Below are 72089 nucleotides of genomic sequence, written 5' to 3' on the forward strand. Positions count from 1 at the left end.
TTTTTAAATATTTCAACGATGTTCTTGAACCTATTATACAATGGTACAATATGATATAAAATTTCTAAGGAGAGGAAAAAGAGATAATAAGAAATAAAACTCTAATGTGAGACTTGAAATTCAAATATCTAGTCTAGTAAGGAAAAGTCTAATCACTAGTGTTATTACAGACACATAAAACAGATATAGAATTGTACATAATATATAGGAATGGACAAATTTTTTTAAAATTTGTTAATAAAACCCACTTTAAATTTTTTTTATCTATTTATATATATACACATCAATAATATGCTCTTTGTATGATTTGAATAATTCGAATGTCTTAAAATGACATCAATGATATCGAGCCATTTGGGTCATACAAATTCAAATTACTAAATAGTTATATATTTATATATATATTATATGCCTAATTCCATCATGATTTATTTATTCATCCAGTGTTCAGGCACTTTGGGATCCATTTTAATTAGCACGATGTGTGGTGCGGTTCCAACAAGCGGAGAGTAAAATTATAAATTGAATGGCAGACCAGCAAATTAGGATTTAGGTGGTTTTAAGTGAGTTGACAGATTAAAAATTATTCTAATTAATTATTAAACATTTATATAACATATAACACCAATTTACATAATATTTTTTATATATATAATACAAATTAATTTTACATGATATGTTTCATACATATACTACTAATTTGTAATAAATTTCACATTAAATCTCTCTCATATTTATTTTTACTTTAAATTTCATTAGAGATTAAAACATATATATGCATTAACTGTAATAGAGCGGAGCGGTTTTAAAAGCGAATTATAAATTTTAAAGTTTAATCCACAATTAACGGATAAAGTAATCCAAATTGATACGAATCAATACGATTTTGACGAATTAAGGGGTATTTTCCACGACCATAATTTTAACTTCAAAAAATACCCCACTCTTTTCTGAGTGCATTCTTCAATCCAACCATTTGATTTTCAGGAAGGATCACTGTTATTGTTCTTCCCTCTCCATTGCCTTGTTTGCCATTTTCTGGTCCTGGAAGCACCAAAACCGTCCCTTCATCGCCAATCCCAGCAGCCATATAATTTGCAAAAACCGGTTTCTTCCCTTTTAGTTGCAACCCATAAATATCTACCTCTTCCAAATCTACGAATGTGAGGTTGGCACCGTACACTATAAAATCCAATTTCTCATTTTTTCTCTCCACTAACTCCTCAATGACATTTCTCTCATCCACCATTTTTTCACCGATCAACTTGGTCAATTCTAGTAACTCCGCCTTCTCAACCTTGAAATCGGCTTTGACAATGCCAATCACTTGGCCGTTACTCGGGATTTCATTTCCTCTGTTGTGGGAATTGTTTTTACATATCGTCACCACCCTTGGCTCGGATTCTCCCCTTACCTTAGCTAGAGATCTCCACATTAACGCGGCGAGGATTTCAAAAAATTGAGATTGAGTAGCTTGGTTTAGGCCAGAGGTCATTGAGAGTATATGATCAAGTTTTTTTGGAGTAATATGGAAGGAATGTGATTCCATTTTGCAGTCATTGGCAGTTAGCCAATAATCACCAACTGGTTCAACCATTTTCATGGAAAATGGTTTCTCGGAAAGTGTAGGTGGGAATTGGCAAATTTCGGAGTTTGGGATGTTGCGGAGAGGCTGAGGTGGCAGAGGAGTATGACCTGCCATGATCTGGCCCCACTTGTTGATGAATGTTGAAGCCGAGAATGCATCACCAAGGATGTGGGCCCAGCTGAGTCCAACGGATAATCCTCCACATTTGAACCATGTGAACTGAAATAATGTAGGAAATAAATAAATAAGTCACTTGGGATTGTATTATGTTCAAAAAATTAGGGTCGCACGGGTCTATTTTGGTAATTCAATTATTTGTTAAATATATTATTCACGAAAGAAATTAATTTAATGAAACATTCGTGATTTTATGATTAGATTTAAAGAAATTATTAAAATTTATTTTTGTTTATTTAAATAAATGTGATCTTATTATGTGATTACAAATATTCAATTAACTTCTAGTATCACCCTCATAATTAATACTTACTTGACTCTTATAGTTTTTTGGATATTAAATTTGAAAATATAGAACATAAAACATATTAAATAAAATATAAGTTATTTTATTTTATTTTTTTGGGTTACATTTAGGAACCGGCTTCTCTCCAGTCCCAAATCAAATTGAAGAGGCGTTGTTCGGCCCATTAGGTCCACTTTTGAATCTCGTTTTGATGATTTGAACCGTTCATATTTTACTGTTCGTCGAGTATATCATCTTTGTAAAAAATCAAGTCAATTGGATAACGATAACCATGTATTCGGATAAGCTTTGTATGAAAAAAATAAATGATGAGAAAATAAATGGTTCATATAAAATTGATCCGAATACACGATTTTCGTTATCTGATCGAATTAATTTTTATATTTGACGAATCTTAAAATACCATCGTTTTAAATTATAAAAGTGACGTCTAAAACCTGGCTCACTGGGCGAAACTGGATTGTCCAATCCGACGAAGGACCGGAGACAGTCCAGTCCCTTACATTTGTGATCTTTTTTCAATCGGTAATAATACATCCCACTAAAAGTGGTGCTCTAAAACACCACTAATGAGTTGGCAAGCACTTTAAATAAAAAATAAAAAAAAAACACAAGTAGTGGGCTCCGTCCACTGTCACATCACTAGTGGTACTTTTATAGCATCACTTTCAGTGGTCTCAAGCATTATTATTTTCCAATTTCCATACATCATGTTGTGTTACTCCCAAAACAAATCCATGACTTCTTTCATGACCAATGAGGGCTGTGTATATACACAAGTTTTTCATGTTTGAATGTTAATTTATAACAGAAAAAATATATATGTATGAAATAAAATTTAAATTTTATTTATTTATTCCAATATGAAATCATGATCCACTATGAAAGCTTGATCTGTTATGAAACATTTCAATTTTTACTATTTTTTTGTTTTTTTTTTAAAAAATATTTTCAAACTAATGTGTGTGTTTGGTTTTAATTTTTTTGGATTAAGTTTTTTAAAAATTAAGTTTTTGTTTTTTGTGTTTTTTTATTTTTATTTTTAGTGAATATTTTTAAAACTTTAAGAATTTTTTTTCCCTTTTAGATGCACCTTACTTAGATGTATCTAAAAAGTAAAAAATTTGTGAAAAAATATTTTAAAAAATTAATAAATACATAAAAATATGAAAAATATACTAAATACTCGTATTTTTTTTTTATATTTTTGATATTTAGTGAATTTTTAAAAGATTTTTTTCACAAAAATTATACGTTTTATGTGTATTTATGTTAGGTGTGTCTAAAAATTAAAAAAATTACTTAAAAAATTAAAAAAAATCAGTAAAAATAAAAAAACAAGAAAAATAAGAAAGTAAAATTTTTTGAAAAGTGTTTTTGAAAAATAAAAAACAAGGAAAATATATATTTTTCTGTGGGTGTAAATTTCAGCACATTTGAATAAAAATATGACTGTTGATGTGAAAATATTACCTCTTCCTTGATTTGATAAATAATTAAAATTCACTTTTAACTTTTTATCATTAAATTTAAATTTAATAAAAAATTTGATAAAAATTTGGAGATGCTCTAATACTTTTCACTACGTCCAACTACTTGCACAAACACGGCAAAACTTGAGAGTGACCTATCATCATTTGTATAGTATTTTATTGAATGAAGCCCTTTATCAGGGAAAGAAAAAAATATAGAGAGAGAGAAAATTGTTAAAAAATCTAATTTAAATATAAGGTATTAGATTTAGTAGATATTTTTATTTGTTGAGAAATTCTTTTATTGTTTTTGAGAATATTTTATTTTCAATTTTACCTCTTATCCTGTTTAATTTTCTGACTATTTGTTTAAATATTTTTTTATCTATTTAATTTTTTGACTATCTGTTTAATTTTTTTCCTTATCTGTTTAATTTTTTTTACTATATATTGAAATTTCTAACTGTTAAAATTCTTTTATGTTCAAAATTCCTATCTGTTGAAATTATCTGTTAAAAAATCTATCTATTTGTTAAATTTTTTGTAAAAAAAATATGTTTGTTAAAATTATTTGTTGAAAAAATCAATCTATTAAAAATCTAATATGTTCAGAATCCAACACTTTTTCTCTATCTCTCTCTACAATCCCACTATCTGTTGAAATATCTTCATCATTTTGAACAAATCTGAGTCATTTTTGAACAGATCTAAGCCATTTTGAATTAGAGTAATGCTAAGAATCCCAAATATTTTACCAACATTTAACATTTTTCTTTGAAATAAATGTAACTATTAGTTTGTGTTTTTTTTTTTTTTTTTTTTGATAAGCAACTATTAGTTTGTGTTGGTTTGGGATATTTCATCATTTTGAAATATCTAATATGTTTATCTTTTAAAGTAATTAAACGATCCATTAAGGGGGTGTTTGATAACATGATTCAGCACTTAATACTGAATGTATTAAGTGATAATCAATTAAATCTGTTTGATAATCACAATTGATATTACTTAAAAATTTAAGTGCCTCTTAAAATGTAAGTTAAAATTTAAGAAAATTTTAAATCATATGAAACTTATTTAATTCTGACTGAATTTATAAATACTAAACATAAGTATCAGTATACACTATTATAAACTTACCACCACCATCGCTATCGTTATCATCACCACTACCACCACCACCGTCGTCACCACTACCACCATGCTACTACAACCATTAGGGGCGTAAACGAGCTGAACCGAGCCAAGTTTTATTATGTTTGGGCTTGTTTATTAAGATTTTAGAGCTCGAGCTCAATAAAAATTTAAAGAACCAAGCTTGAGTCAAGTTGGCTTAGGTTTGACTCGAGCTTAAGCCTATTCACAAACCTTAACAAGCCAAAAAATTTATAAATTCATATTTGCATATCAAACTAAAGTTACAATTAAACTTTGATTATACAATTATATATATATATATAAACATTCTAAAAAAAGTCAATATTTTATCAAAATAATAATATCTACTACCACTATTATATAAATGTACTATCTATAGTTAACTATTATTACATTTATATTTTTTAAATATATAAATAACATATCTATCTTATTTTTTATATATATTTTTATATCTATACTATATATTAAGTAAAAGGGGATCTTTAACCCCAAGTCTTGTGTGAGTTCCAATCTCCCAATCTAAATTTCCTGATTTTTTGATTTAAAAAAAAAATAAAATCTTAGCATTTATTAATTTCTCTCAACTCGCAAGTCTTACCCTCATAATAACACTTTAATGCATTAAGAACAAACATAAAAAAAATTCTTTGAAATCCAACACATATGAATTTTTTGAAATGTCCCAACACATATGATTATTATCTCTCATAATAACATTTTAATGTATTAAGAACAAACATAAAAAAAATTCTTAAAAAGTCCAACACAAATGATTATTATCAAAATATTAAACTTTAATATAATAAGGGGTTTTTTAAACTTTAATCTATACGATATATTAAGCAAAAGGGTGTTTTTAACCCCAAGCCTTGTAGGAGCTCCAATCTCCCAATCTAAATTTCTTGATTTAAAAAAAAAAAACCTTAGCATTTATTAATTTCTCCCAACCCCCAAGTCTTTCCCTCATAATAATACTTTAATACATTAAGAACAAACATAAAAAAAATTCTTTGAAATCCAACATATGAATTTCTTGAAAAGTCCCAACAAATATGATTATTGTCCATCATAATAATACTTTAATGCATTAAGAATAAGTATAAAAAAAAAATTCTTAAAAAGTCTAACACATATGATTATTATCAAAATATTAAACTTTAATATAATATAATAAAAAAAAGACATTTAATTCCTTAAAAAGTCTAACACATATGATTATTATCAAAATATTAAACTTTAATATAATATAAAAAATGAAAAAAAGAAGACATTTGAAAAAAAAAAAAAACATTTAAAAATCACAATTCAAAAAAAAACCCTTAGCATTTATTAATTTTTCCCAACCCCGAAGTCTTACCCTCATAATAACACTTTAATGCATTAAGAACAAGTATAAAAAAAATTCTTTGAAATCCAACACATGTGAATTTCCTGAAAAGTCTCAATACATATGATTATTATCTCTCGTAATAACACTTTAATGCATTAAGAACAAGCATAAAAAAAATTTATTGAAAAGTCCAACACATATGATTATTATCAAAATATTAACTTTAATATAATACAATAAAAAAAAGACATTTAATTACTTGAAAAGTCTAACACATATGATTATTATCAAAATATTAACTTTAATATAATACAATAAAAAAAAAGACATTTAATTACTTGAAAAGTCTAACACATATGATTATTATCAACATATTAAACTTTAATATAATATAAAAAAGGAAAAAAAGAAGACATTTAAAAAAAAAAGACATTTATAAATCACAATTCACATATATAGATAATTGTAAACACAATCTGTGCATAGCACGGGTGATATGCTAGTATATATTAAGGAAAAGGGAGTTTCTAACCCCAAACCTTGTGGGAGCTCCAATATCCTAATCTAAATTTCCTGATTTTTTAATTTAAAAATAAAAATAAAAATCTCAACATTTATTGATTTGATCAAAATCTCTTGATCAACATTTATTAATTTTTTCCAATCCACATGTTTTTCCACATTCTTGCATTTATTGATTTGGTCAAAATCTCCTAATCAACATTTAAAATCCTCTCATATAAATAATTATAGATACAATCCATGCATAGTTACTGCAGTACCTTTTTCAACTTCTCTTATACACTATAGTTAGTGATAAGATTGTTAAATTATTTTTTATAAAAAATCTTAAAAAACAGAATTTATATATTAAAAAAATTCTAAAACAAATATAAATATCTATAATTATTCCGTGCATAGCACGGGTGATAGGCTAGTTATTTAATAGATAAATAATAAATATTAAGCGAACCAGCTAACGAGCCGAATTTTAAAATATTTAGGCTGATTTATTAAAAATTTAACGAGCTCGAACTTGAATGTAAAAAAAATTTAATGAACCGAGTTCGAATGAGCTCTTACCGAGCCGAGGTCGAGCCTGTTTACGAACAATTCTATTCATTTGCAACCCTAGCCACCACCATCGCCATCACTACCGCTACCACGACCACCACCATGCCACCGTCACCATTACCGCCGCTGCTACCACCGCCACCGCCGCCGCCACCACCACCACCACCACCACTGCCACCTTTACCACTACCACCATTACCATCGCCATCGCCATCGCCATCGCCACCGCTACCACTACCATCACCATCATATCATCACCACTACCACCACCACCATCACAATATAAAAATTGAAATATATAATTTAAAAATAATAAATTTCAAATTTAATTTTATACATATCAAATAATTTATTTTTAATTCAGTACTTAAATTTTTATTAAACAATTTTTTAGTTTAAAAAATTTAACATTTAATTTTCAATTTTCAATTTTATTTATATACACCTAAAGGAACTAATATTATATTTTCAAATTTGTCACTGGCGGCACTGTTACATCATTATTGTCTAAACTTTTAATATTTTGAATATCATTTTCTTTTATAAAAAAAATTCTGTTTTTACATTTTTTTTATATATAAATATATGAGAAATTCAACTATACATATCCTTACCTTATACATCTCTAAGTTATATCATTTTTTTTTGGTTATGTCCAATTTTTTTATTTATAATTTTATTTTACTTATGACTCATGAAATATTTACTTATGTCTCATATTATTTGATTGTAACTTAAAAAAAATATGAACATTTTTTTTTTATTTATAAATTGCGTATAGTCTTTCCCTAAATATATAAACTACAAAAATTAAATTAATGAAGAATAAATTACCTGGATAAAAACAAGTGGAGAAAAACAAAGATCAGGACCAACGACTTGACAATAAACAAGCTGATCATCATCAACTAAACAACGGTCCTTCAATCCCAGCCATTCATCTAGTGTTTTGCTACAGCTACCTTCGACGATCCGAACACCGCTGTCATTGTACTTGATGAATGGTCGGCCGTTTTTTTCTGACCGTCGGATCCTCCCGCAAGTTAGGTGGTAGAGATCTAGCCATTGAAACATTGGTGTCTTGAGCTGTGAGATATCTAAACCTCGGACCGAGTCACTGTCGAAGAAGTAGAGTCCTCTTATGTAATGAAGCTTCATGGCTAAGTCCATGTTGGTTAGTTCATGGACCTTGTCGTCTCCGGTCACCCTCGCCGGCACCACCGACGACAGCCTGATGTTGTGTACCGGGTTTTCGACATCGTCGGTTGACACCATGTTAGACAGAGACAGAGATAAGAGAGGAAGCTGGGAAGAGAGGGATAGAGGGAGATTATCATGCGTTCTCTATATATACACACACAGGCGGAGGGAGGGGTCACGTGCCCTGGGTTTTTGCATATTTATATTATTTCTCTTATATATGAAATTTATATTTAATTTGTGTTTTATAAAATTATAATAATGCCCCTTTCTTAAATTATGTAAAAAAAAAAAATTATATTTTAAATTTTTTAAAAGTGCTCTACTATATGTTTTTTTGGTTCAGTTTTTTATACTCTAAATTAGAAAGTTTTTTTTTTTTTTTTTGATAACCGAGTGTCCGGGCCAGCATCCCTTCGGAGTGTCGCATCTCGACTAATCTCGGGGCCCTGAGCTGATCGACCGGGCAAAGACGCAGTGGCCCGCCAGTAGCCAGCTGGGGGTGGGATTCGAACCTGAGACCTAGTGAGGAGCATACTCCTAGGTCCTTGGTCCCTTGCCCTCAACCAACTGGGAAAGTTAGTGGTAAGAATTGAATTAAGTGAACATTTCAATCTTAATTAGTTTGTCACGACCCCAAACCGCCCCTAGTAGGATGGTGCCGTGATGGCCAGTAATCTGAGATTACCGGAGGCCAACTTTCAAAATTCACACATAATCAAAGTATTACATAGGGGGCTAACAAGTGCGGAAGCAATACATACAAATCTAATTAGTCCATAAAAGCCGTGCATAAGTCAAATGGAATGGCATACATCTTTACATAGCTTTAAAACTTGAATACAACCAAAACAAAATACATATTACATCTTGATAAAAGGCTTCTCAAGCCGACATATACAAAAAAAACACTTGAACTACAAATCGAGAAACATAATCTTCCAGATTGCCGACATCCTCACTGCCGACATAACATACATACAAAACACACATCTCGGTGTAGCCGACTTCTTGCTTGTTACCTACATATATACATAGGGAGGGTGAGCTTGGATACTCAGTGAATGGTATAAGTAATAAAGGGGTTAAATGAATGATACCGAGATCTTTTCAAACAATACATAGTATATCCTTATCAAAGCCATACATAACATAGCTTAGCTTGACTTGAAATAAAACATCAATCAAACCTTGGTTTTTCAAAACTTGTTTGGGATACTTAACATACGTCAACTTAAAACATGGGGTGATGACATTCCGGGCAAAACAAAAGCATAACCTCGGCATCGAGCACACCCGTTCATAGTCCGTCGGTGGCCGATATCTTAACAAGGGTGCTACATAGGCTTAACGTCCCCTAGCACAAAAGGACGGTGCTACCTAGGCTTAAAGTCCCCTAGCACGGAAGGACTATGCTACTTAGGCTTAAAGTCCCCTAGCACGGAAGGACTATGTTACCTAGGCTTAACGTCCCCTAACACGAAAGGACGGTGTTACTTAGGCTTAACGTCCCCTAACACGAAAGAACGGTGTTACTTAGGCTTAACGTCCCCTAACGCGAAAGGACTATGCTACTTAGGCTTAAAGTCCCCTATCACGGAAGGACTATGTTACCTAGGCTTAACGTTCCCTAACACGAAAGGACGGTGTTACTTAGGCTTAACGTCCCCTAACACGAAAGGACAGTGTTACTTAGGCTTAACGTCCCCTAACACGAAAGGATGGTTCCAAGAATGTCATCCAAAACAAAGCTTATACTTGATACATAAAATAGGGATATCATTCATGCTTAACAAATACTTTTATCAAAACAAGGCAAAGCTTTATCAAAACTTTATAACATAGCTGTATTAAAAATACCACTCACATAGCTCTTCGGACGTCGGGATCAAGACAAAGGTCCAAGTCCTACAAACACATGGCAAAGTATACTGAACATACTTCTCAAAACAAGTCTTACATGCATGCAAGTGATCTCGGGAAAACATGCTGGAAGTCAAAACACTGTTTTACATGTCAGGAAGACATGCTGGGTACCAACCAGGTCTTTGCCGACGTCCCACACCTCCTGACCGAGATGGGTTACCTAGACTTCGACGTGCGGCTGCATGTCGAGGTGTACGCAAGACAAGCTAAAGATGTAAGTGATCATGCAAGGTAGGCCAAGGTGAGATACGATGCTTGGCCTAAGTGTAAAGTCTAGGTAAGAGTGATCTCGGCGACTACACCTGGGGAAGTGAGGTCTGGAGATCTGGGTTTCCACCCGTGAAGAACATGAAGAACATAAACATGAAGACCATGAAGAATATGAATGCTAAAATCATAACTTCTTTATTACAAAAATCTGGGATTTCATGCTATGAGTTCGAAAACATGGACCTGGGTATCCATGCTTGAAGATCATATGGAAACAAACACAAAAACATGCATCTTGATAAAAACTTTCGGATCAAAACATGACTTTTCTTGAAGAACACATGAATACTATTTTCTCTTTCTAAAACTGAAATTCAAAGCAATGCATGGCTTACAAGTCATATTCAATCATGCAATGCAATAACATGAACATAAAGAACAACATGGGTAGATCAAGAATCTAACCTTAGAACACGGATCTAACGGTTCGATCTCTAGGGATCAAGCTTGGAAATCTACTCTCCCTCAAGAACTCCACTCCCTCTTCTAGAGCTTCTCTCTCTTCTTCAAAAACAAGGATATAACAAATGAAAGGTTTCTCCCTCTGCCGGCTGACTTAACACTCAGCTCAAACACGTGGCAACGGCTGGTTGGCTCTCCTAAAAAAGGTGATAGATTGACAAGACATGTGTAAGACAAAGTGTATCTAACAAGCTATCCGGTAAGGCACTTCGGCAAGTGATGACATCAGCTAAGGACAAAGCTTCGGCAACTAAGGTGACAATGACCTCGGCTAGGAAGGACAACACTTGACTAAGCTGTGCCACACCTTGGCCTAGATGTGCTACACCTCGGTCTAGGTCATACCACTCCAGGACAAGATCACTTAGGTGGAAAGGTAACATCTCGGCCTAGATAGTACACATCTCGGCCTTGGTGATGAACACCTCGGCCTAGATAATGACATCTCGGCCAATATGTCAGGGTGAAGGTGGAGGTCAAACAAAGTGGTTCCAAGATAATTTTAGACTGAAGATGACCTCGGCTTGGAATGATCTAGGCTTAACATAGCTTAGGCTTGAGACACCAAGGAAGAAACAAAGCATGTACACAACACTTAGGCAAATCACATAAACACAAAACAAGACATGGACCTTACTTAGGCAAAACAAGTCATAAACATACAAATACAAGCTTAACGAGTCATAATCATACAAATGCTCATGAAGATGACTAAGACATAAATGTGAATTGTTACATAGTTGAGAGGAAAAAGTTGTTAGGAAAAGATATTGATTGTTAAATGAGTTTAATAAGATCTTTCATTTATTGAAAGTGTCTTGTAGACATTGTCAATGACGAAAAAGAGAGGGGGAGTTGTGACCGTGAAGTGTATGAAGAAGGGTCGGAGAGGTGGTGGGAGTAAAGGGGTGCATGGGAGAGGGGCTTGGGAATGGGGAAGGGCATGACAATGGTAGATGGCAGCCAAAGTTGTAGAGGAAAAAGATAGACGAAGGCTATTTTGGTAATTTAAGGGATCGATTTGACCTTTTTTTTAATTATTTTTCTTTTTCCACCTCTATTGACAATTCTTCGTTAATTCATAACTACGTTACTCACTTTTCACTTAATACTTTTCACTTAATTGTAATATCCCCAAGATTATACTAAAAAAAAAAATGACTATGCTTTAGACCCCCACAACCTCCACACCCCCATAGCATTTGTGAGAGAAAGGAAGGAGAGAGAGGGGAAAACAAAAAAAAAAAAAAACAAGAAACAAAATGAGTGGTTACAAATCAATTGGAACTTGTGAGGTCATCAAAAATGGGGGTATCAATTTTTTTTTTTTTATTTTTAAAATGCATAGTTCATACTTAAATTTGTGTGATGTAACATACTAAATAAAATTCTACATATTTTACCTTTCGTCTGCTTTTCAATTTTTTTTTTTTTATCATTATTATGAAAGCAATATTACATAAATGAATTTTTTATTCAATTTTCTTATACAAAGATAAATATATAAGTCTATTTTAATAAATATCAATGAGACCCATTATTTTGTATCTAGTAATATGAAAATTTAAAAATTGTTGATGCCTAAGAGTATCTCTCACGCTTCATCAAATTTTTTTAAATTGAAAAGTTTGACATGATATAATGCACTTTAATAATAAACTTAAAATTTTCATTAAATCTTGTCACAAAGCCCAATTGTTCGGGAGAATTTCTGGACAAGCGTCTGACCATGAGTGAAAATTGACATTCAGATAAAGAAAGGTCGGCTGTCTGGGAGAACTACTACAAAATTTGATGAAAGGATAAAACTCCTTAATTTTGATAAAATTTTAACTCTCATTTCATTTAATATCGATATAATAAAATGGTTAAAATTGAATTTTAATACATTTTTTTATTAAATTTAAATTTAATAAAAGGTTGAAAATGACCTAATATTGATCTTGTTGTCATGAAAGCAAATGACTAAGGTTATTTTGAAAAGATGGTTAAAAATTAATTTTTAACTTTTAACTTATTTAAATCACATTACTTACATATTTTTCATAAAATATTAAAAAAAATAAAAAATTAATTTTTAATCGTCATTTCAAAACCACCCTATTGAAGTGGTGGGTGTTGTGACTCTATCAATTATTTTCATGGAAGCAAATGACTAAATGAGGGAGCGGTGGGCGTTGTGGCTCTCTATCAAGACTGGTGAGGATTTAATTGTTATACAATATTTATTTATTTATTTATTTTTAAATGGATAGGATGATATTGTTGAGAGGATACCAATATATGTTTGACACGTAGGGGAAAAAATTAATGCTAAGATGTGACGTGCTACTAATGCAATGTAAAAGAGTAAAAAATATATATATTAATGGTCATTTATTAATAAATCTCCTTCCACCTATTTATATTTCACTTAATTTAAATTATTTTTTTATATTTTAATAAATTTTATAAGTGTTATAGTTATCAAAATATCCATGATAATAATAATAGAGTAAAACTCATATTAATGTTCACATTGTGAGTGTGAATGTTCCATAATTTTAACGTTCATACAGTCAAATTTATTTAATGTGAATGTCCATATCATGAAAAATTCAAAATAGTCCAAAATAGTGCCTACCAAATTGTTAAGGGTGTGTTTGGTAACGTTTACGTTTTCAGTTTATATTTATAAAAATTTTATAAATTGATTTTTGTTTATTTTTTGTTTATTTTTAGAAAAACATAAACTACAAACGCGTTTGGTAATTGACAAAATGTTTAAAAAAAATTGAAAATATAAAAAAGAGTGAGAAATTGCAAGTGGTGGCAAGTGGCGGCGGAAGACGGTGGTGGAAAGTGCTGACGGTGGGTGGTGGGTAGCTGGTGGTGGTGGGTGGGCAGGTAACGGTGACAGGTGGTGGGTGGTAGCGAGTGGGTGGCGGGTGGCGGGTGGCGGGTTGTGGGCAGTGGTGGTGATGGCGGGTGGTGGTGGCAAGTGGGTGGCGAATGGTGGGTGGTAGTGGATGGTGGCGGGTGGGTGGGTGGCGGGTGATGGTGGTGGGTGGGTGGGTGACAGTGGCTGGTGGTAGGTGGTAGCGAGTGGGTGGCAGCAAGTGGGTGGCGGTAGTGGTGGCAGGTGGGTGGCGAATGGCGGGTGGGTGGCGGGTGGTGGTGGTGGTGGGTGGGTGGGTGACAGTGGCTGGTGGTGGGTGGTAGCGAGTGGCTGGTGGTGGCAGGTGGGTGGCGGATGGTGGGTGGGTGGTGATGGTGGGTGGGTGACGGTGGTGGGTGGTAGCGAGTGGATGGTGGTAGTGTTGATGGCGGGTGGTAGGTGGTGGCGGCAGGTGGGTGACGGATGGCCGGTGGTGGTGGGTGGTAGGAGGTAGGTGGTGGGTGGTGGTGGTGGTGGTGGTGGTGGTGGGTGAGTGGGTGACGATGGCGGGTGGTAAGTGGTAGCGAGTGGGTGGGTGGTGGTAGTGTTGGTGGCGAGTGGTAGGTGGTAGCGGCAGGTAAGTGGCGGATGGTGGGTGGTGGTGGGTGAGTGGGTGACGGTGGCGGGTGGTTGGTGGTAGCGAGTGGGTGGTGGGTGGTGGGTAGTGATGGCAGGTGGGTGGCGAGTGGGTGGTGGTGGTGGTGGTGGTGGTGGTGGGTGGGTGGTGGTGGCGAGTGGGTGGCAAGTGACTGGTGGTGGTGGGTGGCTAGTGGTGGCAAGTGGTGGATGGTGGTGGTAGGTGGGTGGTGAGTGGTGGTGTCAGGTAGGTGGCGGGTGGTAGTGGTAGGTGGTGGGTTGTGACGGGTGGATGGCAGGTGGGTGGTGGGTGGCTGGTGGCGGTGGTGGTGGTGGTGGCAAAGGGTGGGTGGTGATGGCGAGTGGGTGGGTGGTGGTGGGTGGTGAGTGGTGGTGGCAGGTGGTGGTGGTGGAAGATGGTGGTGGAAATGGTGGCGGGTGGTGGCTAGTGTTGGGTGGAAAAAAAAAAAAAAAAAACTCAAAACTCAAAACTCAAAACTCAAAACGAAAACACATTTTTTATGTTTTCATTTTTTGGCCAAATTTATAAACTGAGACCACTGATTTATAAATCAAAAATCTTATCAAACAAGTTTTTATTTGAGTTTTTAAAATTTTTGTAAATATAAACAGAAAACTGAAAACGTAAGTGTTACCAAACGGCACCTAAGGGTTTATAAATATTTATAAGGGTAAAATTGTTCATAAATTATCTTAAACGTGAAAATTAGGATTTAAGGGATCAAATGTCTAAAATAATAGAGTTTATTAGAATATAAGAACAGTCCTGCTAGGTAGCTCACTGTGGCTCAAATGGCTTGAGATATCAAAACGACGTTGTTTTGGTGCTTTTTTTTTTCTTTCTCCCGCTCTCTTCTTCCTCTTCTTCCTTCTCCTTTTACTTTGCTCTACTCTTCGAAAAATTCAAAATCTAAAATCAAAATAAAAAACAAACCCGCAGCAACAGAGGAGCAAAGGAAGAAAGAAGAAGAGAGAAGAACAGAGGAAGAAGAGAGAAGAACAGAGGAAGAATGATAAAAAAGAGGAAGAAAGAAGAAGAGAGAATAACAGAGGAAGAAAGGAGAGGAGGAAGAAGAGAGGAGGAACAGAGATTAGCAGCCATCACCGTCGCAAACCCTCCATTACCGTCGTCGTTGCCATCGCCGTTACTCTGTGTGTATACACAGATCTGTGTATACATACACATATAGATCTGTGTTTATACACAGCCCAGCGTCTCTCTTTCTCCCTCTTTTCTCTTTCTTCTCTCTTCTCCCTATTTCAGAGTGAAAAGAGGGGGGAAAAAAAATCAAAACAACGTCATTTTGAAATTCAAGCCAGTCGAGCCTGAAAAATCTCGAGCTACCAAGCTTTATTCATATAAGAATATCTTATAGACTAACTGAGATTTAAGCACTTAAAGAAGGATTTTTTAATAAATTCTCCAATTTAAATTTAATATTAAAAAGTAGGAAAATTATAATATAAAAAAATCAAGATTTGAGCCCAGTAACAAAATAAGTTGTGTGTGTGTGTGTGTTTTTTTTTTAAATTTTGTCAATTTAAACACTATTTTATTTATTTATTTATATGCTATCTAGACCATTTCACTATTTTTGTGAAGTAAAATTGACACCAAAAAGAAATAAAAAATTAATCATTAAATTCAATTAAATATACTTCATCTGTCCCATTTTATTAGTCCATTATCTCATTTTTTGTTGTCTCAAAATGTATGTTCATTTTTGAAAAGTCAAAACTTTAAATTTAGAAATTTCTAAAATTGTCCTTTATAAATAATTATAAATAAATGTTAAAATGAAAATAGAAGGGTATTTTTTGAATTAACACTTTAAAATTTGAATTCAAGTGCAATGATCACTTGTCTCCTTAAAAAGTTGAAAATTTTCAAAATGAACTATTATTTTGAGACGAATGGAGTAGTATTTTAGATATTTTTTGTATACCTATATAGTATAATAACTAAAATATTAATTTTCCTTTAATTTTACTTAACGGAATAGACAAATGGTTTATATTAAAAACAAAACAAAAAGATTAAAATTTAAGTTGACAAAATTAAAAATTTATTTTGTTATAAGAATCAAATCTTTTTTTTTTTTTTTTGAAAAAGAAAAAAGGCATAATATAATGAGTTCTCTAAGATATTGAGGTATTCTTTATCAATTTATATCCTCTCTATTTCATGATCAATGATAGGCACATCAATTTATATTTTATCTCAAATTAATCATATCTGACTCAATTTCTTTATTTTATCGCTGTGAGTTAACTGTAAATTTTAAAATATAAATTTCTATCATTCCTTGCTTTAGATATGTGATTATATGCCATGCTAAAAAAATTTCTCAAACTTATAGGTGTTATATGTTATTTTTGGGTGAAATTAATGAGCTTTCAAAATTTTTGGCCCTTTATTGCCATTAAATGAGGTGTGCATTTCACGGGTTTAAAATATGGGAGAATTGGCTTAGTTCAATGAATCGGATTTGAGAGGATAATTTGTGAACAAATTGGGTCGAGTTAGGAAGAGTTTTCTTTGGAAGTTGGATTGCGCAATGGGTCGAGATAAGAGCTGGTGTAGCTCGGTCTTGGGCTAAGAAGACACTAGGCTAGTTGCCAGGGCTTGGACCTAGCTATCTGAAGCTAATCCTTTATCGGATCGAGATGTTGTCAATAGAGAGGGCCGAGCTATGTGTAGCTCAGCAGAGTGCCATTTGGTAGCTCGGTTTTCAGTCACACGACCCGAACGGCAGGGGACCGAGATAAAACAGCTTGGTCAGGAATGTATACTTGAGTATGAGGGTGTGGCCATCTCATTTGGCTTGTAGCGATGAGGATGTTTTAAGGATAAGAATTATCCTTGGGTATGAGACTCCTAGAAAGACTCTGCTGAGTAGAGTAGAGTCCTACTAGAATTGTGCAAACCATCTCACTTGATTAATAGTGAGTACGGTGTTATCAGGATAGACATTATCCTTGGGAGTGTAATTCCTAGGAGGTCTCTGCTAAAGAGAGTTGAAGTCCTAATAGGATTGTGCAGGGCGGAATCTATAAAAGCTCATGACAGGACCTATGTACATGTATCACAATTCTTACTCTAGAATACACAGAGCTTATTGTCTATTGTCTAGTTGCCGACTTAGGCATCGGAGGGGTTTCCGACACACACCCACCGGTTAACTCACGTTTGTATTTTCAGGTGGTTAACTCATGTTTGTATTTTCAGGTGGCAACGATATTTGGAGGAGTGCAAACTTAATCAACAGGATTATACGAGAAGATTATTTCGCGCTCGTACAATTGGCTCTGTCTGCGGGAAGTCGCACAAAGAACAAACCTTTTGATTGAGTTTCCTCTTTAGTTGAAATGTATGCCGCACAATGAAGACTTACCACATCCTACTATTGATGGGCAAACCCCGGAAGGGGGCGGAAGGCACAAAGGTTTACCTTTTGTCCCGCCATGGCAGAATTAGATCCCAGCAACGGAACCCACGGAGAGATATACGAGAAAGACGGGGCTTGAGTCCTTATCGCTCTTAGAGCCCTGACAAGTAGAGGCGGATGATGGATCCTTAGGTTCTGGAGGATCGCATAAGGGAGCAAGATGAATTGATAAGAAGGATGGCGGCGGATATGGAGACGATGAAGCGCCAGATAAAAGGCAAAGGGGTAGCAGAAGAAGAGAAACGCAATGGCAACAAGCACTCTTGCTACTCAAAAGATCGTGATAGGCAAGTCACACCATCACAAGCTGAAAGTAGAAGCCTCAAGTCAGGCGACACACAATCAAGGACTTCCAGGACTCGTTACTCCAGGTCTGAAAGAACGAGGACCGAAAGGTCTTATACGGGGAGAAGCAGTTATCGGCCCTCGCATCCACAATAAACAACATCTAGGCAGACGAAGTTACCTAGGTCGGCGGACCTGCATACAGAGCTACAGGAAAAGGCTTAAGACACTCAGGCTCGCGACCCCTGTAGAGTCTCAGTGTTGCAACGGTTGGCTCCTAGAACAAATGGAGTGTCGAGGTTAGAATGCCAGAAGCACGCCTTGTCTGGCCGTTCGTTTCGACAATTGAGAACGCACCATTACCCTTAAGCTTCCATCAGCCTAAATTCATAACTTATGAGGAGAAGTCGGACCCCTATATGCACTTTCACCACTTTCGCTAGGCTATGGTCGTATATTGACGAAACGAGGCACTGATGTGTATCATGTTTCCTTCTAACCTAGGTGACCTGGGTTTGGCATGGTTTGATAGGTTGCCAGAAGGTAGCATAGCTTTGTGGGCGCAACTTGCCGAGGCATTTGTGACCAGATTCAGAACAAATACCAAGACACCGGTGGGGATTGACCAGTTGCTCTCCATAGATATGGGTGAGAAGGAAACATTGAAGTCTTACAACAATCGGTATTGGGAGACTTTTAATCAGATTGGAGATTGCCCCATAAACCTAGCTATCGCACAGTACAAACGAGGTTTATCAACAGACAATAAATTGATAGATTCAATGACAATGACGCCGCCTCTTACTATGGAAGTCCTGATGGGGAGAGTGCACCAACACATCCAGGTAGAGGAAGATGGGGCGTGCATCAAGGCAGAGTCTGGCACAACAGTGATGCTAGGAAAAAAGCCTTTGGCGAGAGTTACCACGGTCAACAAGTAGGACTGACCGTGTAAAAGTCTTTGCCCAACTGGGGGCAAAGTGGGTTGGCAGGTTTAACCAACTCTTTCTAACAAATCTTTGCCCAATAGGGAGCAAAGGAGATTGGCAAGTTTGACCAACTCATTTCAACGAAATTTTAGTATCCTTTAGTCGAAATGAGGATTTAGGCTAAAGGTGTTTGGCAGGTTTGACAAACAAAATTTTTGTACCATTTCGCCGAGATGAGGATCTAGGCTAAAGGTGGTTGGCAAATTTGACTAACAAAATTTTTGCACCCTTTAGTTGAGATGAGGATCTAGGCTAAAGGTGGTTGGCAGGTTTGACCAACAAAATTTTTGCACTCTTTCGTCGAGATAAGGATCTAGGCTAAAGGTGGTTGGTAGGTTTGACCAATAAAATTTTTGCACCCTTTAGCCAAGATGAGGATCTAGGCTAAAGGTAGTTGGCAGGTTTGACCAACAAAATTATTGCACCCTTTCGCTGAGATAAGGATCTAGGCTAAAAGAGGTTGACAGGTTTGACCAACAAAAATTTTTGTACTCTTTAACCGGGATGACAGTTTCCTCGGCCAAAGCAGGTTAGCAGGTTTGACCGACAAAACTTTTGCACTTTTTGATTGGGATGGTAGTTACCTTGACCAAAGCAGATTGACAGGTTTGACCAACAAAATTTTTCAACTCTTGGATCGAAATGATTATCTCGGCCAAAGAAGGTTAGCAAGATCAGGTAAGGCCAAGCTCATTAGTTTGACTAGACATGCGGTCGGAATGATGCAAAATATTGAAAAAGAAACACAGTAACCGAGCAAAGAGATCAAAATTTTTAGTTAATTGGAAGATGATTACAAAAGGTGAGACATATAGCCCGGTTACATAGAAGAAAGCCTTCTCGTACGATTGCGAACTTGAAGGATACAAATGTTGAAGGCAAAAAGGCGGGGCTGTTCAAATTTTTGGAGGTACATGACGGTTGTAATAGGAGAACGAGGATAATGGGGGCACGTCACATATCCTAGGAATGACATCGTGTTAGACATGCCAGATTAGTGGAAGGACGTGCTGAGCAACTGACAAGACTTATTGGGGCCGAACGAGTTATGAAACTGAACAACTTTTCTAGCTCGGCAGAGTTGGGCATTCTTAGCCCGGCTGCAACTTTTCTAGCTCGGCAGAGTTGGGCGTTCTTAGCTCGGCTGGAGGAAAATAATCCCAATCATGCTACGCAGATGGATTTAAGGGGCAATTGAGAGGGTAATTTGTGAACAAATTGGGCCGAGCTAGGAAGAGTCTTCTTTGGAAGTTGGGCCGCGCAATGGGCCGAGATAAGAGCTGGTGTAGCTCGGTCTTGGGCTAAGAAGACATTAGGCTGGTTGCCAAGGCCTGGACCTAGCTATCTGAAGGTAATCCTTTATCGGATCAGGATGTTGTCAATAGAGAGGGCCGAGCTATGTGTAGCTCGGCAGGGTGCCATTTGGTAACTCAGCTTCCAGTCACACGGCCCGAACGGCAGGGGACCGAGATAAAACAGCTCGGTCAAGAATGTATATTTGAGCATGAGGGCGTGGCCATCTCATTTGGCTTGCAGTGATGAGGATGTTTTAAGGATAATCATTATTCTTGGGTATGAGACTCCTAGGAGGACTCTGCTGAGTAGAGTAGAGTCCTACTAGGATTATGCAAACCATCTCACTTGATTGGTAGTGAGTAGGGTGTTATCAGGATAGACATTATCATATGGAGTATGATTCCTAGGAAGACTCTGCAAAAGAAAGTTGAAGTTCTACTAGGATTGTGCATGGCAGAATCTATAAAATCTCATGACAGGACCTATGTACATGTATCACAATTCTTATTCTAGAATACACAGAGCTTATTGTCTATTGTCTAATTGTTGATTTAGGCATCAGAGGGGTTTCCGACACACACTCGTCGGTTAGCACATGTTTGTGTTTTCAGGTGGCAAAGCGATGGTGTTTGGAGGAGTGCAAACTTGATCAACAGGATTATATGAAAAAATTATTTCGTGCTCGTACAGGATTTAATATCTAATAAGTCATGTTGCAAATTAATAAGCTCATATTTTTGGATTTACCCTTACAACCCAAGTCATTAATCTATAATTCTCAACTTACACTTATTCTCACAACAAACTTGCCGTTTTTCAAATGATTCTCAATAGCAAAAAAATACAATTTTCAATTAATATGTTCATAAAAACCTAACTCAACACCTATTGGGTAATAACTCTAATCAATTGTACTAACTGGTAATTTTTTTTATAAGGTTATAAAAATCGTTACTACAATAAATTAAAATTTTAGAAATACATCATTTTTTCATTTTTCTTTTTGAACATTTTATACTATCAAAGCACATGTCAAGATATTATTTATTTTTATTAATTTTTTTAAAGAAAGAAAATTAATCATAAATATTCATAAAGGCATAATACAAAATAGTAACAAAAAAATTAGTAATATATATCATTTTACTTGATCGTATCCGATTTTGTATTAACGATAATCTTGTAATTATATTTGAATCTATAGCGTGTTATATATATATATAATTAAAATACTAAGAAGTGTATAGAAAGCATATTATGCTCTTACCAAAATAAAAACATAAAAAAAAATAAATAGAAAGCATATTATGTAATTTAAATTTATTTTAAATATAGTCTATATAGCATTCAAGATGAATTTTAATCGTACATTATATATATATATATTTTATATATTTAATCTTTTACAATTAACTTTTTTTTGCATTTGAAATGCCATAGCTAGCTATGCCTCTGTGGGCATTAAAGTCGTGCATTAATGCCACTGATAAGAAGTCACAAGTATTTTACGGTAGTACTACATGTATTAATTAGTGTATTAATATTAGTTATGCATTATTATTGATTTTACTCATTAATTATATTATAAATATCAAATTTTTTTAAATTATACCACATCATCAATTGGTATACTAATTAATGCATTAATTGATACATATAACATTATTCAGTATTTTTTTTACAACAATAGGATTTAAGGGCAAAATAGATTGTCCGGCCACATTTGGCAAGTGAAAATTAAGGACAATGTTAGAAGTATTAAAAATTCTATATAGGTGTGAGATTCACATTATGTGAATTTTACTCATGTGAAATATTTGGTAAAAATTTTAATAAAATCTTTGAAATCTCTAAGAGTTAAAAAAAATTAAATCAAAATATTAAAAAATTAATATATATTTTTTCTTTTTTTACACGTTTGTTTGTAAAAAATAAAAAAATATTAAAAAATCAATTCTCAAGCAAGCCTGAGTATGAATTTAAAATTATTGATCTATTTTTACTATTTTAGCACCTTAAAATATATATTTTAATTTTTTCCCGATGATTTTGAAAGTTATTTACAAAAACTAATTGAGATCTTTTATTTTGTGAAAATAAATTAATTTTTTTACAAGATACATTACTTATTAATCCGATACAAGGTCACAAATGTTGAAAATATTAGCTATGTATTATTTAGCGAAAAGAATATAAAATTTTAAAGCACTTTAATCTCTCCTCTTCATGAAATATCAAACTTAAATATTTGTAAGGGTTGGTTTGGTATAAACTATATAATACAAAAAGTCAAAAAGTCACTATCCTATTTAAGTCACATCATCTTATTTAAATCACATCACCTCTCTAACACATCACATCAAACCCAACCCATATAAGCCTGTAAGAGGGGCTAATTTGAGCCCACTAAATTATTTAGGCCCAATAGCCCAAGATCAGTGGGCCCGAATTTATCGCAAGTCCAAGATTGGTGGGCTTGGATTTATCTCCGTCAAACGGGCTGAATGGCTCTAAGCCTCGAAAGGGTTCGGATCCACGAACCTAGAGACTTACTCGGGCCCGGACTCGAAAGGGTATTAAGCAAGCCTAGAGATCCGAGGCACTCAGACTCGAAAGGGTTCGGATCCACGAACCTAGAGGTCCTAAACACTTGGCTTCGAACGGATTCAGACGCAATCTAGAAGTCGCTCCGTTAATGAGTCCCAGAACACTTGCGGGCTCGGAGCTTTCCGGGATCTACGCACCAGAACCATGGGCGTAATGGAGTTCGAACAAAGGACCCGATCCCGAGGACGGTGAGTGGAGATAAATTCACTCTTCGGTTAAACTAGCCTATACCCGGGTCGAGGTGGCACGACCCCGGGGGGTCCATGAGACTCGGCAATATTTTGCGGCAGGACGTCCTCTGGGACTACCCCTGACCCTTTGGGATGATTGGGGATCATTGGTTAGGTGTGGCTAAGAAGAAGGGTTCGCCGAGGGATTGATCTCCTCTTCGGGGTTTTCTCATCCTCGGAGAAGTCACCTCCTCGGAGAGGTCACCTCCTCGGACAAGGTGGTTAGAGAGAATATCCCCCATGTGCCTTGCACATGGGCTCCATCCTACATCATGAGGTGCCTATAAATAGCACCCACCCATAGCTTTACAAGGGATGGATTTTGGAGATTTTTAACTCTTGGGAAAGAACTAATTTCCCTTCTCCATTATCAATCTTGAGAGTGAAAGTGGGAGATCCATGGGAGAGCCTTGCCATTATTCTTTCTCTAGCCACTTTGCCTTCTTCTTCACCCAATCTCTTATCTCCATCATCTTCTTTCTTTTGTGTTTCTTGAGTTGAGACCATTGAAGAATCTAAGCCTCTCATCATCTTCTAGAGAATTCGAAGTTGTTCTTCAAGGATCTTTGAAGATCTTCGAATTTTTCAACTCTTTTCTTGAACCCTCTCCTACATTTTGGCGACTCTGCTGGGGAGGCGGATTGGTTAATGGTCTCAACGAGATCTGGAATCCACACAACTCCAACAAGGATGGCGGGAGAAGATGAAGTTCACCAACAAGGATCCTCTAATGGTGGTGATGACAGAACCATGGCTCCAGATCAACCACTTTTGCTTGAAGCCATTCAAGGACTTCAGAATACTCAGCAAGAGATTCTTACCACTCTTCAAAATCTCACTCACACCATGTTGGTGATGAGTTCTAACTTTGCACCGGCGCCAAACGGAAATCAAACTGGTGGTGGAGTTATTCCCGCCGGAGCGCAAAATCAAATCCAAGGAGAAGTAGGCCCCAATCAGCCTATGGCTCATGGCAACACGGCCACAGTAACACATGCTCAAACCACAGTAGGCGGCGGCAGTTTGCCCATACCCGGGCTCCATGGCGTGCCAAGCCAAGATCCAATGGTGACTAGGGGAGTTTCTGGTGTAATGAATGGTGCTCCGGCGACTGTTGGTGTCCAGGAAAGCATAAGGAGCATGATGGCACAAAAGGGAGCTCTGCCCGTACCTAATCTTGTCACGCCACCAGTAAATGTTACCCAAGCACCAAGCGGGCCTCCTTTGGTGCCAACAACAAATCTGCAAGCACAACCCGGTATAGCAGCGCCGTACGGTGAACTTTACGGGCCTCAATTCAATGTCCCATCACCAACTGGCTTGTCTGTAGGCGCCGATGGCCAATATCGTCAAATGTCCTCACCAATGATGAATTCGCAGCACCAGAATGGCCAAGTCGCCCCTAGTTCAGTCTTCGGGTCCACAAGCCAAGTCCCGGGAATACCACCATCAAACTCTCTCCCTCAGCAGTTTCTCACTCTCGTCGATGTGCAGGCCATGTTCGATCTCGAACGGGGCAAGAGGACCTTACCCTCTTTGCCTGATCCAAACGTCAAGCCGCCTTACCCTATTGAGATGCTGAGCTATCCATACCCTGAGGGGTATACAGTGCCGAAGTTCATCAAGTTCGACGGCAAACAAGGAAATGCCCGAGAACATGTTGTGCGATTCATCGAGACTCTGGGTATTCATGGTTCAAACCACGTCCTCCGACTGAGAGAATTCTCTAAGTCCCTCACCGACCGAGCATATAGTTGGTATGTTAATTTGGCCCCAAACTCTGTTCGAAGTTGGGAGGAAATGGTTAACAAATTCCACTCCAAGTTCTTTCAAGTGGCGGAGAGGGTGACCACACTTACATTGTGTAAAGAGAAGCAACAAGAAAGTGAAGACATCCTTGACTACGTCAAAAGGTTTCAGGATAAGGCCGTAGATTGTCATGAAGCAGTCGAGGAGAGTTATCTGGTTCAGATCTGTCTAGAAGGGGCATTGAGCAGATACAAAATGTTTCTAGTTAATCACAAGCTACCCACCTTCTGGGCATTAATAGAAGCAGCTCGGAACATTAGCATTCCTCATGCTCAGGAGTCCGGATTTAAGGCCAGTTACAAGACTAGTTTCAAATCGTCTCGTGGACCTATTGTTGCTGCTGCCTTTGCCCCAGATACCCGAAATTCACAAGGAGGAGGTCATAGAGGCCAGAAGAGAAAGCAATATAATGGTGAAAAGGGAAATGTTTCTTATCCTTGTGGAATCGAGGAAGTGAAAGCTCTAGTTAAGGAATGGGTGGCTGACGGAGAGCTAAAATTGCCTTATGTTGAAGAAATGCCATCAAAAAAGGACCGTGAGAGCCCTGAATTCTGTGTCTACCATCGTACATTGAAACATCCGACAGAGAAGTGTTGGACTCTCAGGAAAATCTTCAGAGATAAAGTCGAGGCAGACGAATTGAGGTTCAAAAAGCAAGGGACTCAAGACATCCGAGAACAACCATATCCTCAACACCGAGACAAGGGCAAGAATGTTGCTATGAGAGCTTATGAAGGCCCGATGATCGAGGCTATCACCAATCTTGATGACGATGATTGTTATCTGGACGACATCCTCGAGCCAGAGGGTGAACAAGTTTACTATAGAAGTGCTTTCGATCCAGAGGGCAGAACATTTATGACTCATGACGAGGATCCCTTCGATTCAGAAGGAGGAGAAGAGTACTACGGAAGAGGAGGACACCATGTTTATGTGGCATCTTATTTTGAAGAGATCGAGGAGATGGTTAACTACGAGCCTCCAAGAGTGGAAAAAGATCCGGATCACTATGCCAAAACCTTGCAAGACTGTGTAAAGTTCAAGCAGTTCTTTGATCAGCTTGGACTTTCCAGGGAGGCAAGAACGGAAATCACCAAGTCTATCATTAATATAGCCGAGGCACACCATGAGGAATGCATGTCGACTGAGGGGTCTATCCCGAGGAAGGCAAAAGAGCAATCTAGTGCCATTACTTTCTCCGAGGCTGATCGGAAGTATCCTTTTTCTCACAATCGCCCGCTTTATGTGACTGTTTTTATTAACGGGGTTGAGTTCAAAAGGGCCTTTCTAGATAGTGGAGCCTCTATCAACATTATGACTCGCGCTACTCTAGAAAAAGCTGGAATCTCTGAAGAACGCATTGTGAAGCAGCCGATAGTCATCACTGGCTTCGGTGGAGAAAGGAGAGTTACTATCGGATGCGTAACAGTTGATTTAGCCGTTGGAGAGATTCGCTCGGCCACCAAGTTCCATGTTATCGATTCTGAGGCAAATTATCACATCATTCTAGGGAGGACCTGGATGCATAGATATGGGGCTGTACCATCGAGTTATCATCAGTGTGTTAAGGCTAAATGGGGAAAGAAGACGGTGACAATTCAGGCTACAGAAAGGCCTTTCGAGATCCATGAAGCTCATTATTCTGATGCCATCTACTTCACCGAACTGGCTGTCGAAGAAGTTCCCACCACCTCTAAGCCTCGAGGGGTCAAAATTCCTCGTTGGGAGGATATCAAAGATGACAAGGAGCCGATGGCAGAGTCAAGTAAGCGGGCAATGTCTAGAACAGAAAGTCCGCCTATTCCTCGGAAGGTGATGAAAGTCCGAGAAGGAGGCAAGATGGTGTACTATTTATGAAGGTGCGGGGAGTCGGTTTCTTCAGTCACCGACTCCGAGTCAAAAGAAGAGCCTCCTGACAATGATATAGTAATAAAGCCTGAAGTGGCTCCAGAATGTATACAAGATGGGCCGAAGCCTCAGCCCGAACAACTTATCGAAATAGATCTGAGTGATGGACAAGATGCACCGAGGCCGGTATTCGTAAGTTCGAGCCTTAGCCCAGAAAAGCGGGAACAGTTGTTAAAGTTCATAAGCCGATACTCAGATGTGTTTGCTTGGTCATATAAGGAAATGCCCGGACTAGATCCTGACCTAGTCTCCCTCTATCTTGATGTGTTCCCAAACTCCAAGCCAATTAAGCAAGCTGCTCGAAAATATCATCCAGATCTCGAAGAGAAGATTAAGGAGGAGATTGAAAAACTTCAACAGGCTGGTTTCATCCGGCCAATACAGTACCCCACGTGGTTAGCAAACATCGTGCCAGTAAAGAAGAAGAATGGCCAAATCAGAGTATGTGTAGACTTTCGAGATTTGAACAAATCTTGCCCGAAGGATGAATTCCCTCTTCCTCACATCGACACCCTCGTGGATACTACCTCGGGACACCAGATGTTCTCATTCATGGATGGATTCAGTGGATACAATCAGATTAAGATGGCTGAAGAGGACGCAGAAAAGACCGCTTTTAGAACACCTCTCGGAAACTTCTTCTATACAGTCATGCCTTTCGGACTCAAGAATGCCGGTGCAACTTACCAAAGGGCTATGACTGCAATCTTTCATGACATGATCTATCATGAGATGGAAGATTATATTGATGATCTAGTGGTGAAATCCAAGAAAGAAGAAGACCATCTCCGAGACCTTGAGAAGGTATTAAAGAGGTGCCAGAAATTCAAAATGAGGATGAATCCTCTCAAATGTGTTTTCGGGGTGACGGCCGGGAAGTTCCTTGGGTTTCTTGTACATAGGCATGGTATCGAGGCAGATGAAGACAAGGTCAAATCTATCAGAGCAATGCCTCCCCCGCATTCTCAGAAGGAGTTAAAGAAGTTCCTCGGGAAGGTGTCTTATATTCGGAGGTTTATCCCAGCACTGGCAGAGATCTCTGCGCCTTTCGGCTCTTTGTTAAAAGGAGATGCCAAGTTTGAGTGGAACCAAAAGCACCAAAAGGCCTTTGAGAGAATCAAGGCGGCCTTGACCTCGCCTCAGACCATGATAGCCCCGCAGCCCGGGGTGCCTCTAATGTTGTACCTAACTTCAACCCCCAAATCCATAGGGGCATTATTGGTCCAAGATGTAGATGGAGTAGAACGCCCGGTGTATTACATCAGTCGGAAGATTCGAGGAGCAGAAGTCCGATATACTCCAGTAGAGAGACATTGTTTAGCTTTGGTATTCACTGCCCAAAAGCTCAGACATTACTTCCTAGCACATCAGATTCAGATTGTTACTAGAAGTGATCTAATCCGATACCTCCTCAGCAAGCCTGCTCTAACCGGGAAGGTGGCAAGATGGTTGTTAGCACTGGGTGAATTCGAGATCACATGTGTAGCCCCCAAGGCGATTAAAAGCCAAGCCTTAGCTGATCTCCTTGCCCAATTTCCAAGTGGTGACTATGAACCAGTGAATGAAGAATTAAGAGGAGAGGTGCACACAACTATGGCTTCCGAGGAAAGCTTCTGGACATTGAGCTTTGACGGAGCAGCAGCCGGAGGGAAGGGAGGAACCGGGATAGTCCTTACAAGCAAAAGTGGGGAAAAGTTATATTTGTCTTATAAACTGGATTTCCATTGTTCGAATAACGAAGCCGAGTATGAGGCTCTTATTTTAGGCTTGATAGCAGCTGAGAAGCACAGTATCAAGAAGATTCGGATCCGGGGGGACTCAAAGCTGATAGTGAAGCAAGTTTCAGGACAGTTCGTCTTAAAGGAGCCTGCCTTGGCCACATATCGAACAACAGTCCAAAGGCTTCTTCACAAATTTCAGAAGGTCGAAATAGAGCATGTGCCTCGCTCCGACAACAAGTTTTTAGATGCCCTCGCAACATTAGGGGCAAGAGTTGACATTTCAGAGGAAGAGGCAACAATTGTTATCAAGAAGAGAACAGAACCTTCAATAATACCCGATGACAAAGGCCTTCCGGAGGACTGGAGAGGAGAAGTCCTCGAACAACTCAGAAGCAAAGTTGGAAAACTGACTATGGCCAAGCTTGCCCAATTCACAATTATTCAAGGTGAACTTTACTTCCGAGGAGGTACCGGATTCCTAGTCCGGTGTGTTGGCCAACAAGAAGCAAGCTTCCGGCTACAACAGATCCATGAAAAGTCTTGCGAGGATGAGGATATCAGTCTGTACAAAAAGATCCAAAGGCATGGCTATGATGGTGCATGATGGCCACAACCCGAGCAGCTGGTGAAAGCTTTCCAAATGATCTTGCAACTCTAGGGGCAAATGTCAACATTCCACGGAAGAAGTCTATCTATGACATTTACAGTTTGCATTTACTGCATTGTCCATGAAGTTCTATCTTTCTTATGTTATGAAGAAATTTATTTCCTCCATATTATGTATCTCCATTAAAAGTTATTTTCTCTACATTGTATATCTTCATTGTGTTATTTTGCTTGAAACAGTTTTCAATTTTGTTGCCCCTCAAAGAAGAAAAAGGAATGGTAGACTCAATTACCAACCTGAAGGGAGTTTTCTTGACACAGTAGAAGTATACTTCCACTCGGACCCCTGAAGAGCAGCCATGGCTTCCATCAATGCAAGCTTTGAGGGTCTCTCTTGCTGAAGTAGAGTGTGTGCTCCCACTCGGACTTCCGAAGAATAGCCCTTACTTCCATCAATGCAAGCTTCGAGGGTCTTTCTTATTGAAGTAGAGTGTGTGTTCCCATTTCGACTTCCAAAGAATAGCCCTTACTTCTATCAGTTCAAGCTTTAAGGATCTTTCTTGCTGAAGCAGAGTGTGTTCTCCGCCTCAGACTTTCGAAGAACAAATCTTGCTTCCATCAGTGCGAGCTTTGAGGGATAGCCTTTGCTTCCATTAGCTGCCGAAGTAGAAGTGCGCATCCACTCGGACATCCGAGAGACAGCCTTGTTTCTGCTCGGACTTCTGAGGGAGAGCCTTCCGAGGGACAACTCTTGCTCTCATTAGTGCGGGTCCGAAGAACAGCCCTTGATTTCATCAATACGAGCTCCGAGGATCTTTCTTTTCAAAGTAGAGTGAACTCTTACTCGAACTCCCGAGGGATAGCCTTTGCTTCCATTAGCTGCCGAAGTAGAAGTGCGCATCCACTCGGACTTCCGAGGGACAGCCTCGTTTCTGCTCGGACTTCTGAGGGACCGCCTTGTTTTCGCTCGAACTTCTGAGAGACAATCTTTACTTCTGTATGTGCAAGCTTGGTAGACTCGGTTATCTTCCAGAGGAATCTTTCTTGCCAAAGTAGGGTGTGTGCTACTGTCGGACTCCCGAGGGACAGTCTTGCTTTTGTTCGAACTTCTGAGGAACAGCCCTTGCTCTCATTAGTGCGGGTTCCAAGGGCTCCGAGGTCATGGATTTCAATCAAGAATTCATTTTCCTGAAATAGCAAAGCCAACAAACGAGACAAACAATATCAATTTCAGATCATGATTCAGGCATTATCAGAATGGGGCAACATCAACAAATAATAATGATCTATTTAAGCTACAACAATTCTACTCCTTTGAGCGAGTTCGTAAAAAATGCAACAATCAAGTTTTTGTCTCTTCGGGCCGGCTCCTCTCAAGCCGACGTAAAGCTACAACGGTCACGCAAAATTTTGGCATCAACTATATATTTCCCAAGCATCCACAAGTTAAACAAACAACAATATATCATCTTTATTATTCAACGAGAGGAAGAGGGAGCCGAATTTCATACTCACAAATTTGGGACTGTTAGAGGGGTGAAGTCGAAGCCGATGTTGGAAATTCAAGTTGAAATCAGAGAGGTTTTATAGACTGTAATCAACAGGACTGAGCTAGGCTGGGCAAGACCACACACGTTGCGTTGAGTGGGCGAACGTGCGTGGTCGGCGTTGGACAAGTTGAGGCCGGAGGCAGCAATGGTGTCGGAAAGAAGGTGGCGACCATACACGACGCGTTGAAAGGGCGACATGGTCCACGTTGATTAATCACGGCCGAATCCAGTGAGTATGCAAAAATCGAGATTCAAACTCTGAAAAAAAAATAGTGCCGGACTGTGAGACTAACGAGCTGGATGGTGTCAGGCAAAACCACACATCGCGTTGAGTGGGCGACGTGTGGTTCACGTTGAACAGCCGAAGACGAAGGCAAAGCATCGGGCATCCACTATTTATCTTCCGAGCATCTACAAGATCGACAAGACAATAATTAATTATTCAACAACATGACCTATACACAATATGAAGGACTTATTTTCTCGGATTTCTTTTGCAACAACATTTATTTATTCTACAAATTTCAAGACGAGCAAGTTCTTGAAAATGCAACAATCAAGGTTTTATCTATTCGGGTCGATTCCTCTAAAGCCAACGTAAAGCAACAATGTTCGAACAAAAGCCCGGCATCAACTATCTATTTCCTGAGCATCCACTGGATCAACAACAAACAATGATATACGACTCTATTTCTTTTACAATGACATTTTTTTTATTCTCCCAAGAAAGTGTTCAAGAAATTCAAGAATTGAGAGTTCATTTATCCCCTCGGATATCAAATTTAAAGGTTATAATATGCAAACAATGCTTCATCATTCCCAAATCAACAAAACAGTGCTGTGAGTACTTCCAATATCAACAATGAATTAGTGGAGATAGGCAAGATTGCAAAAATTCCAAATATGTATTTCGCAAATCAAAGCTCAAAGCATAAATATATATGTGTGTATATATATAATATGGTATAAGAAGGAGGAGAAGAGGGCTTTTGGTAGAAGTGGCAAGATCAGATTCAAAGCAACAATGAGCAAAGAAGAAATTGAGAATGGAGCAAACAGGTGGCGGAGCGGCTGGGCAGACCGACACCGTGCTGAGTCAGCCATGTGGTTGGCGTTGATTACTCACTGCTGGAACCACTGAGTGTAAAGCAAGGCCAAGATCTATGTGTTCGGAGCTTTAAAAAAAAAAAAAAATGTTGCTAAGCCAGGAGGGCACGGCCCCGACGAGGACAACGCACAGCCGAACCAACGGCGGCACTATTTTGGCGAGGTTGGAAAATGATGACGTTGCAGAGAGGTCGGGGGCGTCGGTGCTGGTCGGCGGAACTGAGCTCCGGTGTGTCTGGTTCTCCGAGAAGCTGCGTCGTCACACTAAAATGAAGCACCGATGGTGAAGCTGCAAGGAAGAGAAGCCAACGGGCAGCAGCGCCGGGCAGTCGAGGCCGGCAGTAGCAGTGGCGTCGGCGCTGGTCAGTCGAGGCCTGCAATGGCAGTGATGTTGCAGAGGAGTCGGCATCGGTGTGTCGGTGACGTCGGTGGTCTTCAGTAGTTGCAAAGCAAGCTGGTCACGGTGGCCTTTGGTTTGGTAGCTGCGAGGCATCAATTGAAGAAGAGCTGGGTTGGTCTTGTTCAAGAAGAAGAAAAGCTGGGTTAAAGAAGAAAGTGTATGCCATTAATTTAAAAGAAAAAATAAGAAGAAAGAGAAAGGTTAGATGGTCTTGGCGGCTGGAGGCAAACAGAAAAGAGAGGCTACATTGTTTAGGGTTTTGAGCCATCTCTTTAAATATAAAAAAAAAAAAGGGTGTGATATATGGAATAGGCCTCATATATTCTGAATATATATATGCATATATATAAGAGGCCAACCTATTTCCAAGCCCAAAAAGAAAAAAAAATTTGATTTCTTATCTTAATTCTTATTTCTTTTACTTGGAGTAAAAAAAAAAAGGGGGGTTTTGTATTTTTCAATACTTGGAGAAGTGAAAATGTAATTATCAATATTCAAAAAAAAAAAAAAAAGTACAAAAAAATAAAATTTTTGCTTGTCAATTTTTTCTGTAAATTGAAGTGCGTCATCAACTTTATCCATAGGCTCTGTCGTGACAAAATGTTTTTTTTTGGGGAACGTGATGCGAAACAGGGTCGAAGAAATGACAGTATGCATGTTTGAGAAATTTAAAATTTCTCATACACGCAAGGGGCAAATGTAAGAGGGGCTAATTTGAGCCCACTAAATTATTTAGGCCCAATAGCCCAAGATCAGTGGGCCCGAATTTATCGCAAGTCCAAGATTGGTGAGCTTGGATTTATCTCCGTCAAACGGGCTGAATGGCTCTAAGCCTCGAAAGGGTTCGGATCCACGAACCTAGAGACTTACTCGGGCCCGGACTCGAAAGGGTATTAAGCAAGCCTAGAGATCCGAGGCACTCGGACTCGAAAGGGTTCGGATCCACGAACCTAGAGGTCCTAAACACTTGGCTTCGAACGGATTCAGACGCAATCTAGAAGTCGCTCCGTTAATGAGTCCCAGAACACTTGCGGGCTCGGAGCTTTCCGGGATCTACGCACCAGAACCATGGGCGTAATGGAGTTCGAACAAAGGACCCGATCCCGAGGACGGTGAGTGGAGATAAATTCACTCTTCGGTTAAACTAGCCTATACCCGGGTCGAGGTGGCACGACCCCGGGTGGTCCATGAGACTCGGCAATATTTTGCGGCAGGACGTCCTCTGGGACTACCCCTGACCCTTTGGGATGATTGGGGATCATTGGTTAGGTGTGGCTAAGAAGAAGGGTTCGCCGAGGGATTGATCTCCTCTTCGGGGTTTTCTCATCCTCGGAGAAGTCACCTCCTCGGAGAGGACACCTCCTCGGACAATGTGGTTAGAGAGAATATCCCCCATGTGCCTTGCACATGAGCTCCATCCTACATCATGAGGTGCCTATAAATAGCACCCACCCATAGCTTTACAAGGGATGGATTTTGGAGATTTTTAACTCTTGGGAAAGAACTAATTTCCCTTCTCCATTATCAACCTTGAGAGTGAAAGTGGGAGATCCATGGGAGAGCCTTGCCATTATTCTTTCTCTAGCCACTTTGCCTTCTTCTTCACCCAATCTCTTATCTCCATCATCTCCTTTCTTTTGTGTTTCTTGAGTTGAGACCATTGAAGAATCTAAGCCTCTCATCATCTTCTAGAGAATTCGAAGTTGTTCTTCAAGGATCTTCGAAGATCTTCGAATTTTTCAACTCTTTTCTTGAACCATCTCCTACAAAGCCAATAAGTCAAAAAGTGTACTTTTTTAGATCATCCCAAACCAAATCTTTATACAACACGATTTTTGTATGCACCATACAAAATTTTATGTCAATAATTATTAAGCATATATCACAATAAAATGTGACTAACTGGTGCATCTTATTAAGCATAAATCCCCTTTTATAGGATTCGGATTATAGCCCAAGTGGTTTGACCAGTATGAAGTGTTAGGTTGGAGTTTATAGAGAGATATTAATAAGTATAAATATATAATAATAATAATAAAAAAACTTGTTAATACATTGTGTAAAAAATAAAAATAAAAAATATATATATATATATATATATTTTTGTGAAATATATTTTTATTTTTTTCGATAAAGTGGTAGCACATCATCATAGCATTTTACCGAACCGTTGTCTTCTATTTGTCATTTACGTAATTTAACATGAGTTCGGATTTGTTTAATAAATTCTTATTTAACATTTATGTTGCAGTTTTTTTTATTAATATTTATAAAAAAATTATAAATTATAAACAAAACTTCATAAAATGTATTTATTTTTGTTTTTAAAAAATCATAAGTATGAAAATAATATATTTTTTCATTTGTTTTGGAAACAAAAATTCATTTCTTTGTTCTCCCCAACTCCCTCCAACTATCACCCATTACTTGTGACTATGGCAGCAACTACCTTAGCCACTATTTTCTATTGACAATCATTTTCGTTCATCTCCTCTCACTTTTTCTCAAAACAAGGTTTGGAAACATGTATGTATCAAATATGTTTAACACTTTTTAAAATAAAAAATAATAAATTGTAAACGTTACTAAAATAAATTAAGATAAATTATAAATACGCTTTTTGGGATTTGATTAAAATATGAATAGCCTCCTGCAGTTTTGAAAATTACATTTCACCCTTGAGGTTTTTAATTTTATAACAAATCGTCAATTTTATTAATAAATCATCAAGTCAATTAACAGTTAATAATGATGTTATAAATATGTTTTAATTAATAATTTATGTAATTTTATTATTGTATAGAAGAGCAATTATGAATTTTATTTTTTTAGTTAATTTTGTTAAATAAAAAATACTAACAAGGATGTATTTGTAATTTTCTAAACCACAAGGGACAATCTGTACTTTAAGCAAATCTCAAGAGGTGTATTTGTAATTTACCTAATGAATTATTAAGAAATCATATATCTGTTTCTCAACATAAAAAAATAAAAAAATTGGCTACATATAAGCTACTAACTTGGGATTTGCTTTTTTTTGGCCTTTTTTTTTTTTTTTTTTTTTTTTTGCTTATTTTCGTCTATAGGGAGTTTTTTATAAAAAAAATTCAAAAAAAATTAGGTTTTTTGATTCAATTCAATAAGGCGAATCGAAAATTTATAATTTTTTAAAAAAATTCTGAAAAGACAAAAATAAGCAATCTTTTTTTTGATTTATTTTGACTTTTTAATTTTTTTTTGAATTTTTTATAAAAAATATACATTTTAGATTTGTCTCAACAAAAATGGATTGGAAAAGTAAAAAAATTAATAAAAATAAAAAAAATTAGGAAAAGAGATGATTTTTGTTTGAATTGCCACAAGAGGTGCATGAGAGGTACTTTCCAGTCTGTTAATGGTACCATAAAGGCTGTTTGATAAAAGTGATTCATTGTACTCAACTTTGCCTTCGTTTGGGAAGTGTGTTGGCTTTTTAGCTTTTTAACTTTTTTAACTATTTTAGCTTGGGCTTAAAAGCTTGATTTAGGAATGACCTTTTGACTTTTTGGCTTTTTTGAGTTTTTTTGTGAGAGAAGAATGTAATGATTATGGGTTGGATGTGATGTTTTGTTTGTTATGGTTAAAATAGCCTATTTTATCTTTTGTGGCTAAAATAGCCAAAAAAAAACCCAAGAACCAACTTGCCAAACAGAGGTAACATCTTCAGCTTTTACTTGACAAGGTACATTCGCAAATGGTTCAAAAATAAAAATAAAAAAATGAAAAAGATACATTTGCAAGGGCATTGCCTCTAGAAAAAAAGAAAAAAAAAGAAGTAAGACTCATGATCATAACTATTCTTATAATGATATATGATAATTGATATGTTAATTTTTATTTAAAATCTCTAAAAATATATATATATATATATACATATATATATATATATATATACATATTTAATTTGATTCATAATAACATATTAAGTGTCAACATTTTAATTTGTTAAATGCTCAAACTTAATTCTTTTGTCGCATTATTTATTGTGAGTCTAAATTATAAATCTCTAACATTTTTTCTATTAACTTAGGGGTGATTTGGAAAGTTAGGCTTCGTTTGGCATGTTAGGTTTTTTGGTTATTTTAGCCGCAAAAAGGCAAAATAGGCTTTTTTGCTTAATAAGACAAAATATCACATCCAAATCATAATTATTGTATTTTTTCTCTCACAAAAGTCAAAAAAATAAAAAAGTCTATCTTAAACGAGACTTTTTAATTCCAGACTAAAATAGCCAAAAAGTCAATCCATATCCCAAACGAACCCTTAGATATAAGCTAGTTTTTTGGCTTTTTAAATTTTTTTGCCTTTTTATGTATAAAAAATACAATTCCATTTCGTAGCTCGAAATGGCGTGGGTCGAAAGGCCCAAAATTTGACCTTTCTTTGCACACCCACCTTTTCTTCTTTGTACACAGGTAATTCTTACCAAACTCAGACATTTCGTTTCCAAAAAAAAAAGAAGAAAAACAAGAACACAGTATAGAGAGTGAGAGAGAGGACGCCGATCAAGGTTGTGTGTGCGAAAGGATGCCGCCGACGAGGCTGCTTGTAATAACCTTCAACACTGCTTACCGATAAACATTGATTACCATTGAACTGAACTGATCACGACTGATAATTGAACTGATTAAAGTACTGAACTGACTGACTGACCTGATTAAAGTACTGAACTGACTGACTGAAAACTGGAACTGAATTGACTGAGTATGTACGTTAATTTGTATTCTATCTGTTTGATTGTTTATTTGATCTGTTCACGTTTTATGTTTAAACTGTTAATTGAAGGCCTTATCGGCAGCCGAACCGGGAATTGATTAATGTTTAATGATTCTCATAATTAATGTGAATTTATGGTATATTTATCTGAAAATTGATTAGGTATGATTAAATTAGATTAAAATGAGCTTAATTGCAATGGTTGCTCTATTTACCTTAGAGCCATTGTTAGTGGCCCACTACCTAGTCACTATTAGAGCCTTGCATACTTGAATCAAAACATTTTCCTCAGCCATATATCTTGTTCAACCGGCCATAGAGAGAGAGAGACTTGAGGAGTTGATTTCATCTCAATATTGCTTGGTAATTGAAGAAATTGAAGGTTGGCTGTGAATTGAGCTTCCTTGCCTTGAATACTAGACTTAGGTAGGAGATTTAACCTTCTAGTAATGTATTTGAGCTTGTTCATGCTTAGTTTTTGAGCCTCTAGTGATTTGAGCCTTGAATTGGTCCATATATGTTGAATTCATGCATGCATGTTAGTATTGTTGGATTTTGAGTTGAGTTCATAGCAATTGTCACATGCATGTCCATGTTTTGAGTGTAGTCCATGTTTTCATCTTGTTTTTGGATCAATTGGCTCCTTAGAGCATCAAATTAAGCTTTGAGTTGTTTTAAATTCATGCGTGTTTGCATGTTCATCCTGTTCTTGAAAATGGTTTGAAATTGAGTTTGAATTAAACACCCTTGGGTTTTGATTTCTCAAATTGAGCTTTGAACCATGTTATTCTATGTGTTTACAAATGTTTTCTGGAAATTCAGCCCAAGAGGTCGAGTTTTGACTTGTTAAAACTTGGTTTTTGGCTTGGAGGTGCAATCTGGGTTTTCCAGATTTTGCACTTCCGCTCGAGCGGGGACTAGTGACCCTCGAGCGTGGAATCCGAGCATCCAGTATTTTTCTCTACACTATTTTACAGTCCGCTCGAGCGGAGGATTGGGCGCTCGAGCGGAGGCATGTGTCTCACGATCGAGCGGGCGTCGAGCGTCCGTCGAGCGGAGATTTCACCCATCCAGTACTTTTACAGTACGCTCGAGCGGGAAAGTTGACGCTCGAGCGTGTACCTTTGTTGCATGACCGCTCGAGCGGGGAAACCTGCGCTCGAGCGGGACTCTATTTTTCTGAAACTTCTAAAACTGCTTTTTGAGTACATCTTTGCATCCTCATCCCATTCTAGGCATTCTTAGGCCTAGTTTAAGGCATCTTACTGAGGATATAGATGTAGAACACACCGAGGCATTAGGGGTTAAGTTACTATCTTTCCCAGCTGTGTAGCTTAGTGTGTTCAATCTGTTAACTGTGTAGGGTTGGCGACTGGAGAGGCACGCTCTAGCATACCGTAGCCCAAACTCTGTGAGTAACGATTGTGTAAAGATATGTTCAAAAATGATTATTTTCTGAACAACTGAACTGTACTGTTTCTGAATTGAATACCGTTAATTGAATGAATGTATGTCCTATATTCTGAACTGTATTGTGGCATCCTTAGCACCTACTGTTTACTGTTTACTGTTACTGTTACAGAGATCTCTGTCGGTTCCCTTGTTAGAACCACCACTGTTTACTGACTGATGGCCATCATTACTGTTCGGTCTTTTAAGACCTACTGTTTACTGTACTGATATGCTAATGGATGTACCACATATGACTGTACTGACTGAATGACTGAAATACTGTTTAAATGAACTGTTTTCATACTGTAAGGACATTCATTCTTAACCCCTTTACGCATTATGTTATTCACTGGGCTTTAGCTCACTGCTCATATATATATGTAGGTGTTCAGGCACCAGACCGCAGCTAGGAGCGTCAGAGTTACTCCAGTTTTGTCAAGCCAGCCTATGTGCCTCACTGTGAGGTTCCGAGCCTATCGTGTTAAGGCTTAGGGGTGTTTTACAATTCCCCCTTCTGCACTGTCTTGCTGTTTTGTAATAATCGAATGGATTGTATAGACTGAACGTTTACTGTACTGCTATGTAAGGGATGGAGTCCCTAGTCTGAATAATTGTATATATTGTGTATACTGTTCTATACTGATTATGTATATATGTATGAAAGTCTTTTTGCATACAGACTGTCACAGCTCATTGGACATTATTTCTTTACTGTTTTGGCTTCCGCCAGGCCCTGTACTCTGTTTTAATGTGCTACTGTTAAGCAGGCCTTTGGTAATCTCGGATTACTGGCCGGTTACGGTGCTAAACCCATAGGGCCGGGTTTGGGTCGTGACACTGTTGCCACTGCCGCTACTGCTGTGTACGCGAAAGATGCCGCCGTCGCTGCATGTGTGTGCCGAAAGGTGAGTGAAATAAAAATTAATGTGGTATGATCTGGTCTCCGAGAAATATGTTTCTCGTAGCAGATTGAATACATTATTAACACAATCCCATTTCATAGCAGATTGAATACATTATTAACACAATCCCATTTTGTAGCTCGATGAAATGTTCTGTTGATCGAAATGTTAATGAGCTGTTGATAAAATGTTCTGTTGATCGTGGTTCGAAATGTTTTGTTGATCTGTTGATAAAATGTTCTGTTGTGTTAATCTTGTTAATGAGATTGTTTTTTGTTAATCTTGATAAAATGTTTTATCAAGATTAAAATTTTATCAACATTATTAACATATTTATTCTTGTTAATGAGATTGTTGTTATGAGATGAGATTGTTAATCTTGTTACGAAATGGGTTGTTTTTTGTTGATGAAAAAAAATGTTGTATTGATGAAATCTGCTGCTGTTAGGGAACATTGTTGTTGATGAAAAATATGCTCTGTTGATGAAATCTGGTGCTATTAAGGAACATTGTTGTTGATGAAAATTAAAAAGGAACTTCATGGAAATTTAACAAGATTAACAAAATTCACATTGTTGTTGTTATGAAATATACTGCTGTTACAAAATTAACATTGTTGTTATGAAATCTGTTACAAAATTAGCATTGTTGTTGTTATGAAATCTGTTCATAACAAGGAATTTCATGAATTCCAAATTCAATGTTCTGTTCTATTCAATGAACTTCATGAATTCAAAATTAATTCAATGAATAATTCAATGCTCATAACAAGGTATTGTTATATAGATTGCCATTTTGGCAGGGATCCACTTACTTGAAAGTTATGTTTTCTATAATTAGATTCCATTGAAGGGCACTCCACATCAAGTCACTTACTTTCCTGAGAAGAATCTGTACCCACGTTGAAGCTAAAATGGATGTTGATTCAATGAATAATTCATTCAATGTGAGTGAGGAAGTTAAAGAACAAGATAGCAATGTTGAATTTAATGAAAGTGGTGAAGTTGAAGAATCGAAGAAAGGGATGTGTTTTATCTCCAAGTAAGAAGTACACACATTTTATGCAAAATATGTGAAACAACTTGGATTTGCTATAACTTATAGAACACAAAATGTAACAAGGGATGGGGAAGTAAAGTACTTTGGAATTGAATGTACTCAGGTGCGGAATAGAACAAAAAGATCAGAAGTAAATCCCCTCGAACCATCTTTGTCATCAAAAATAGATTGTAAAGCAAGGGTTCGAGCCACTCTACAAAAAGATGGAAGATATAAGTTAACCATACTTGTGCTTGAGCACACTCATGATTTCATTCCGAGTGACTCACAGCATTTTCCAATGAATAAGAGGATTCTTACTCCGGTGAAGAGGAGACTAGAAGTTAATGATGCAACAGGGATTGGGGTGGCTAGGAATTTTCATTCCATAGTTGTTGAAGCGGGGGGATATGAGGCATTAACGTTTGATGAACAAGATGCAAGGAATTATATTCAAAATGCTAGAAGATTGAGACTTGGGGTAGGCGACGCCGAATCAGCTACATTTTATTTTCATAAAATGCAACAACAAAATTCGAACTTCTATTTGGCAACTGACCTTGATGAAGATGGTCGCATGCGAAACTTGTTTTGGGCGGATGCAAGGAGTAGGGCGACTTATAAAGCATTTGGGGATGTTGTCTCTTTTGACACAACCTATTTGACAAACAAATATGATATGTCATTTGCTCCGTTTGTAGGAGTTAATCACCACAGTCACTCAATTTTGTTTGGTTGTGGATTGTTAAGTAATGAGAACACGGAGACATTTGTTTGGCTTTTCAAAGAATGGTTAAGTTGCATGTTAGATGCTCCCCCAAAAGCGATAATAACTGACCAGTGCAGAGCTATGCAAGATGCCATAGAAATTGTCTTCCCACAGGCTCGGCATCGTTGGTGTTATGGCATATTATGAAGAAAATTCCGGAGAAATTGAGAGGATATTTGCAATATGAGTCCACAAAGGTTGCTTTGAGTAATCCAGTTTATGATTCATTCACAAAAGATGAATTTGAGGAATACTGGGAATCAATGATTGAAAATTTTAATTTGAATGATAACGAGTGGTTGGGGGGATTATACCATGAGCGACATAGGTGGATTCCTGCCTATGTTAAAGACATATTTTGGGCTAGCATGCCAACTACACAACAAAGTGAGAGTATGAATGCATTCTTTGATGGATATGTGAACTCCAAGACAACCTTAAAGCAATTTGTTGAGCAGTATGACAATGCGTTGAGAAGTAAGGTAGAGAAGGAGACAAAAGCAGATTTTAAGTCTCGTAACAAATCGTATGATTGTTTAACGGTGTATCGTTTGGAGAAGCAATTTCGTGCAGCTTACACTAATTCAAAATTTAAAGAAGTTCAACTAGAAATGAAGTGTCCTCGTGCTACTTCTCGGGTATTAAAGGAGTTAATTAACTCCACTCCCCATTCTCTGGTTCCTAGCCATGCCATTGACAGAATTGTTTGGCTCCCTGCTACTGATGGCAAGTTCTCTATTAATTTCACTTAGAATTCCTGGAGAAAGTCTTTTGCCAAGGTCTCTTGGGCAGGTTTGCTTTGGGGTAATCATAGTATCCCGAAAGCCAGTTTTGTGACTTGGATGGCTATTCATGGTCGTCTTTACACTGGGGACAAGTTATCTTGTTTTGGTTATACGCATACTGGTAATTATGGTTTCTGTCATAACCATTATGAGGATCACAACTATTTTTTTTTCCACTGTCCTTTTTCGGATAATGTTTGGAAGGAGCTTCAGTCTAGGATTACTGTATCCTGGCCTTGTCTTGAATGGCCTGAATTGGTCAATCATATTTCTAAACTTGTTAAGGGTAATTCTGTGGGTGCTATCATTTCCAGACTTGGGCTCACTTGCACTGTTTACCAATTGTGGCTTGCTAGAAATAACAAAATTTTTAACAATGATGCTTACCCTGAAGCTGTTGTTGTAAAGCGGATTATGGATATGATTAGGTTTAGAATGTTGTCCATAACCAACTTGAAAAATCATTCTAATGACAGCTGGTTTCTAAACAAGTGGAGGCTACCTACCTCTATCTTGAAAGAGAGATGTAGTGATGGTAGCAGAAGAACTTTGAGTGATGTAAGATCAGATAATGTGGGTTGAGTGGCTTGTGAGCACAAACTGTGGGTTATATAATTGCTTGCTAATTTTGCAGTGCTTACAAGCTGGATTGAGTGTTGCTATTTACCATAAATTGAGGGTTGAGTTTTGGTAGCCAAATACACATTTCATTCCACTGTCCACAGAGTGTTTTCTAATTGTGACAAATATATATATTGCTGTTACACTTTTTTGCAGGTGTTTGACGGGGCTGAAGTTGTATAATGGGACCTTCTCTTGTGGGTTGAGTGTTGAGAGACTATATATTGAGTGTTATTCGTTATCTGCCGAGTGGTGTGAGGCTATATATTGTGGGTTAAGTGTTGTGAGCCCCTACATTATATGCATTATACCATTTGTCCTGTACATATTCAGGTTTCTGTTTGGCTGCTCTCTCATTATCTATATGGTTGAACATGTTTTATTAAATCTCCAAACTTTAAGATTTGGGTTGCAGCTGTTAAGGATGATGGCAGGTTTACGGCTATTTTGCTGTTGGTGTTACGTCTGTATAGCTATTTTGGGTTTCACTAACCTTCCTAGCTTGAAGATGGAAGAATCACTTGTAAAGAATGCTGGTTATAAGATGTGCTTACATAAAAGCTGCTGGGGTGTGTACATTTTCGCTGCTGCTGGCAAGTGTAATAGCAAAGTGAAGGCCATGTTTTCGTCTTTTGTGACGAAGAAAGTTGTTTTTGTTATTTTGTATATTTATATTTTCTGAATTTGTATCAAATTCTCTAATCTCCTTTTGAGCCTACCCTTGTGGGATGTGCAAGGGATGTTATTTCATTTAGGTGTCTTTGCTGATAGGTATGTTCATGGCCCACATATTTTGTCTATAGGGCCCATGAATATTCTCCTTGCATCAGCTAATTCTCTTTTGCTTAGGGTGTTGTTTGTTGCTTCTGCACATATTTCTATTAGGTTTTGGTTGAAGTTTTTGATGTTCTAGCAGGTTGTTTGTTTTGGTCCTTGTGGGCCCTCATCTTTTCTGGGACGGGTCTGCATTGTTGCTGTCCAATTTTTTATTGGTTATTGTATAGTTCTGTTAGGGCCTGGGGCATGCCCCTTGTATTTTGTGTAAGTTTTTGTTTTTATTTTATGACTTATTCACCCAAAAAAAAAGAAATGAAGTGTCTAGTGTATTGTCGTGCAAATCTTATCAAAGAGGAGGGCGCAATTTGTACCTATCATATGAGGGAGGCTGTTGTTGTGGGTGAGGGGATGAAAAAAGTGGAATTTGTTGTATATTTTAATTCAACTGAATGTAAGCTCCAATGTATGTGTTGGTTGTTTAAGTTTAGAGGTATTATGTGTGCCCATTCACTTTGTGTGCTCATTGAGAGATCCATATATGAGGTGCCAAATAAATACATTGTTTCGAGATGGAGAAAAGACTTGGAAAGAGGCTATACATGCATTCCAACCACATATACTAACTTTGGCTCTTCTCTATATCCAAAGTTGCATGATAACTATCACAACACGTTGGATGAGATCCTAGAACTTGCTACCAATGATAATGGTAAACACAAAGTGATTCAACTTGGGTTAATGAAAATCAAGGATGAAGTGAGAACAGTTCAATCAAGTAGTGCGAGTAATGTGCCATGTACTAGTACTTTACCACCTTCGAGTACTACTTCACCACCTTCCCATACTTCACCAAAAAGTCTGCCTCGTATCAATATTAGAAAAGAAAGCATGACTCACAAGGTACTCAGTCCTTTGGTTGCTCGAAGAAGAGGTCATCCATGTACGAAACGGAAGGTTAATGCAATAGTGAATTGGTTGAAGAGAAAAAATAAGAAGACTAATCCGGTACACGTACATTTTTCATTCCGCACTACATCTATATATTGCAGAATTTGTTAAACTTCAAATATTCATCAATGAACCTGTGCTATAGGGTCAGAAGGTGCGTCAAGGTGAACCTCGTAAGTTAAGCTTTCCTTGTACGGGAGGCGTGCAACACACTATGTATGAATCGGTACGGTTTAAATATAAAAGTTGTTTTGTGTTAGCATTTTTGGCTTTTAATTTTATTGCTTGAAATTACTAATTCACTTGTGTTACTATTTCATTATTAGGTGCCGCCAAATCAACCTTACTATTGTCCTTCTATGGATGCCATAGCAGACAGTATGTATGTACTGGTATGTGTTGAACGGACTTAATATATTGTACTTTGTTTGTTATCGGTTGATATTGGTGAATATGTTTGTGGATTTTTTTTTAATATCTATTTTATTTTTACAGGCACCAGTTAGTACAATTGGGGACGACATTGGAAGCACATCTCATACTCAAGCTGGAATGCTCAACAATATTACCAGTCAAAGTTTGATAGTACCATCAAATTTTGTTGACTTGAACATCGACGGGGATTCATTGTTTTTTTTAGTTTCGAAGTGGTAATTGTAACCTGTGTATGTTGACTGAAAGAGTATGACTGAATTTGTATGTTCAGTGAATTTGTTGAATTTCAACTGTTGAACATGGACCATTCATTAGTGAACCTGTGTATGTTGAACCTGTGTGAAACCTGTTATAATGAAGACCTGTGTATGTTGAACCTATGTTGAATTTGTATGTTCACTTAATATACATGCTGTGGCTAGAAACCTGTTATAATTTTCTCATTATAAAATTTAACATGGTTCAGAGCAATTGATCCTTGCTGCTGTGGTGTTCCAGCAGCTTTTGCTTTATGAACTATATTGCTAGTCCTTGTTGTCCATCCAATCTCCAACTCAGCTAATGTATTTTGGTACTAAAAATTTCTTGTTCTAGTAAGCAGTTCTCTCTATTGGAACTTTCTTGGTATTAATTTTCTTCTTCCTCCCGGGATTTTCACAATCTGATAAGTCATGTAGGTTTTCAATTGTGTTTCACACCTTCCAAATTTGCCTTCAAGACCTTTGGCCCTTTCTCCATCCGAGTTTTTAAACAAACAAACAAAAAAGAAAAAAAAAAGAAAAGAATATATAGTAACAAGAACTATCTCCAATATGTTGGCAGGAGTCAACAGTAAAACCAGTGTGGTTAAGAAGACCCACCAGGCGAAGAACAAGCCAAAGTTTGGCAATAAATTGCCCAAGAATGGTGGCACATGATCAGGTTAATCTTAGAGACTTTGAGTACCAGTTTGCTCTTCAAATTAACATAATAACAAGTGGCTAGAAACCTGTTATGTTCACTTAACAGAGCCTACATTCATTCAACTTAACAAGTGGCTAGAAACCTGTACCTGTTCATTCATATCTGTTATGTTCAAACAAGCAAACAAGTTCATTCATTGATTCATACACAGATTATTCGAGTACCTGTTATGTTCAAACAAACAAGTTCATTCATACACATTATTCATCTCATAACAGAGCCTACATTTATACACAGATTTTTCTATTAAATAATAGACACTATTAATAATAGATTTTTAACAACAGGTTTAAAATCTCATAACAGAGCCTACATTCATTCAACCAACAGATTTTTCACCTATTAATTAAGCAACCAACCAACAAATTTTAAAGCGCCAACAAAAAAATACAAAACAAATAGAAAAGTAGATTACATTTATAGCATGTTTGAAAACCAAACAATTGAGTGATTTACATGATAAAGTACAAAAATGCACAAAATATAATGACATAAGTCATTGCCTTCAAAATCTTCTCCATCCTTTGAAGCCTTCTCTTATGCTCATGAATTGCATTGTCCATCAGGTCATTCCTTCTCCTTATATCATTAATTTCTTTTGTTCTTGAATCTGTCTGAGGTCCACCATTGGCACGAATTGTGGAGGTAACGTTGTCGTCGTCATCATCTGCCCAACTGAAGTAATTGTAGTTTTCGTTCGCACTCTACAATGCAGAAGAATCAGTTAATCAATAAATGACAAATGAAATTTGTAAAAAATAAAAGATTAATTTATATAACAGATACTTACATATTTTGTTGGGCAAACAAAAAAGACACGTCCTTCATTTCCATTCTCATTAGTTCGTACAATATGTACCGCCGCTGTTCTTCCACAATTACATAATCTTGGCTTTAATCGTATGTTCCTATTATTAGGTCAAGTTTGGCAAGTCTATAAAAAGTCAAAAAGTCAAAAAGTTACTCAAAAAGTTAACACTATTCACTAAAAGTCAAAAATTACGGCTGCACAACTCTCAATCCTAATTTTCCCATACACACTAATTTATACAATTTTTTAATACATATTTTTTCATAAAAAGTCAAAAAGTTATCCCAAACATCCATATTTTTTTCCTCAATTTTTTAGTCCAAAAAGACAAAAAGTGCACTTATTTAGGACACCCCAAACAACAATGAAGCCATTTTTTTATCTGCATAAAAATGATATATTGAATTAACCAGGTTAATCTTGATAACAGAATTCAATCTTGAATTAATTTGGTAACAGACTTCTTGAAACTATCGTACATTCATAGGATCTTGAAACAATCTTCAATTAATTTGGTTAACAAACTTCTTGAAACAAATCAGTAAAGACTTCTAAGTTCAAGAATTGAATAGTTTTTGTTGGAATTTAGAAATCTTGAAATTATCGTAGATTCATAGGATTTTGATTTTACCCTGTTGGTTATTGAGAGTACAAACTATTAGGAAAACAAAAATATTGAATCTTATGGGTTTCTTTTCAATTGTAAAAAAAAACTAAACTCAACGAAGGGGTTAAGTAATTTACATTGTTATAGAGCACTTCAAATCTCAAATCTCATATTTTTATTTTCTTTTATTTTGATTGGCAACAAAGACATTTTAAACAAGAAGTACTAGTGACAACTTCACATCATTCAGATACCAAGATTTGGATTTGAAAGTTAAAGAAAAAGTCACTTTCAAAAAAATTGTGAAAAAAAATAAAAGTTAGGAAAAGGACTACACGTCAAGCTTTTTTCTGTCATTTTCATCTTTTTCTATAGTATTTAGATTACAAAAACAGTTTTGACATGACAATATTAAAAACTCTTGCCAATCACTTACATGATTTTCATCTTTCTTTTCAAAAGTTTTATACTGATGTTAAGTATTTATCTATCTAGTTTTCTCTATGTTATCTCAGCAAGCAAACAAAGGGGTTTTGGCTCATAAGGAGGGGTAGGGGTGCTGTGTGCTAAAGAAGACCGAAGGGATTTAGTTTCATGTTAGAATAAAATGTAAGGGCAATTATATAGGAGCATGCAACTGAACTGATAACATAGCTAAGAATGACTTCAAATTAATGATCCAAAATCATCCTATTATTTGCTTTTAGTCATCAAACAAGCCAGGTCTGGTTCGATTCTCACGAACACATCCACCATTTGATTAAGATTTCTTTTCTACAAAAATAGTAATGAATCTTATGAATGTGTGAAGTTGACTTGAAATCGATATTCAAGCAGGAGGGAAGAATTTCAAAGCCCAGATGAAGATTTTGAATCAAGAGAAAAACCTTAGTCGAACTTAGGGTTAAATTAATGAGGTCATCTTCAATAACACTTCAAATTTTATGACTGAAATTGAAGTCGATGCTGCCCTTTGATTTCAAAATCACGAACTGTTAGGTTCACGAACTAGAATACAAATTAGAAAATTCAACTAGTTATGTTTGTTCACTATTGAACAAGGCGTAAAAAAATCATCACAATATCCAAGCCTCATGTTGAGGCAAAATATGCTTCATTGCTTTAGTACACCCCACAAGAGGAGGCTTTATCACAAATGATCATGGAGTATACATTTTGTGATAATGTAGAACCTTTAACTTTCATCAATATCATTGGAAATTTGAAAATCTTGAATCATTATTCCCAAATCCCAAACCTACTCTATTTTATATATATTATAACAGAGTTCATTCTTGATAACATGTATAAAGGTAAATCCCAAACCCTAAAACATCACAAATTAAAGCCAAATCCCAAACCTTAACACAAATTATAAGCAAAATCCAACCCCAAACACTCCCAATCGATTAATTTCTAAAAAAATTGAAGCCAAAAGTAAAATCCTAACTTTGCGATTTTTCATTTACCTCAGATTCGCTGTCGTAGGCTCCCGTTCGTCCTCCGTTGTTGTTCGTCCTCCATCCTCCGTCGTCGTTCGTCCCCGTCCTCCGTCGTTGTTTGTCCACTGTCTCCTCGTCCTTCATGTCCCCCGTCTCGTCTTCCTTCGTACTCCTTCAAGGCCAGAGTGAAGAGATAGAGAGGAGAGAGGGATGAGACGACAGTGAGAGAGAGGTGCTGATTTCTTTTTGATTTCTTTCGAGCTACAAAATGGAGTTGACTGCAAAGGCGGAGAGGGAAGATATCGAGAGGAGAGAGAAATTTCTAATTTCGAGCCGTTCGAGCCCTTCAATTTTTGAGCTACGGACCATTTTTGAGAAGTGATACGACCAAAAATAAATTAAAAGCTAAAAGCTAACTTCTTAAATTGCCCCTTAGTATGATAAATTGAATTGTTAATCAAAGTTTGTTATGTCATGATTTGTTAATCTACAGTAAAAGAAGAATGAATGAATATGTCATATTGCTCTTGAAAATTGGTCATGTTGGTGCGCGTGTTTATTTTATGTCAACAGTTTGGATATTTTTTATTAGACTTATTTGACACAAAATAAAATATGCAAGCATAAATTTATTGTAATTGAAACGATAGAATCAAATTTAAACTCAAGAAAAAATATATATATATATATATATAAGATCATCCATAAGTTTGTTGAAAAATTAAATTTGAAAAAATTATAAATCAAACTTAAGAGTTTGATCTTTGTAACAAAATAAATCATGAATTTTTTATTTTATCAATTTAAACCTTAATTACTTAATTTATTTTCAATCTACATCATTTGTCTATTTCTCCTAAGTATAACTGATAAAAAAAATATTATTTTAGTAATTAAACTCAATGTAAATATACATAAAATATCTAAAATATCATTTTTCATTGATTTTAATGATTAAATTAACATTTCCGTCAACTTGAAAATAAATTTAAAAATATGATTTAAATTAATATAATTTATTTTGTTGTTATTTATTCGTTTAAAAAAACAAAAAATCACTTTCTTTGCGTAGGCAGAATGTCTAAAAATAAGGAAAATGAGTGAGATTTTTTTTATTTTTTATTTTTTATTTTGAGACTCTCACGGCTGTCAAAGTGATTCACACTATGTATATGTGGGGTTCACATTATAAATAGTGTAAATCACTTTGAGAGTTGTGGGATTTTCAAATTTTTTTTTTATTTTATCTATTATTGTTGCTAAAATAACAATAATGATAGAGATTCTTTTTAAGAGAATCCCACAACTCTTAAAGTGATGCGCATTACTCATAATATAAATCTTACATATACATAAATAGACTTTTCACATCATAAATAATCGACCCCGCTACGTAGTTCGAAAGAGTTTGGCTCGAATTTGGCTCGACACCAAAACGACGTCGTTTTGGTGTCTTTTTTTTTTTTTTCCCTGTGTTTTTGTTGCAAAAGGAAGAAGAAGAAGAAGGGTAGAGAAGAAGAGAAGGAGAAGAGGAGGAAGGAGGAGGACTGGAGGAAGCATAATCACAGGGGGAGGAGGAGGCGGAGGCGACGACAGTGGTGCTGCGACGATCGGCGGCGGCGGTGGTACTGCGACGATCTCCTCTCCTCCTCTCTCTTTCTCCCTCTCTCCTCCTCTTTCTCTTCTCCTCTCTTCTTCCTCTCTTCTCTCCCTCTTTCTCCTCTGTCTCTATCTTCAAATTCGAATTCGAGCCAAAATCAAGTCACTTTTTTCGAACTACCAGCCATTTTCGATAAATAATAAAAACCACTTTAAAAATTATGAATTCTTCTAAAAAGGCGTCACACTCATTTTTCCAAAAGTAAATGGATTGCGGAGCAGAAGCCCCCACAGGCACAATGTATAGGCTTTAAATAGGATTTGCTGCATTGTCCACGTTCATAGTACTATCTTCAATCAGTTTTTTTTTTCTTCTTTTTAAAAAAGTTAGAGATTCTTTAAAAAAAAAAAAAAATACTGAATATTTTACAACTATTCAAATATTGGATAAAATATTTGATAATTTTTTAATATTAATATTAATTGACAAAACACGGTTGACAAATTAATTCCAATAGTAAAATTAATTTAGCTACCAAATTTAAGATAAAAACTGTTCTTATTATTAATTGCGACATCCACCACCAGTTTAACATCAACTTTCACTTCGATATTTTTTAAATTTGGATTGATAATAACATTTAAAACATCTCTCAAAGCCCATAACTCAGCATCAATGCTTGGAGATTGTTGAATGCATCTACAAAACCCTACCACCCAAATTCTATTACGGTCCTGATCACTTTGGTTCACTTCGGTTATTAAGAAGTGCTTGAAATAATTTTAAGAACTTGATATTCTCGGTCATTTTATTATTCCTATCAAAAAGTAAAAAAATAGATAACACAAAGAAAAAAATTATGATGCTTGTCAAAAACTTATTTTGTTTGGTTTGTTTCTTACAAAAATTTTTGGAAAAAATTCTCTATAAACAAATTTTCAAGAATAATCAAACAAATTTTTTCAAAAAAAATCTCAAAATTTTGTTTGATTATTTACTTTCCAAAATCACACACTCTCTCTCATACACATCAAATCAATCACTTTTTTTAAAATTCTTTTTCCAAAACAATTTTCTAAAAGAGCAATGGTAAAGGGCCACAAAAATAGTGGCTCAAATGGCTCAAAACTGTCAAAACAACGTCGTTTTGGCGCAAAACCTGTCAAAACGACGTCGTTTTGGCAATTTTGAGCCATTTGAGCCACTATTTTTGTGGCCCTCAAACATTTTTCTTTCTAAAATCATTTTTGAAAAAAGACAAACCAAACAAGTTTTCGTACTTCTTATCTCAAAAACTACTCTACAAACACAAACCAAATTTTTAACTTGAAAGCAGTTTTTGTAAACAATAACCCAAATGAATTTTCGGTTTTGCTTTCTTCTTCTGTTTTTTTTATTTTTTTATTTTTTTATTTTATGCAATACTCAGAAAGATAAATTTGCCAAACATTTATATTGTTCCAAGGCTTTCAATAAAAACTCGTCAGTGTGGCTTCTATTTTTTGTTCAATTCTAAACCTTGGACCTAAACAGTATAAAATTGCATGAACTAGAAGGAAGTGAAGATATATATATATATATATAGGTACATATTACATATAATCAAATTTTATATTATTTAACTTTATTGTTACACCAAAATGAATAAACTATTAATATTATGTTTTCATTAAAGTTGCAATCTATACACATTTTTGTTAATTGATATATATATATAGGCAAACTAGGAACAGTTTTCAGAAAATTCTACGCTCTTATTTTCCGTGTTTTTTTGTTTTTACTGAATTTTTTTAATATTTTAGGCAAATTTTTTACTTTTTAGACACACCTAACATAAATACACCTAAAAAGTAAAAAAATTGTAAAAAAAATCTTTTAAAAATTCACTAAATACCAAAAATACAAAAAAAATTTAAGAATTTAGTACATTTTTTGTATTTTTATGTATTTCTTAATTTTTTAAAATATTTTTTCACAATTTTTTTACTTTTTAGACACATCTAAGTAAGGTGCATCTAAAAAAGTAAAAAAAATGTTTAAAATTTTAAAAATATTCACTAAAAATAAAAAAATACGAAAATCAAAAAATTCAATTTTTAAAAAACTTAATTTAGAAAACTCAAACCAAACACAGTGATTATTTCTTCTTGAACGAACTTAAAAAATTTTAATTTAGACTTGAGCTAGTACACGTTATAATTATATAAAGCAATTTTATTCCACACCCGATTTGGCTGGATGTATATAATAGACGCTAAGTAGAAAGTGAACAGCAGCTAGAAGGTTTAATTTTGTGACAAGTCTCACCAAAAACAAATAATAATAATAAATTACAACGACTTTTTTTTTTTAGATTTTTAAAAAATATAATAAATTTTATAATTTAATATATTTATATTGATGTAAAAGATATGACAATATCATTTTTTTTTAAATTTATATAACAAATGAATTATTGAAGAAAAATAACAAAGTATTATATGAATTAAAAATTTAAAAGAACTCAAAGTAATTATATTAAAATTATAAAATTTACTGTATTATAAAATAAAATAAAATAACTAATATAGATATATTAAAGCCTTATTGGACACCATAACTTTTCTAAGAGCTTAGTTCTTAAGGGGAGATCATGGGTTCAATTCTATCTAAGTGAATTGAGCTAGTACACGTTATAATTATATAAAGCAATTTTATTCCACACCTGATTTGGCTGGACATATATAATAGACGCTAGGTAGAAAGTGAACAGCAGCTAGAAGGTTTAATTTTGTGACAAGTCTCACCAAAAACAAATAATAATAATAAATTACAACGACTTTTTTTTTTTAGATTTTTAAAAAATATAATAAATTTTATAATTTAATATATTTATATTGATGTAAAAGATATGACAATATCATTTTTTTTTTAAATTTATATAACAAATGAATTATTGAAGAAAAATAACAAAGTATTATATGAATTAAAAATTTAAAAGAACTCAAAGTAATTATATTAAAATTATAAAATTTACTGTATTATAAAATAAAATAAAATAACTAATATATACATATTAAAGCCTTATTGGACACCATAACTTTTCTAAGAGCTTAGTTCTTAAGGGAAGATCATGGGTTCAATTCTATCTAAGTGAATTGAGCTAGTACACGTTATAATTATATAAAGCAATTTTATTCCACACCCGATTTGGCTGGACATATATAATAGACGCTAGGTAGAAAGTGAACAGCAGCTAGAAGGTTTAATTTTGTGACAAGTCTCACCAAAAACAAATAATAATAATAAATTACAACGACTTTTTTTTTTAGATTTTTAAAAAATATAATAAATTTTATAATTTAATATATTTATATTGATGTAAAAGATATGACAATATCATTTTTTTTTAAAATTTATATAACAAATTAATTATTGAAGAAAAATAACAAAGTATTATATGAATTAAAAATTTAAAAGAACTCAAAGTAATTATATTAAAATTATAAAATTTTCTGTATTATAAAATAAAATAAAATAACTAATATAGATATATTAAAGCCTTATTGGACACCATAACTTTTCTAAGAGCTTAGTTCTTAAGGGGAGATCATGGGTTCAATTCTATCTAAGTGAATTGAGCTAGTGCACGTTATAATTATATAAAGCAATTTTATTCCACACCCGATTTGGCTGGACATATATAATAGACGCTAGGTAGAAAGTGAACAACAGCTAGAAGGTTTAATTTTGTGACAAGTCTCACCAAAAACAAATAATAATAATAAATTACAACGACTTTTTTTTTTAGATTTTTAAAAAATATAATAAATTTTATAATTTAATATATTTATATTGATGTAAAAGATATGACAATATCATTTTTTTTTAAATTTATATAACCAATGAATTATTGAAGAAAAATAACAAAGTATTATATGAATTAAAAATTTAAAAGAACTCAAAGTAATTATATTAAAATTATAAAATTTACTGTATTATAAAATAAAATAAAATAACTAATATAGATATATTAAAGCCTTATTGGACACTATAACTTTTCTAAGAGCTTAGTTCTTAAGGGGAGATCATGGGTTCAATTCTATCTAAGTGAATTGAATTAAGAGGTAAATATTTAACATTTTAGAAAGGAGGGAGAGATTGACTTCCATATATATTAATCTAATGAGTAACAATTACTTTTTGCTTATAACAACTAACATTTGTCTTTTGCTAATAAAAGAAAATGTGACATGACATAATAAAAGAAAATGTGACATGACATAATTTCGTTAATAACAGAAAATGTGATATGACATAATTTGCCGTGCTGTCGAGGTTTCAAGTTTTATCATCAGGGGTGGTGGCCTAGTGGAGAAGGCATCCTTCTCCATAGGCGCTCCACTAGGCCTGCCCTAGGTTTGATTTCTGGAGGAGCGAAATGCTGAGTAATTTCAGTGGTTCTCTACGAAGATTTCGTTTTGTATTTCAATCGAATTCTGAACTCGTCTGTAGTGTATGGTTGAACTACACTAGTGCTTCGATAGTGAGTCTCTTTCTATGAATTGGGTTAAATTAGTTGACAACCAGTTTCTCCGAGACCTGAGCCTAAGAATATAGTGATGACACCTCAAACATTTTTTTTTTTTTTTCTATATCCAAAAAAAAAAAATTAAGGCTCCAAGTTTTGCCAGCGCATACAAATTGCGATGGTCATATCCAAAAAAAAAAAAAAAAAATTAAGGCTCCAAGTTTTGCCAGCTCATACAAATTGCGATGGTCAAGTATCAATTACAAAGCTATTGTGGTACACCGAACTCGCCAGTTCTTAGAGTCCACATAAATATGTGATCAAAATTTCATTTCATTTTAGGGTTATTTTGAAAAGATAGTTATAATCATTTCGGTCATGTTTATTTTGTGTTCTTGAAATTATTTTATGATTTATTTTTTTTTTAAAAAGTATTAAAAAATATGTTTTTAAATTTTAAAAAATTATTCAGTGTGTTTGGTTTGAGTTTTTTGAATTAAGTTTTTTAAAAACTGAATTTTTTGATTTTCGTATTTTTTTATTTTTAGTGAATATTTTTAAAATTTTAAACATTTTAGTACTTTTTTAGAAGCACCTTACTTAGATGTATCTAAAAAGTAAAAAATTTGTGAAAAAATATTTTTAAAAATTCATAAATACATAAAAATACAAAAAATATACTGAATTCTCGTTTTTTTTTTTTTGTATTTTTGGTATTTGGTGAATTTTTAAAAGTTTTTTCATTTTTTTTTTACTTTTTAGGTATATTTATGTTAGGTAGGTCTAAAAATTTAAAAAATTACTCAAAATATTAAAAAAATTCAGTAAAAAAAAAAAAATCGGAAAATAGGAAAGTAAAATTTCTAAAAAGTGTTTTTGAAAAATGATAACCAAGCATAGTAATTTATACCCTCCAAAACTGATGTTTGGAAATAGGTTGTTTTAATTAATTTTTTGATATTTTACAAAAAAAAAAAAAAAAAAAATACATGCAAAAAAATAAACAAAGTGATGTGATAAGTGTTTTAGCTTCTTGACTTTCAACCCAACTTGCCAAACAGAGTCTACATAAAAATAATAAATATTTTTCAATTTTTTTCATGAAATTCATTTTTAGATTTAAAAAAAAAACTCTGAAACGCATTCTTAAAAGTAAACCAAACATTATTTTTTTACTTTTAATCATAACCATTAATTTTTTATATTTGAAGTTAAGTTAAAATATATATATATTGAGAGGGAGTTTTATATGTGCATTAGAGCCGAGCTAGGCCCAGGAGTAGTAATGGGCCGTTTTGTGAGCCGAGGTAAAAAGGGCTTTGTGAAGTGGACCATGGTGTTAGTGTTTAGCTTGGTCCAGGTGGTTACAGTCACCGCGGTCAGGATGGTGGGCTCCTTAAGCTAAACCTCGCCTCATTAGCTCGGTCAAAGCTTGCTGCAGATTAGCTCGGTCCAAACAAGTGAAAACCGAGGTACAAGTAAAACATGAGCCGAGATACATGTTGCATATAAAGGCGCCGGGATAAGTATGAAAGAGATAGCGTTAGCTCGGTCATACTGTCATCCAACCGTGGTAAAGCCATCTCACTTGGTTTAAGCAGTGAGGAGGTGTTGAAGGATAAGCGTTATCTTTCAGGAGTGTGATTCCTAGGAGGATTCTATATGGAGGAATAAGAGTCCTACTAAGATTGTGCTATGCAGAACCTATAAAAGCTCACAACATCATCTATAGAGAGGTAACACAACTTTGATTCTCGAATACACAGAGCTTTTGTCTATTTGCCTATTTTGCTGACTTAGGCATCGGAGAGGTATCCGGTACACACCCGCCGGCTAGCTTACATTTGTATTTTCAGGGAGTAAAGTGATGACGTTTGGAGGAGTGCAGACTTGATCAACAGGATTATACGAGAACATTATTTCATGCTCGTACAATTGGCACCGTCTGTGGGAATTCCACAAAGAACAAAACCTCTTGAACAAGTTTTCCTCTCTAATTGGAAGCAATGGCGTACAATGAAGATTTGCCACAATCCACTATTGATGGACAAAACCTAGAGGGGGGTAGGAGGCGCGAAGGCTTGCCTTCTATCCTTCCCATGGCAGATCTAAAACCCCAGCGACAGAACCCCCGGAGGGATGCAAGGGAGAGGCGGGCTAATAGCCCCCGTCGCTCTCAAAGTCCTGAAAGACAGAGGCGGAGGATGGACCCTCAAGTTCTGGAAAAAATTTTCTATAAACAAATTTTCAAGAATAATCAAACCAAACAAATTTTTTCAAAAAAAATCTCAAAATTTTGTTTGGTTATTTACTTTCCAAAATCACACTCTCTCTCATACACATTAAATCAATCACTTTTTTTAAAACTCTTTCTCCAAAACAATTTTCTAAAATCATTTCTGAAAAAAGACAAACCAAATAAGTTTTCGTACTTTTTATTTCAAAAACTACTCTACAAACACAAACCAAATTTTTAACTCGAAAGCAGTTTTCGTAAACAATAACCCAAATGAATTTTCGGTTTTGCTTTCTTCTTCTGTTATTTATTTATTTATTATTTTTTTAGTTTTTTATTTTATGCAATACTCAGAAAGATAAATTTGCCAAACATTTATATTGTTCCAAGGCTTTCAATAAAAACTCGTCAGCGTGGCTTCTATTTTTTGTTCAATTCTAAACCTTGGACCTAAACAGTATAAAATTGCATGAACTAGAAGGAAGTGAAGATATATATATATATATATATATAGGTACATATTACATATAATCAAATTTTATATTATTTAACTTTATTGTTACACCAAAATGAATAAACTATTAATATTATTTTTTTTTATTAAAGTTGCAATCTATATACATTTTTGTTAATTGATATATATATATATACAGGCAAACTAGGAATTATATTATTTCTTCTTGAACGAACTTAAAAAATTTTAATTTAAGCCCAATCATCTCATCAAGTTAAACTTGAGCTAGTACACGTTATAATTATATAAAGCAATTTTATTCCACACCCGATTTGGCTGGACATATATAATAGACGCTGGGTAAAAAGTGAACAGCAGCTAGAAGGTTTAATTTTGTGACAAGTCTCACCAAAAACAAATAATAATAATAAATTACAACGACTTTTTTTTTAGATTTTTAAAAAATATAATAAATTTTATAATTTAATATATTTATATTGATGTAAAAGATATGACAATATCATTTTTTTTTAAAATTTATATAACAAATGAATTATTGAAGAAAAATAACAAAGTATTATATGAATTAAAAATTTAAAAGAACTCAAAGTAATTATATTAAAATTATAAAATTTACTGTATTATAAAATAAAATAAAATAACTAATATAGATATATTAAAGCCTAATTGGACACCATAACTTTTCTAAGGGGGCCCCGTTTGGAGACTTACCTTTTTAACTAAAAAGCCAAAAAACTATCCTTTTAGCCAAAAAGCCAACAACTCATACCAAAAAGTCAAAGATTCTCTTTTCTCTCTACTTTTTGCACATCTTTTCGTAATTAGCCAAAAAGTCATCACAAACATATAAGTTTTTTTTACCTACTTTTTTGGTCAAATAGTCAAAAAATTACTAAATTAACCTGTTCCCAAACGAGGCCTAAGTTCTTAGGGGGAGATCATGGGTTCAATTCTATCTAAGTGAATTGAATTAAGAAATAAATATTTGACATTTTACAAAAGATGAAGAGATTGACTTCCATATATATTAATCTAATAAGTAACAATTACTTTTTGCTTATAACAACTAACATTTGTCTTTTGCTAATAAAAGAAAATGTGACATGACATAATTTCGCTAATAAAAGAAAATGTGACATGACATAATTTGCCGTGCTGTCGTGATTTCAAGTTTTATTATTGGGGGTGGTGGCCTAGTGGAGAAGGCATCTTTCTCCATAGGCACTCCACTAGGCATGCCTTAGGTTCGATTTCTGGAGGAGCGAAATGTTGAGTAATTTCAGTGATTCTCTACGAAGATTTAGTTTTGTACTCCAATCGAATTCTGGACTCGTCTGTGGTATATGGTTGAACTACATTAGTGCTTCGATAGTGAGTCTCTTTCTATGAGTTGGGTTAAATTAGTTGGCAACCAGTTACTCCGAAACCTAAGCTTAAAAATGTAGTGATGGCACCTAGCATCCTTTTTTTTTCTATATCCAAAAAAAAAAAAATAAAGGCTCCAGGTTTTGCCAGCTCATGCAGATTGCGATGGTCAAGTTTCAATTACAAAGCTATTGTAGAACACCGAACTCGCCAGTTCTTAGAGTCGACATAAATATGTGATCAAAATTCCATTTTATTTTTGGACTATTTTGGAAAGATGATTACAGTTATTTCGGTTATGTTTATTTTGTGTTCTTGAAATTATTTTATGATTTAAATTTTTTTTTCAAAAGTATTAAAAAATATGTTTTTAAATTTTAAAAAATTATTTATACCCTCCAAAACTGATGTTTGGAAATAGGTTGTTTTAATTAATTTTTTGATATTTTTTTTTTTTTAAAAAAATACATGCAAAAAAATAAACAAAGTGATGTGATAAGTGTTTTAGCTTATTGACTTTCAACCCAACTTGCCAAACAGAGCCTACATAAAAATAATAAATATTTTTCAATTTTTTTCATGAAATTCATTTTTAGATTTAAAAAAAAAACTCTGAAACGCATTCTTTAAAGTAACCCAAACATTATTTTTTTACTTTTAATCATAACCATTAATTTTTTATATTTGAAGTTAAGTTAAAATATATATATATATATATTGAGAGGGAGTTTTATATGTACATTAGGGCCGAGTTAGGCTCAGGCGTAGTAATGGGCCGTTTTGTGGGCCGAGGTAAAAAGGGCTTTGTGAAGTGGACCATAGTGTTAGCGTTTAGCTCGGTCCAGGTGGTTACAGTCACCGCGGTCGGAATGGTGGGCTCCTTAAGCTAGGCCTCGCCTCTTTAGCTCGGTCAAAGCTTGCTGCAGATTAGCCCGGTCCAAACACGTGAAACCGAGGTATAAGTAAAACATGAGCCGAGATACATGTTGCATATAAAGGCGCCGGGATAAGTATGAAAGAGATAGCGTTAGCTCGGTCATACTGTCATCCAACCATGGTAAAATCATCTCACTTGGTTTAAGCAGTGAGGAGGTGTTGAAGGATAAGCGTTATCTTTCAGGAGTGTGATTCCTAGGAGGATTCTACATGGAGAAATAAGAGTCCTACTAGGATTGTGCTATGCGGAACCTATAAAAGCTCACAACATCACCTATGGAGAGGTAACACAACTTTGATTCTCGAATGCACAAAGCTTTTGTCTATTTGTCTATTTTGCTGACTTATACATCAGAGAGGTATCCGGCATACACCAGTCAGCTAGCTCACGTTTGTATTTTCAGGGAGTAAAGTGATGACGTTTGGAGGAGCGCAAACTTGATCAATAGGATTATACGAGAACATTATTTCGTGCTCGTACAATTGGCGCCGTCTGTGGGAATTCCACAAAGAACAAAACCTCTTGAACAAGTTTTCCTCTCTAATTGGAAGTAATGGCGCACTATGAAGATTTGTCGCAATCCACTATTGACGGACAAACCCCATAGGGGGGTGGGAGGCGTGAAGGCTTGCCTTCTATCCCTCCCATGGTAGATCTAGAACCCCAGCGACAGAACCCCCGGAGGGATGCAAGGGGGAGGCGGGCTAACAGCCCCCATCGCTCTTAAAGTCTTGAAAGACAGAGGCGGAGGATGGACCCTCAAGTTTTGGAGGATCGCGTGAAGGAGCAGGATGAGTTAATAAGGAAGATGACGGCAGACACGGAGTCAATGAAGCGCTAGATAAAAGGAAAAGGGGTGGCGACAGGAGAGGGGCGCAAAGACAACACGCTCCCTCGCCACTCGGAAGATCGTGAAAGGCGCACTACACCATCGCAAGCAGAAAGTAGGAGCCTTAGAATAGGCGACACTCAATCAGGGACTTCCTGGACTCGTTACTCTAGGTCTGAGAGAACAAGAACTGAGAGGTCATATACTGAGGGAAACACCTATCGGCCCTCGCACACGCACCAGACGTCATCTAGGCACACGGAGATGCCTAGATCATCTGACTTGCGAATTGTGCTTGAAGAAAGGGCACGATGGAAGGAGGATACTAGGGCACGCGACTCGCGCAGAGTTTCTGCCTTTCAGCGGTTGGCTCCTCGAACGCATGGGAGCGTCGTGGTAGGAATGCCAATGCCGCGCCTTGCTTATGAACCAACAGACAAAGCATTAGCAAGGCTTCAGAGCTCGCCGTTCGTTCTGGCAATTGAGAACGCGCCACTACCTTCGGGCTTCAACCAGCCCAAATTCACTACTTATTAAGGGAAGACAGACCCTTACATGCACCTAAGCCACTTTCGCCAGGTTATGGCAGTAGACAGATGGAATGAGGCCTTAATGTGTATCTTGTTCCCATCCAGCTTGGGCGACCTAGGTTTAACCTGGTTCGAAAGGCTACCAGAAGGCAGCATCGCCTCATGGGCACAGTTGGCAGAGGCGTTCGTGACTAGATTCAAGACGAACACCAAAACACCAGTGGAGATCGACCAGTTACTCTCCATTGACATGGGCGACAAGGAGACGTTGAGATCCTATAACAGTCGTTATTGGGAGGCCTTCAACTAAATTGGGGATTGCCCTACAAACCTCGCCATTGCACAATACAAACGGGGTCTACCAGTCGAAAACAAGTTGAGGGACTTGATTACTATGACGCCACCTCTCACGATGGAGACCTTAATGGAGCGAGTGCATCAACATATTCGCGTGGAGGAAGATGGCACCCGTGCTAAAATAAAATCTGGCACAACAGCAATGCAAGATAAAAAGACTATGGCAAAAGTCAACACGGTAGAACGACCAAACAAGAATGGGCGAAACAGGTGGGCCAACAGAGAGGACCCAGACAAAAGGTGGTTAAGAGTTCGCATCGCCATTACCACGGTGTTCAAAAAACCGATCTACCAAATTCTCAGTGAAATACGTGATAAACCATCCGTCCAATGGCCAGCAAAGTTGGAAGAAACACAAAAAGACTATGACGAGAGGTCCCGATGCATCTTCCATGATGAAAAGGGGCACCGCACTGAAAATTGCACGCCGTTGAGGCAGCATTTGGAGGAGTTAGTGGCAGCGAGGCACCTGGACAAGTACATAGAAGGAGGGACACAGCCAGCCCCCCAGAACCACAACAACCCAAACGGAATGTCGGTCGACGTCCCACCTCAAGGCGTAATCAACGTAATACATGGAGTATTCGAACCTGAGCGGGTTTGTGAGCTCAGGGGAATGATCAAAAAGGCTGAGCACTTAAGGGAGGTATTAAGTGCACAACCTACCATCAAAAAGGGGAGAACAGAGGCCACAAATGTCATATCTTTTTCAGACAGAGACCTGACAAGGATATATTGCCCTCACAATGATGCACTAGTTGTTACTTTACACGTCAAGGATTTTGACGTCAAGCGGATTTTGATCGACCAAGGAAGCTCGTGTGAGATAATGTATTACGAAACCTTCAAACAACTGAAACTGGAAGACAAAGACTTGGCACCAACAACATCTTCCCTAATCAGATTCAACTCAATGCCAGAGTGGCCAGTGGGCAAGATAATCCTCCCAGTTAGAGCAGGAAGCATGACGAAACAGGTGGAATTCTGGGTATTAAAAGTCCCTTCCACGTACAATATAATTTTGGGGAGGACATGGTTGCATGCCATGCGATCGGTAGCATCAACATACCATCAAGTATTGCGGTTCCCCAATGAAGCTGGAGTAATTGAAGAGGTCTTTGGAGACCAAATTATGTCCAAACAGTGCTTCGTCACAGTAAACGGCAGCCGCGCTGCAAAAGGGTATGTACAGGTGGTGGAGGAGACTGAGAGCAATGAACTATTTGCGGATGTTGGCAATGCAGCTGAATAGAAGGCGGTGGAAGACTTGGTACATATAAGGATAGATGAAAAAGACCAGAAAAGTTCTTTTTGCTTGGCTCGTCTTTGTCCAGCACTGAGAGGATAGAGGTTATGGAATTTTTAACCTCTAACATCGAAGTGTTTGCCTGGATACCGTATGACATGCCTGGCATAGACGCGAACTTCATCTGTCACCAACTGAACGTCCACCCAACTGCCAGACCAATTATACAGCGCACTCGCAGATCAGCACTCCACCATGCCGAGATAGTGATGGAAGAAGTGGGAAACTTGCTGGAGGCAAGAGCTATCAGAGAAGTGCACTATCCCAGGTGGATCTCCAATACCGTAGTAGTGCCAAAGAAGAACAGAAAATGACGTGTTTGCGTGGACTACAAAACAGTCAACAAGGCATGTCCAAAGGATAGCTTTCCCCTTCCATGAATAGACCAACTGGTAGACCTAACGGCAGGTCACAATCGACTTAGCTTCCTTGATGCGTACAGAGGTTACCATCAGATCGCTATGTATGAACCAGATCAGGAGGTCACATCCTTCACAACGCCTAGAGGATTATACTGTTACAAGGTCATGCCCTTTGGCATAAAAAACGCAGGGGTAACATTCCAACGGATGGTCACCAAGATGTTTGAACCATTGTTAGGCAGAACAATGGAGGCTTACATAGACGACATGGTGATCAAGAGCAAGGATGAAAAGGACCACCTCAGGGACCTAGATGAGATGTTCCAGATTCTAAAGAAGAACAAGTTGCGCCTAAATGCATCCAAGTGTGCATTCGGCGTAGGATCGGGCAAATTCCTAGGCTTTCTGGTGACCAACCGAGGTATAGAAGCAGACCCCTCTTAGATCAAAGCAATCTAGGATCTTGAGAGGCCCAACACAGTCAAAGAAGTGCAACACCTCACTGGCCTAGCAGCCGTACTCAACCGGTTCATAAGTCGGTCGTCAGACAGATGTCGACCATTCTTCCAAGCATTAAAGGCCAAGTTTGAGTGGGACGAAGAATGCGACCGAGCCCTTGAAAGCCTGAAAGAGTACATGTCTTCTCCACCGCTGCTAGTTACCTCAATACCGGGAGAAGAGCTCTTTTTGTACCTCGCAGTTTCACAGCACGCAGTCAGCGCAGTGTTGGTCAGAGCGGAAGGAATCCAACACCTGCCCATCTTTTATGTTAGCAAGACCTTGTTGGGTGCAGAAACCAGGTACTTACCATTGGAAAAACTGGCCTTGGCCATGATGATGGCCTCAAGGAAACTATCACATTACTTCCACGTCCACTCTATAATCGTCCTAACAGCTTTTCCCCTAAAAGCTTTGTTTGAGAGGGCGAACTTTTCTGGACGAATCTTGAAATGGGTGGTGGAATTGGGACAGTTTGATATCAAGTTTCAGTCTAGAACCGCAATAAAAGCCCAAGCTTTGGCAGACTTTGTGGCATAGTTCACACCAGGAAGTCATCACAGATGCCCAATTGACTTGACTGGTACAACCGAAATGGGGACGGAAAATGCCGCAAGAAGTGCGCAATCCCTAATACAAGACACCCCGCCACATTGCAAAGCACACATGCTTGAGGATCAGAATGAAGGTATAATCCATGCCATTCCTAGTGAGGATTCATCCGCAAGAAAAAACTTGGGGTAGACAGACAGTGAATAGCAAACCCCAACAGTAGACAGGGACTTGGAAGAAAACATAATCAGCACGCATGACCCCAAGACATCATCCAACCCCTCCACCTGCTAGAAGCTTTTCGTTGGAGAGATATGGAAACTCTTCGTGGACGGAGCATCCAGCAGGCACGGTGCAGGGCTTGGCATAGTCCTCATCTCACCAGATGGCCTAATAGTGGAACAAGCAGTCAACCTTGGCTTCCCAGCATCAAATAACGAGGCGGAGTATGAAACACTCTTAGCAGGCCTAAAATCAGCACTCTTTATGCAGGCCACCGAGCTAATGGTTTACAGTGACTCCCAGTTGGCAGTAAACCAAATTTCAAGCGACTACGAGGCAAAGGATGAAAGGATGGCTAAGTACTAAGAGCTAGTCAGAAGGAAGATCATGAAATTCGAAGTAGTACGGATAGAACAGATCGGCCGAGAAGAACACAACAGAGCAGATAAACTAGCAGGCCTCGCTTTGATGGCAGATACATCCATCCCGCATCCATTACTGATCGACTTCCTACCAAGACCAAGCATTGAAGAACCCAAAGTAGCAGAGGTATGTCGTGCCGAACTAGGCCCTTTATGGATTGATCCCATTATCGCGTTCTTAAAAGACGGCATCTTACCTGAAGAGAAGAAAGAGGCCAACAAAATAAGAGCAAAGTCACAGCGATTTTGGCTCTCCCCATCAATGGCCTTGTATAAAAAATCTTTTACAGGGCCTTACCTGAAATGTGTTCATCCTAGCAAGGTCGAAGCATTTTTGTTCGAGATACACGAAGGCGTATGCGGAAGCCACCAAGGAGGAAGATCATTGGCTTACAGAGCAATTTCGCAAGGATATTGGTGGCCATATATGCAAGCAGCTTCAAAGAAGTATGTCAAGAAGTGCGAGAAATGTCAGAAGTTCGCACACCAAATACATCAAGCAGCCAGAGAGCTTCTACCATTAACTAGCCCATGGCCCTTCGCAATGTGGGGCTTGGACATAGTAGGACCACTTTCAACGGTGCCCGATAATAGAAAGTTCTTTCTTGCAGCAACAGACTACTTTACAAAATGGGTGGAAGCAGAAGCACTTGCCTTAATAAAAGAAAAAGATGTGAAGAAGTTCATATGGCAGAATATTATCACTCGGTTCGGCATACCCAAAGCTCTAATATCAGACAATGGCACTCAGTTTGATGGCAAAATTTTTAGAGGCTTTTGTAAAGAGTACAAAATAGAATTCTACAATTCTACACCAGCATACCCCCAAGCGAATGACCAGGCGAAAGCATCAAACAAAGTTATCTTAGATGGATTGAAGAAAAGGCTGGAGAAGGCAAAAGGCAAGTGGGCTGAGGGGCTCCCTCATGTTTTATGGGCTTACCGCATTACACCTCGGCGGTCTACTGGTGAAACATTTTTTTCCTTGGCCTATGGCATGGAAGCAGTAATCCCACTGGAAGTTAGCCTCCCCACTATTAGAAGTGAAAATTTCGATCCAGACTTAAATGTAGAAGCCATAACATTGGAGCTTGACCTTGCAGAAGAAAGAAGAGAAAGAGGACTAGTTCATATCGCCTCCTACCAGCAAGAGTTATCCAGAAAATATAACAAGACAGTACATCCGAGGCAATTCAAGATTGAAGATTGGGTGCTACGCAAAGTAATGGGAAACACCTTGGTACCCGAAGATGGCAAGTTATGGCCTAATTGGGAAGGACCTTACAAAGTGGTTGGATTAGCAGGAAAATGGGCATACCACTTGGAGGATGGAGACAGCAAGGCCATTCCCTGGCCGTGGAACACTGCCAATCTCAAACTATTTTATTTTTAGTTTTTCTTTAAAGTACTTGTAATTTTTTCTTTTTTAATAAAACAAGTAGTTTCTTTTCAGTATAATTGTTTTATGTTGTACAAGTTGTTTTAGTGAGGTAGGGGCATCGAAAGCAGAGTTGGCCGGAATAACCAACTTTGCGATCTCTTCAGTCGAGATCAGGATCTAGGCTGAAGAGGTTGGCTGGAAAAACCAACATTTACTTCTCCTAAGCCAAGACAAGGATCTAGGCTGCAGGACGTTTGGCAGGAATAACCAAACACTTCACTCTAGGTTGGCAAGAATAACCAACTTCGAGCTCTCTTTAGCCAAGATCAGGATCTAGGCTGAAGAAGTTGGCTGGAAAAACCAACACTTCTCTTAAGCCGAAGATAAGGATCTAGGCTGTAGGAAGTTGGTTGGAAAAACCAACACTTACTTTTCCTAAGCCAAGATAAGGATTTAGGCTGCAGGACGTTTGGCAGGAATAACCAAACACTTCGCTCTAGGTTGACAGGAATAACCAACTTTGAGCTCTCGAGGTTGGCTGAAAAAACCAACACTTACTTCTCCTAAGCCGAAGATAAGGATCTAGGCTGTAGGAAGTTGGCTAGAAAAACCAACATTTATTGCTCTTCAGCCGAGATAAGGATCTAGGCTAAAGAGGTTGGCTGGAATAACCAACTTTAAGTTCTCTTTAGCCGAGATAAATATCTAGGGTGGAGAGTGGTTGGCTGGAATAACCAACTTTAAGTACTCTTCAGCCGAGATAAGGATCTAGGCTGCAGAGTGGTTGGCTGGAATAACCAACTTTAAGTACTCTTTGGCCGAGATAAGGATCTAGACTGAAGAGTGGTTGGCTGGAATAACCAACTTTAAGTACTCTTCAGCCAAGATAAGGATCTAGGCTAAAGAGTGGTTGGCTGGAATAACCAACTTTGAGTACTCTTTCAGCCGAGATAAGGATCTAGGCTGAAGAGTGATTGGCTGGAATAACCAACTTTAGGTACTCTTCAGCCGAGATAAGGGTCTAGGATGAAGAGAATTGACAGGAATGACCGAACAAAATACATGACTCCAAGACCGAGATAAGTACCATGGCCATAGAAAGCTAAACTTCATACAAATTGTAGTTGAAAAATAAGTACAGGTATGAAATAAACAGAGCAAAAAGATGCAGAAATTGAAGATTTCATTCAAAATTCAAGTCAAAGGTACAAAAAGTGGGGCCTCAGCCCGGTTACAAATTTTTTACAGTTAAGTATCTAAAAAGAAAAAAATACATGGTCAAGCAAAGAGGTCATCTAAATCAGCATCCAAGTCAACCCGAGCCTCACCAATTGGTAGCCCGGCATCAGCGGGTAGGTCGGTCTCCACCACGTCGTCAGCTGCAATGGGCACCAATGGTCCCACCCGAGCTAACTGGACAACTGGAAGACCGGGATCAGTGATAGCGACAGGAGTAACGCTGGGCTCTGGAGTTGCTTCTTCTTCCTCACCTTGAAGAAATTTTTGTTGAATGGCATTGACATACTCCACCATGTAGCTCAGTATGAAATGCGGAGGAGGGTTGAGGAAGACCTCGGTCTCTGGGCCATGACCGAGCTGCACCACGACTGCCTTCCACTCACATTTGAAAAATATATCCTTAGCAGCTTCGCACTACAGGATATAGGTGGCTCCACCTTCTTTGTAACAGCGGTCTTCTGCGTCCTCCATCTTCTTCTCAAACTCTGTTATCTCGGCGTTCTTCTTCTTCTCGACTTTAGCAAGCTCACACAGATAACGATCCTTCAGCTTAGTCAAGGACTTTTGTTTGTCTGCCTCCGCCGTGTCTACTAGGCCGGTGAGTCGGGCGACTTCTGATTGCAGCTCGGCCATTTTTTGCTTAGCTTCATTTAGTTCGGTCGTCTTGCTATCAGCCTCAGCCATGGCCAGCCTTGTCGTCTTGTGCAGTTCCAGCACATGCTTATGCGCAATGTGGTTTTTCTGCATAGCCTGCGAAAGGAGAGATAAAAAATATGAGTAAAAATCGAGCAAACAGAAGATATAAAATGAAAAACGATTAGAAGGAGTTCTTACCAGCACCATTGACTTCGTCGCCGACCGGATGGCCTTTAGCTCGATCAAATGGTCATGATGTTCCATGTCAGGGGGCAAGCATACACTCCTTGCCAAGTTAAAGGCAAGTGTATGATCTTTGTCTGCTACAACCGAATCTGTGTTTTGTATAGCTCGGTTCTTGAATGTAAGTTTTGGGGCCCAATCAGAAGAGTTAGCCCGGTCGGAACGTTTGGGCTCTGGGTTGGGTGAAGTGATTTGCGGAAGCACGGTTTCATCCTCGTCAACAAGGCGTGGCTCGGTTGTGGAAGTTCGAGCGCGCTTGCTGGGCCGAGATGATGAAGGCTGGGCGGTTGGAAGCGCTACCACGGCCTCTTATGTTTGGCCGGTTGGTGGTACCTCGGCTTGGTTTGTTTTGGTGATGAGCGCCATGGTAGCTCTCTTCTTGGCCATCTCTTGTTCCGCTGTTAATAAAATGAGGTTGATTTGTGGAAGGGAAGGATCAGGTTCTGGTGATGGCTCTAAAAACAAGTCTGTGACCCTGGTTTTCCTCCTACTACTGTATCTGTAGGTCAGTTCGAAATTAAGTAGCTAGGCCCAACCTCGTTCGTGATATCGTAGCGCGGCGCGGAGTGCGTCTAGGTTGGGATAACTATATTGCGACTTTAGATGGTTCAAATCTGCATAAAAAGAAGGCAACGGTTAGCACGGTGCCAAACTTATAAATAGTAAAGAAAGCACAAAGCTAAGTCGAGGTAATTATACCGGCTACTCCTTTGTTCCAGTTAATCCGGTCTTCCGGTATTTGGGCTTCATGATCTTTGAAGTTACCAGAGACCCAGAAAAAGTCGTCATCATTTACATCTTTATTTGGGGTGTTTTTTTATTATTTTTTCTCGGCGGCGTCTTATTCTTAAATAGTATACCCAGCCGTCTTCGTTTTGGCCTACTGAATATTGGTGGAATAACTCTACTAGACTAAGGTTGAGGCCAAGCTAGCGGTTTAGCTCGGCAATACCATTTATTATTTTGTAAGAATTGGTACTGAGATGGGTTGGGCATATATTAGTTTGTCTGAGGAATTCACAAAGAAGAGGCTGTACAGGGAATCGGAGTCTGGTTTCTACAATTGAAAGAAAGGTAAAGGGAACGAAGCCCGGCTTACCCCAAGGAGTGGTGTCTAGTTCGGCTAAACTAAGGTGAACATCATCAGGGATGTTGTAGTCCCTTCGGAACTCGGCCATAGCCCCTGGAGAGTTTACTAAAAACCTATATTTACCCATGTGGACTTAAATTGTGTATAATTTAGCCTGAAATGTTAGCTCGGTGTTGAGAAGATGTTAGGTATCTTGGTTGGACGTACAAGGGAGTGCCTGGCCAACCTAGTCAGAGTCTGCAAAGTGAAAAGGAAAAGTGTTAAGCACATATCGTTGGACCGTGCTAAAAGAAACAAAGGCAAAATAAATGGAGTCCTAGCTCGGCTAAGTGGAATGTGGGGTTCGTAGCCCTATTGAAGCTTAGCATACGGCATTCTTGGTTCGGTTTTGACTAAGTCTGAGAGCTGGTTTGGTCCCAAGAGATAGCCCGGTCATTGGTTAAAGCTTTCTAGTTCGGTAGTGCGCACACCTAGTATAGTTCCTTAGTTCGGCTAAGTGAAACAAAAGGTAAGACCTATTGGAACTTAATCTAGTTTGGTTGGGTACACACCTTAAGAACAAACAGGTTGCTAGTTCGGTTGGAGTATTATTTTGGATCAAAAGTAGCGTTTCTCAGATTTTTCGTGAATCTAGTGGTTCTATTACATGGTTTTTAGTGGTTATTTCTTAGAAAACTGGAAACCAAAACAGTGTGTTTTGAGAAACATGCGAATAATATGCTACATATTACAAAAAATAAAACAAAGGGCAGAGATTCAGTTACTTACCACTACGAAATGGAAGATTAGAGATTGGAGCAACAAAGGTGTTGGCCAAAAATGCAAAGCTTCGTAGATGCAGTGAACAAGAGAGGAGAAACTCAGAAGGTGGAGAGAGAAGATGAATAGTAGTAGTGGTGGGTTCGAAACCTAGGGTTTTTGTATAAAGGTATAGGAAAAAGGCGGGACTATTCAAATTTTTTGGAGTACGAAGACGGCGTGATAGCTATGCTGGGCCAATGAGAGCTAGCCACGTGTCCATAGAATAGAAAGCAATTCAGTTACAGTGACTGAAAAGACGTTGCGACTGGACAGATTAGTAGCCCGGTGTGAATTCAGCTTGGTTGAAGACCATTTTTTAGCTCGGCAGACTGAAAGGTAATCCCAATCATGCTATGCAGATGGAATTAAGGGGTAATTGAGAGGGAGTTTTATATGTGCATTAGGGCTGAGTTAGGCCCAGGCGTAGTAATGGGCAGTTTTGTGGGCCGAGGTAAAAAGGGCTTTGTGAAGTGGACCATGGTGTTAGTGTTTAGCTCGGTCGGGGTGGTTACAATCACCGCGGTCGGGATGGTGGGCTCCTTAAGCTAGACCTCGCCTCTTTAGCTCGGTCAAAGCTTACTGCAGATTAGTCCGGTCCAAACAGGTGAAAACCGAGGTACAAGTAAAACATGAGCCGAGATACATGTTGCATATAAAGGCGCCGGGATAAGTATGAAAGAGATAGCGTTCGCTCGGTCATACTGTCATCCAACCGTGGTAAAACCATCTCACTTGGTTTAAGCAGTGAGGGGGGTGTTGAAGGATAAGCGTTATCTTTCAGGAGTGTGATTCCTAGGAGGATTCTACATAGAGAAATAAGAGTCCTACTAGGATTGTGCTATGCGGAATCTATAAAAGCTCATAACATCACCTATGGAGATGTAACACAACTTTGATTCTCGAATACACAGAGTTTTTATCTATTTGTCTATTTTGCTGACTTAGGCATCGGAGAGGTATCCGGCACACACCCGCCGGCTAGCTCATATTTGTGTTTTCAGAGAGTAAAGCGACGACGTTTGGAGGAGTGTAGACTTGATCAACAGGATTATACGAGAACATTATTTCGAGCTCGTACATATATTTTTTTGTCCATCTACCATAATTGAAGTTGACTGATTTCTTTTGGATATCCAAAAGAAAAGAAGAGAGGCTGATTTTTTTTGGATACAAAAAGTGTGTAGATAAACTACTCTATATATTTTATCAAGGAATTACCCTCAAACGCCACACATCAATTTGTAGGAGACCCACTGCACACTTACCATTGGGACGAAGTAAAGATTTCATCATAACTCTGAATACTGAAAAGTAAGTTATGCCTACCTAATAGCTATAAAGATTCATACCCAAACAATAAACGAGGAAATTAGAGTACTCGGGGGCTCATTAGACAAAGGAATTTGTGACATTTGAGTACATCAATTGGCATTTAGGAAATATTAGGCTGTGTTTTTGGAGAAACTCCAAACACATTTTCACTCTTTTGTTTTAAGCGTTTTATTTGTTTAGAATTTTTAAAAATTAATTTCATATTCATTTTTGAAAATTCTTTCTAAAACGAGAAAATTTCAATTAACTGATCGTCTTCCCAGACATTTGGCTGGTTGACCAGAACAGTGCTATTTATTTATTTTTTACAATTGACACATTATTTTTTATATTTTAAATTAAAAAATTTCGGAATTTTTAAATTTTTTTATGAGTTTTGAATAGAATTTTGAGTTCAGTGTTTGGTTATGAGTTGTAAGTTTT

General features: G+C 37.0%; 4 protein-coding genes across 6 annotated transcripts; 2 read left to right on the forward strand and 2 right to left on the reverse strand.

The window, feature by feature from the left end:
* Positions 1–710: 710 nt before the first annotated feature.
* On the reverse strand, positions 711–8455 carry LOC114286001 (protein ECERIFERUM 2). Its single transcript, XM_028229087.2, has 2 exons — positions 7944–8455; positions 711–1807 (listed from the first exon to the last, which is right to left on the reverse strand). Exons 1-2 carry the CDS (start codon positions 8382–8384, stop codon positions 929–931), a joined length of 1320 nt encoding a protein of 439 aa, XP_028084888.2. The 5' UTR covers positions 8385–8455; the 3' UTR covers positions 711–928.
* A 23863-nt stretch (positions 8456–32318) lies between these two features.
* On the forward strand, positions 32319–41501 carry LOC114285974 (protein FAR1-RELATED SEQUENCE 5-like). Its single transcript, XM_082918703.1, has 3 exons — positions 32319–32449; positions 40400–40588; positions 40670–41501. Exons 1-3 carry the CDS (start codon positions 32319–32321, stop codon positions 41499–41501), a joined length of 1152 nt encoding a protein of 383 aa, XP_082774829.1.
* LOC145822109 (protein FAR1-RELATED SEQUENCE 6-like) lies at positions 41498–42106 on the forward strand. Its single transcript, XM_082918705.1, has one exon. The coding sequence runs from the start codon at positions 41498–41500 to the stop codon at positions 42104–42106; it is 609 nt and encodes a 202-aa protein (XP_082774831.1).
* Positions 42107–46196: 4090 nt separating this feature from the next.
* On the reverse strand, positions 46197–50680 carry LOC114285957 (uncharacterized). 3 transcript variants are annotated; one of them, XR_014365027.1, is made up of 3 exons: positions 48771–50665; positions 46674–46791; positions 46197–46587 (listed from the first exon to the last, which is right to left on the reverse strand). XR_014365027.1 is itself a non-coding variant. In XM_082921741.1 (2 exons), the coding sequence occupies exons 1-2, from the start codon at positions 48885–48887 to the stop codon at positions 46336–46338; spliced, it is 369 nt and encodes a 122-aa protein (XP_082777867.1). In that variant the 5' UTR covers positions 48888–50680; the 3' UTR covers positions 46197–46335. The 3 variants fall into 3 exon arrangements, 1 of the variants encoding a protein (XP_082777867.1); XR_003637366.2 differs by having other exon boundaries at positions 46674–46817; positions 48771–50641; XM_082921741.1 differs by lacking the exon at positions 46674–46791 and having other exon boundaries at positions 48771–50680.
* Positions 50681–72089: the final 21409 nt, after the last annotated feature.

The sequence above is a fragment of the Camellia sinensis genome, chromosome 3, assembly GCF_055761805.1.
Source record: "Camellia sinensis isolate YWXY chromosome 3, ASM5576180v1, whole genome shotgun sequence".
Taxonomy (NCBI): Eukaryota; Viridiplantae; Streptophyta; class Magnoliopsida; order Ericales; family Theaceae; genus Camellia; species Camellia sinensis.

Excerpts from the sequence above, each read along its gene's own strand:
- LOC114286001 (XM_028229087.2), bottom strand. The coding sequence starts at position 8,384 with ATGGTGTCAACCGACGATGTCGAAAACCCGGTACACAACATCAGGCTG. Across the intron at positions 1,808-7,943 it reads CTCCACTTGTTTTTATCCAG|TTCACATGGTTCAAATGTGG; the intron begins GTAATTTATTCT and ends ACATTATTTCAG.
- LOC114285974 (XM_082918703.1), top strand. The coding sequence starts at position 32,319 with ATGGTGAAGCTGCAAGGAAGAGAAGCCAACGGGCAGCAGCGCCGGGCA. Across the intron at positions 32,450-40,399 it reads TTGCAGAGGAGTCGGCATCG|GGCACTCCACATCAAGTCAC; the intron begins GTGTGTCGGTGA and ends ATTCCATTGAAG. Across the intron at positions 40,589-40,669 it reads GGGATGTGTTTTATCTCCAA|GGATGGGGAAGTAAAGTACT; the intron begins GTAAGAAGTACA and ends AAATGTAACAAG.
- LOC114285957 (XM_082921741.1), bottom strand. The coding sequence starts at position 48,887 with ATGAAGGACGAGGAGACAGTGGACAAACAACGACGGAGGACGGGGACG. Across the intron at positions 46,588-48,770 it reads CCTACGACAGCGAATCTGAG|AGTGCGAACGAAAACTACAA; the intron begins GTAAATGAAAAA and ends TCTGCATTGTAG.
- LOC145822109 (XM_082918705.1), top strand. The coding sequence starts at position 41,498 with ATGAAGAAAATTCCGGAGAAATTGAGAGGATATTTGCAATATGAGTCC.